Here is a 72,089-nt window from a genome sequence, read left to right as displayed (position 1 = left end):
TCTGAATCAGCAGGGATACAGTCCTAAATAGCCGGGTTATAGTATTAATAGTAGTTAACTTATGAGGGGGTCAAAGAGTTTAGATCCCCGCCATCCAATACCTATGGGCATTGAAGGAGATCCTACTAAATTTGACCCAGGTCCCAAGCAGGACCTCTAAACGCTGAACAAGGGCAAGACCCTTACCAAACCGTTCCCTTAACCCCCGACCAGGTAGCCAACATACCTCCATATAGACCGTGGAGGTATGAATGGTGAAAATCTTTTATTTTATATAGACAGTAAAATAACGCCAAGACACCACGGACAAACGATAAGGAAAGATCACCTTCAACATAAGTAACTAGTTATTAAAGTCATTAATACAAAACCAAATAAAAAGTGCAAAAGATTAAAAATAAAAAGTATTATACTAAACACTTGTCTTCACCAAGTGATGTAAGAGACTTAGGCAAACATGGCCTTGATTGTCAAGAACTCTTACGATCAATCTTGGATCCCGAGACGACTCACACACTCTATGATGGACAATGGATGATGGTGGTGGATGATGGTGTCATGGTGGTGGTGGGTGGTGGATGAAGTGTGAGAGAGGTGGTGTGCCAAGGGATGAAATGGAATGAAACCAAGCTCCCCTATTTATAGGCTGAACAGAAGGCTGGGCACGGCCCCGTGTCCGCTGGACACGCCCCCGTGCCCGTCTGACATTCTCTCTCTTCATTAATTGTAATTCGCAATTACAATTAATGCGCCTGCTGTACTTTCACCACGCCCCCGTGCCCACTGGACACGGCCCCGTGGTGGGCAATGGAAGTTTCTACTGGTTTGTCTTTTCTGCTGCTTCCTGGGCACGCCCCCGTGTTCGCTGGACACGGGGCGTGTTCAGTCTCTGTTTTCTCTTCTTTGCCTTGGGAGGTGCCGTTGAGGGTCCGGGCAGTCTACTTTTGTTCCTTTTTTTGTATTTATGCTAGAATTAGTTGTCTTTTTGCTTCTTTTGTGATTTTGAGCTCATTTCATCCTGAAAATACAAAAGGAAGACAAAAACACTCTTTTTCCAACATTAGTACTAAAAAAGGGTTAGTTTTATGCCTTAATTGATGTGATTTATATGTTGCATTTTACACACATCAAATACCCCCACACTTGAACTTTTGCTTGTCCTCAAGCAAAACTCTTTAAATGTGGCTTACACTCCCAAATGGAATAGGTAGAAGAGAAGGTTTTTAGCTTGTCCTAGAGTGTCGGGAATCCAAGGTCTTTGTAAGTTTTATTTTTATTTATTTACAAACCTATTCGTTATGATTTATTTTGAACGTTTCATAAGATAAATTACTTATTTGGGCATAGCATGCCTTATTAAAATTCCATTTATATACAAGTTCACATACCTCACGGGGGATCACTCAACACTCGGCCGAAGGTGTATATTTTTAGTGAATCACTCGAGAGCGGCATGGAACTTACGCCTTCCATAGGCTTGCCAAGCAATCAATCCTCCTCCTTTTTAACTTTTTACCTTTGTAAATATCAAGAGGACTTTTGGGTGAAGGGTTAGGCTTGGGTTAAAGGTGGGTGGTTGGGTTAGTGGTTAGTAAAAAGGGCGAAAAATCGTAAAAGCGTCGGTTTTCGTAAAATACCTTGTCTTTAGCGACTTTTTATTTTGAAGTATTTCTCCAAACAAGCTTTTATATAGCTTTTGTTTGTTTTTGACTTCATCATTGTTGTTTTTTTTTTTTCATCACATAAAAAGGCGAGTTTACGAAAAAAAACCGAGCTTGTTACTAAAATAAAGGGTGAAAAATAAAAATGGTTTTTGGTGGTTAAAAAAAAGGTTTTGGGGTAATGAAATGAAAGGTTTAGGCTCAAAGGGGCTATCTAGGGGGATTTTGGGTAGGTGATAAAAAAAATGAAAAATAATGGTTTTGAAAGAAAAATGGTTAGTCCTAATGCCTCCATCATTTACTTACTTGGGTTTAAGTTGGTAAGGACCGGGAATGTATTGTTGTGGCAAGTTCTAGATTTGTAAGAACCAAGCAGCTATTCACACAAGAAACGAAGAATGAGCATTTAGTCTAAATATGTATATTTTTATGCTCAATAAAGGCTCAAAACTCACTTTTGTGGGAATGGGTTTTTAATGTGATCAAGTATATATAATCGAACTTTTAACTAGACTTGTTATGCCGTTTCATAATTTTCTTATGTTGGTTCTTTGTTATCACGACGCTATCGGTTGTAAATTTGTAAAAATATAACCTTTTTAGAACTTGTTATTCCCAACTTAAACTAAGACAAGTAAATAAAAAAAATGAAAAAGTTTTTGAAAAAAAAAAATTTGGGGTGTTTAGCGGTTCCAATAGAGTTTTGTGTAAGGCTTGTATTTAGGATTTGCAAAATTCAAGGTTTTAGCATCCCCCCCACACTTAAATTACACATTGTCCTCAATGTCTCCAAAAATAATGCTTTTGGTTGATTAGAATGTGTAAAAGTGGTTTAAAAAGCAAAGATTTTTGTTACTGGCATCCTGGACACGGCCCCGTGGTGACCGGGCACGGCCCCGTGGTCAAGTGCCAGTAACAAAAATTAGAGAATTGAAACAGAAGCCTGGACACGGGGGCGTGTCCGCTGAACACGGCCCGTGTCCAGTTACCTGAACTGGGTGTTTTCCTGCAGGGGACTCAGCACGGGGGCGTGTTGGTTGGGCACGGCCCGTGTTGAGCCTTCTGTGATGGAGATTTGTGTCGGGTTGCTCTGTTCTTCGTGCATGGTACCATTTTTCTCGTTCCCTTTTTCATTCATTACCACCATGAGTGTGTTTTATTCTCAAAACAACCATCAATCTTAAAAACCATCATAACGTTGCGAACATAGAGAGACATTACATAAAGTTAAAGATGAAAGTACATAAATATTAAACTATGGAGTTCTAGCCCTATGTTTTATTTTAATTTAGCAAAATTTCCAAGAAGCTACTAATCTTGGTTAGATAAGGCTTTTTAGAACTCCTTCTTCCGGGTGTGGTTCTCCTCATATGTCGGCGAGCCACTCCTCTACCTCCCTTGGAAGGAGAAAAGAGGGCTCATTTGCATTAGTTTGAGGAGTTGCAACTTCCGCTGGAATTTCTTGTGGGTTTTCCATGGGAGGTTCTGCGGGAAAGTCTCCCCATCCGGTAGGGTTGTTAACCCCGAGTGCCAAGTTCCAGTCTTGTTGTGGAAGGACTGGTTCCATAGGGGGTGCTACCAGAATGTTTAACCTTTGGTGCAAAAGGTTAATCTCTTGGAAGCTGCTTTCAAGTCCCATCGTAAGATCGTTAATACGGTCAATGAGGACCTCCTCTACTGATGTCATTTCGTCGAGAGCTTCCCTCAGTGCTATCACATAGTGCACAAGTGTAGCTTCAACGGAGGGCCTTCTTCCCCTTCGGCTGTTTGAGGAATGAACGGATGATGTTTCGCTGTTTTCACTCGCCATTCTACGAAAAATAAACCAAAAGCAGTTTATATGACGAAACAGTTTCTGGACACGGCCCCGTGTTCATCTTTCTTCAGCATTTTGGAGCAAGGAATCTTAGGTTTTTAAGTTATTTCCTGAATTTATGTAGACTTTTCGGCAATAAATAACTTTAAACAATGTTACACAACATGTTTTTACCAAGATTCCATGATCAAAACTCATTGTTTCCTACCACAAAGGTTGAAGAATTCAAACTTTTCATGGTAGTTCTTGAAGAAAGATGAAAAAGAAGGAAATGTCTAGAAGAGGAATGGACAAGATGGGTTGTTGGAAACTTCTTTTAGACTTACCTAGGATTGTTTGAGAGAAGATTCCTTCAAATCTCTGTCCCAAGTTGGTCCAAATGTGCAGGATTTTTGGCTGCATTTATAGAAAACGACAGCTTTCTGGACACGGCCCCGTGTCCGCTGGACACGGCCCCGTGTGCAGATGAAATTCTGACACAGTTTGTCCGTATTCTGACGTTCTGATCAGAAGGGAATCTTTTGGTGGACACGGGGGCGTGTTGGCCGGGCACGGCCCCGTGTCGGAAAGCTGTTTTATGAAGTTTTGTCTTTTACTAAGGAGTTAATTTATATCGGGTGGCTCTTGATTTGTTGGAACAACCCCAAAGTGCCTAAGATACCTTAATTGTCCTATACTGAGGCGAGAACGCAAGAGGTTATCGGTGAGGGTAATTCCTATTTTCATTCTAGGTGGACAAGTCCAACCCTTTTCCGGGCTCTCGTTAAAGAAGGTGTATGCCGAATCGCTCAGGTCTATGTATGCACCGAACGAAGTCGATGGGGAGTCCTTCACGGCACAATCGACACAGGGACGACTATCGTCCACGTCTTTTCTAGGTATGAAGGTATTTTCGGGAGCAACGAGGTTGTCGGAATGCGGTTCCAACATTTCCTCATGGTCATCATCTTGGGATGGATCTATAAAATTCTTCCTAAGTTCTTTTGACCAATTGAGAATTAGTTCTTCTAGTTGAAATAACTCGTCAAGGAGCATTTCTCCTAGAATATCTGGCTGGGCGCATTCGAGGGAGAGATAGTGCTTATTTTTACTTTCGCCCCTCTTAAGGTTACAAGGAATCGGTGGGTCTATATAGTGGGGCCTATAATTGAGAAAATAACATTTTAATTCCTCATGTTCGCCTCCACATAATCGACACCACAAACCATAAGAGTGCCGAAAGTAAAAAGAATTACTATCACTCATGTTTGTGTCAGAAATTACCAACCGCCGGGATCTAACGGTTTTGTTTTCAGTAACTGAATCTTGGGCACGGGGGCGTGTTGAGTGGACACGGCCCCGTGTTCAGCTTACTGTCTGACTTAAAACAGGATTGCCAGTTCCAATGATTGAGCACGGGGGCGTGTTCAGTAGGCACGGCCCCGTGTTGAGCTCTGCAGAAGCTGAAAATCTAAGAAAAAATCCTAAAAAATTAAAGAAAAATAAAAATATGATTAGGCCGTTGATTCCCAACTTTCTTAAAATCCTTGTGTCCCCGGCAGCGGCGCCAAAAACTTGATGTGTGTGTAGTGTAATATATTTTTGATGTATATTTAAGCCCTTTTTACACTTTTAGCCAAGTTTTAAATTTATAAAACACGATATTCACTAACACTAAACACACATATGGGCAAGTGCACCCATCGTGGACGTAGTATAGTGTTGGTAAGATACCGAGGTCGTCCAAGGACACAAGAGCTTTTAATACCGGTTTATCCTCAACGTCTAATCAAATCAAAAAGTGAGAAAAATGTTTTAAACTAAGAAAAATAAAAACTAACTAAATGCTGAAAAATAAAATAAAAACAGATAGACAAGATGAATCACTTGGATCCGACACGTGTATTAGTATAACCTTTGATTATTTTCGCACTTTTGCACTTGTTTAAGAGATTATCTTAGTTATTGTAGTAGGCCCCTCTTTTGAAGGCGACGTTACCCTCAACCCAGTAGTTTGAGTCAGCAAGGATACAATCCTAAAGGGTTGGATTATTGGAAGATAATGAATTAAGTTATTAATGCAAATTGTGGTAGGCCCCGCTTTCGGCGGTGACGTTACCCTCGGCTAAGTAGTCTGAGTCAGCAGGGATACAGTCCTAAATAGCCGGGTTATAGTATTAATAGTAGTTAACTTATGAGGGGGTCAAAGAGTTTGGATCCCCGCCATCCAATACCTATGGGCATTGAAGGAGATCCTACTAAATTTGACCCAGGTCCCAAGCAGGACCTCTAAACGCTGAACAAGGGCAAGACCCTTACCAAACCGTTCCCTTAACCCCCGACCAGGTAGCCAACATACCTCCATATAGACCGTGGAGGTATGAATGGTGAAAATCTTTTATTTTATATAGACAGTAAAATAACGCCAAGACACCACGGACAAACGATAAGGAAAGATCACCTTCAACATAAGTAACTAGTTATTAAAGTCATTAATACAAAACCAAATAAAAAGTGCAAAAGATTAAAAATAAAAAGTATTATACTAAACACTTGTCTTCACCAAGTGATGTAAGAGACTTAGGCAAACATGGCCTTGATTTCTAAGCTATGTAAAGGATATTTATGGTATGTTTAACTTATGGACATGTTCCGGAATGTCTGTTACAGTTCAAATTGGCATACTTTCACAGTTTGTCAAGTTTAGTCCCTGTAAGCGAATTAACTTGTTTTTGCCATACCAAAGCCTTCAAAACTTATTTCTAAGTTATGTAAAGGTTATTTAAGGTATGTTGAGTATATGTTGATGTTCCAGAGTATTTTTCGCATTAAACTGAGTACGTTTACGCACCAGTTTGCGTATAATTCTCCAGAAAGCGATGTAAAGTTTGAAATTGAACAAGAATTGATATGTGCAAAAGATACACATATTTATACAAGATCCCAAGTATGAAATACAATATTTCATCGGCTTGGTATTTGTTTGAGGGTCGCGGTGACACAGGTGTCACAGTCTCCCCTACTTCAGGAAATTTCGTCCCGAAATTTATTCGTAGGAGTCTATTTGTGACTTTGCCAAATAACCACCAGCGATATGCAAGGCAATATCCTGTCATTTCCTTGACGGTTCATTCTTCAGAAACGAAAATGAACAGACGGAGTCATTTTCCTCATCGAGTATTCTTCAGAAATGGAAATGACGGAATAAGCAAACGGATGTTCATTTCCTCATCGGACAAATCTTCAGAAACGAAAAATGAACAGACGGAGTCATTTTCAATGGTTGCTTCATGAGAAATGGAAATGAAGGATTACACAACGGATATTGATTTCCTCAACGGATAAATCTTCAGAAACGAAAATGAACTAACGGAATCATTTCAACGGTTGCTTCATCAGAGTTGGAAATGAAGGATTACACAACGGATATTCATTTCCCCAACGGATAAATCATCAGAAACGAAAATGAACTAACGGAGTCATTTTCAACGGTTGCTTCATCAGAGTTGGAAATGAAGGATTACACAACGGATATTCATTTTCCCCAACGGATAAATCTTCAGAAACGAAAATGAACTAACGGAGTCATTTTCAACGGTTGCTTCATCAGAGTTGGAAATGAATAGGGTTAACTCTAGACACATGACAGAACTTGCTGAGATTTCTGTGCACTAAAATCCATAATTATGTATGCATCCATAATTACGTAATCCCTTGCACAGTCCGCACAGTTTGTTTTGTAATGTTTTGGGGAAGGATATCAAACTTGTGATGAGGGTGACTAGACTTCCAACGGTTCCTTTTTAATTAGATCAATAGGGGATCTTCTTAGTTAGGCCACCAAGGAGTCCTTTCAGCTATATCATCACATGATATCCCTAGCCAGATTTTTTGGATCAATCTGTTTATCTAGACCACTCAAGGGGTCTAATTATGAAGTAGTACTTTATAATCCAAGGGACTTAACTATAACATAGAAGTCCATTGAGGATTTTAAGTAATACCTTTGGGTATCCTACTATGAATCTCTTGTACAAGGATATGTAAGATTCTACGAGGATTTGGATAACATAATTTGGATTACACAACAACACATAAGGGAACACATAAGCACAAAGTTACATAATTGTTTAACTTGATTATAATTTGTTATTAACTTGTTATTGATTGAATACGGATATGGAAACCAATCGACGGGTCTCAATGTTCACTGGGATCTATCTGAGAAGACAGAAAGATCTCCCAAAATTCGATTTTTGATTACAAGGAATCACCACATTCGAATTAAGGTATACAACAATTAAAGACTTACGGGAAGTCCTTAGGTACCCTATTAAGGATTTATAGTGGTACTTTGGGTATTCGTCTTGTGTTGTAACCTGCGCCTTGTACTTCGTTTCCTTAGAATAAACGGGTACTTAGGAATTTCGTGGAAGACGCAAGCGATTATAGAATGGGAGAATTTTGGGGGTAGTTTGTTCTTCAAGGAATACGGTTCCTTGATTGTCGGTATTGTAAGGGATATGTCGTTTATACATGCAACCACAGAAGTACATTGCAATGCAAATAAAAGATTTATTTATAAACAACGATAACAACTGTTTCTTGGATCTTGACAACAAAAGAAAATAATACATAAGACGCGATTATTTCTAAACGATGTTGTCTTCTATTCAGTCAGGTGCTCATCCCTGTGCTGGATTTGCATTAGCAAGCTTTGGGCAATTTCTTCGGAAATGACCCATCTCGCCACAGTTGAAACAAGAGCCTGGTAGAAAACGACCTTGAGTAGGATTGTTGCCAGCTTGGTTTGGTGCAGCTGCAGCTGGGCAGACTCTTGCTGTGTGGCCTATAAGTCCACAAGTTTGGCATTTGCGGCACTGCACATTGGCGTGATGATGGAGACTACATTGGTTGCACAAGGGTGCAGTTCCATTGTATGGTTTTCTAGCAGGGGGTTGAGCTGGTTGGTTGGGGACGGCTTGACCATTGTGAGCGACCACGGCGAAGTTCTGAGAAGCCTTCCGCTTCTTTGACTTCTTAGGGGATTCAGTCTGTTCATCCATGGTCTTTGATTCCTCGATTGGGTTCGATTCCCCGACCGGTTTCTTGTCACCTTTTCGGAAAAGTTTACCTTTCCTGATCTTTGATTCAGTCAAGGTTGCAGATAGCTCAATGGCCTGTCTAACTGTAGTAGGGTTGCTACCAGTCACAATGTCTTGTATTAAGTCAGGGAGGCCATCAATGTACTTTTCGATTGCTTTATCCAAAGGTGTAACCATATCCGGGCGTAACAAACTTAACTCCTCATAACGATCCGTGTAGGCTCGATGCTCACCGCTAACTTGCTTAAGATTATCAAACTCCGTTTCCAAGGCCCTGATCTCGTGACGAGGACAGAATTCCTTCATCATCAGAGCTCGAAGCTCTTGCCATGCTTGAGCCAGTGCCACATCGGCACCCCTATCTCTCATCACACCATTCCACCATGTCAAAGCTCGTTTCTCAAAGACGCTAGATGCGAATTCTACCTTTCGCTCGTTTGGACATTGAACATGTCTGAAGGTGTTCTCTAAACTCTCGAACCATTGCAGAAGTGCAGTCGCTCCTTGAGACCCAGAAAAATTTGGTGGCTTAGCCGAGTTGAACGTCTTGAAGTTGCAGTGGGCATTATTGTTGTTGTTGGCTTGGTTCCATTGAGCAAAGAGGTTTGGGAATTGAGCAGCCATTTGTTGCGCAATGATCTCTGCCAGTTCGGCAGTCGCTATCTGGTTTTCGCGTCGAGGAGGCATTCTAAAAGAGGAACAAGAAAGAAAACAAATGTAATGGCATTGGGTAAGAATAGGATGTTATAATTACTGGCCATAATCATGGTTGAGGGTCATTTGTTTGAATCCACGAAGCAAACAAACAACACCAAGGCTGAGTCAAAGCAAATAGATCCTCATAGTGCATCGCGAAGACATGCTCACCTATAAGTGGACACTCACCCCAAGAGTTCCCAGGTAAGAGTGACTGGTCCGATTATGCGGATTTGTACGAACACTCTAACCTTAGACAGAAATCCCAGGGTACAGGCATTCACTCTTCCAGTTTGCACGTGTTCACACTATTTAGGACCCAAAACCTTGACGAGATTTTGAAAACCCAAAGGGGTTCAAAACCTTATAACAGAGGGTTCAAAACCTAGTAATCAATCATCCTAGAACAGATGATTAGTTTTCAAAGCGGTTTTGAAATTTATGTTCTTGTTGTGGTCGTCGCCTAAGGATAGGTGACGGTATTGTTTTGTGACTAAACGCCAAGTAAACTCGCGTTAGGGTCCTAGGAAGGTTATAGACTAGGTCAAAGCATTACTAATAACCTAATTCCCTATAACCATTGGCTCTGATACCATCTTTTCTGTCACACCCCGACCACGTAGAACATACAAAACGTGGCGGAAACGTCGGGGAGTGTTGTAACAGAATCAATTGTTTCAAATCCATGGCAATTGAAGTTTCGTTTTATTAATCAAACATGAAAGTATACATTGTTTAAACATGAACCAAAGAGTACATAACATGAATTAACTAGTTCTTGTCTCGTTTTAAGTCACTAAGGCACAGGTCCGCCTAAGTATGTCTTGATAAGTCCTATGCATCATCTCCTGAAAACACATGTGAAAATAGGTACGTCAGCATAAAAATGCCTGTGAGATACATTGGTTTTGTGAAAACGGAATTCATGACTTATGTTTGAGAAAATGTTTAGTCATGAACCTTGTAATTTGCTTTGTCTTGTAAATCATTTGAAAAACGATAAGATCAGATGATATGTATAAATAAGAGAACACTGTATGGTTAAACGGATAACCATGTAAAATGTGTTTGTATAAGATAAGTCGTTTGTAAAACAATGTCTCGTGAAAAGTGTGTTATTTGTATAAAATGTCATATGTCTCAAATTGAAATGAATCAAATAACGCTACGATATGTAATACCATACAAACACTTATATATAGGAAGTACCAGTGGCGTATCCACCATGCTTGTATCATATTACACACGCCTCGTTACTTAATCACTTACTCAAACCAAACCATCAAGATGAAATGTTTAACATTTGTGGAAATGTTTATGTATAGTCAAATGTCTATTGTCAAATGTAAATCATGTCAACAGATACAACTGGTTTACACGGTTCAATGGTTACAAACGGTTCATATAATTGAAGGGTTAAGACGGTTCACATAGTCAAATGGTTACAATGGTTCAAAATGTAGTATAATGTGTTCATATGCTGGATGAGCATATGCAACAGAAATGCAATGTACTAAGTACGCACACAATGGGCATACATAGTATGTAATATAAAGCAATGTACTAAGTACGCACACAATGGGCATACATAGCATGTAATGTAAAGCAATGTACTAAGTACGCACACAATGGGCATACATAGCATGTAATGTAAGGCAATGTACTAAGTACGCACACAATGGGCATACATAGCATGGACACAATGAAATCATGTACTACATATGTACTATCGAACATAGCAAGTATATGATGTGAAAACCGGAAAGCATGAAAGTAACAAGTAGGCACATGTGTTTCACCCCAAAACAGTTTGGAAAACAGTAAAAGAGGGGTTCAATGTACTCACGTGAGATTGCTTTGTAGTTCTTGTATAATGACCAAATAATGCTAGAGATCACGGAATATCAAACGGCACCTAATAGGTAGGTATATTAATATACCGGACCAAAATCGGAAGGATCGGATAGTATTCGGGTTCGTAAACCAAACGAGTATGGAGACTCGTGAAATATGGTTTAACAAAGCCTACATACTAAAATGAAACCTATCCAATGTGCTTGCGACCCATTACGACCCGTTTAGGTAGCTTATGCTACCTTAACGCGTCGTTCGCGTATAACGCGTTTGGAACGCCTAACATCGTGACCACAAGGTATAACCTCGGAAGCTTATAGCTATGGTTACCTAATGTGTTTGGTCGGATCCTAACGATCGACCAAATGGGTCGGGTTCGAAAGTATAAGCGATGGTTTAGATCGCTTACCTTACGACCCTATATAAGCACTATACTAAAAGTGACGAGCTAAGCATGTTAGAACATGCTTAACTAAGTTTAGAAAACAGGTTTGGCATCAAAACAAATGGCTTTGATGCCCACGAGTAGTTTGGTTACAAAATACGCAAAAATGCGCATTTTGGCCGAAACTACGACTCGTCATTGAGCCTAGATAACGTGGTAATCAGTAGGTATAGTCACTACGGACTATAACCATCGTGATCACGCTCACGTTATGAAGTTCCAACGAACTTCGTGTTGACCATAGGCTGGTCAACGCAGAAAGTCAACAAAACTTTGACTTTCGGACTCGAAAAGCGAATAAAAGAATGAAAGAATACTTACGGAGGGTCCCCGAATGCTAATCTAGATCAAAATGGCTCAGGTATGAAACAATGGTTCCAACTTAGAGCCTTTAGATCAGATTGTGTGAGTTTTTAGCAAAATGGGGGGGTATTTATAGGAAAAGCAAAACCGTTAGGATCGTTTCTTGAATAACGTGCCACGATCTCGCCCGTACACTTGTCACAATGTTGTGGTACCTCTGTTCTTGCCCCTTATTGGCTGGAAGAGACAAGGGAGCTTTGATCTTTCACTACTTGAAGAGGCAACAGCATTAAATGTTGAATCTGCTGTTCTGGGGAGGCCTTACGGACCGTATGGGTTTTGGCTTCCGGTCCGTAAGCCCCTAGTTTGGCAGATTTACAGTTTTGGTCCCTGTTGTGCCAAAACTTGGTATTTGATGCATTTTTGACATGTTTAAGCCCCGTTAACCCCATTTCAAAGCTCTAAAATGAAGTTAAAGTATAGGGAACTTAAAATGTGCTCAAAAATATCTCAGATGTCGGTTCGTTTGGTCGTACGGTCGCGATGTTCGGTTAATTACGACGGAATGCGCATAAGCGCGAAAGACGATCCAAATTGCGCGACGAATGGATTTTTCTCATGTCATACACTAAGGCATAATATAAGGATGTTTACATAAATTTTTGGATGTCCAGATGTATTCAGAACGTAAGGTATGCGTGAAAGTGCGAACTTATGCACTTTTTGACACTTTTAGTCCCTGAATGATCCAAAAGTTTGTTTTAACACACCAAGCACCTCAAAGCCTATTTCTAAGCTATGTAAAGGATATTTATGGTATGTTTAACTTATGGACATGTTCCGGAATGTCTGTTACAGTTCAAATTGGCATACTTTCGAAGTTTGTCAAGTTTAGTCCCTGTAAGCGAATTAACTTGTTTTTGCCATACCAAAGCCTTCAAAACTTATTTCTAAGTTATGTAAAGGTTATTTAAGGTATGTTGAGTATATGTTGATGTTCCGGAGTATTTGTCGCATTAAACTGAGTATGTTCACGCACCAGTTTGCGTATAATTCTCCAGAAAGCGATGTAAAGTTTGAAATTGAACAAGAATTGATATGTGCAAAAGATACACATATTTATACAAGATCCCAAGTATGAAATACAATATTTCATCGGCTTGGTATTTGTTTGAGGGTCGCGGTGACACAGGTGTCACATAATCTCCTCTCACACTATAAATAGGCCTATCACATCACCATTCTCACTGATGTGACAGCCTCACTTGAGAAGACGCACGCACACCACTTTTCTTCATTTTCTTGGCGATTTCGGTACGTTTTACACTAGACTTTTGTACTTTCTTGATCTACACTTCATTCTCTACGTGATTCACCTTTGAAATCACACTTTTCACCGTGAAATCTCTCGGGTCTGAGGTCTTGAGGATGATGTCATCATGGCGGTTTGTACAAACTGCTATATGATGTCATTCCTGGTAAGATCTAGCTCGGATCTAAGGAATTTCAGGTGTTTTGCACCAAATCTAAGCTAAATATAAGATTTTTCATGATAAAACTTAAGTTTTTTCATCCTTTCTTCAATCTTTCGCTTTGAACGATGGAATCCGGGTATAAACAGGCTGTAGGCTTGATGGGTAGTCTAGAGTAGGTTTGAAACGGATTGTTGCCGGAGAAGACGACCATGGAACGGATTCCGACATAAACCATTATAAACAGACGACTGACTGGACAGGGGTGATTCCCATTCGATCAGAACGGCTGTAAGATGGTGAGTTTACTGTTGTCTCAATACGTACCATGCCGTTATCGTTAATCTAGAAACTTAGAAATTTTACAAAATTACAAACGAGACAAGGATCACTCGATTGAGTGACAATCTGATCGGATGACCATCCGATCGAACAGCCACTCGATCAGGTAACACCTGTCTCATGATGTTTCAACACTTAGTAACTTTTCAGAAACTTGAAACTTTGGAAATCTCGATCGAGTGGCAACCCGATATGATAGCCACCCGATCAAGCCGCCATCCGATCGAGGTAACCAAAACACTTAAAAAGCAAAACTTGAAACTTGACACTTGGGTCGAGTGACCACCCGATCGGATAGCCATCCGATCGGATAGTCATCCGTTCCCTCTCACAATAGCCACCCAATCGACTAGCTATCCGATTGGATATCCGATCTAGTGACTGTTCCGACACTTTGCGCAATCTCGTTATTCTGCCCGACTCTTATCTGTTGTAATCTAATCAGGCTAATCCTAAAAGAGCTCCCTTTGATCCAATAACAGTCTATACTGTTCAGCAATCACTGTGTCACACCCCGGCCGCGTATAACGTGCAACCGCGGCGGAAACGCCGGGGAGTGTTGGGACAGAATTAATTGTTTCATAACCATGGAAATCAAAGTTACATTTTATTTATCAACACATGTGTTACATTGTCTTCAAACAGGAAATAAAGAGTTTATAACATAATTAACTAAGTCTATCTTTATTTTTAGTCTCTAAGGCACAGGTCCGCCCTAGTGTCACCATTGTCATCCTACACGATAGCTCCTGAAAACACATGTGAAAGTAGGTACGTCAGCATAAAAATGCCTGTGAGATACATAGGTTTTGTGAAAATGGGATTCATGACTTGAGTTTAAAGAAATGTTTAATAACAGTCAGTCATGAACCTTGTAATTTGTCTTGCTTTGTAAACCATTTAAAAAACGATAATATCAGATGATATGTATAGATAAGTGTAAGGTTAAACGAGTAACCAAGTAAAATGAGTTGAATAAGATAAGTTGTTTGTAAAAATAATGTCTTGTGAAGAGTATGTTATTTGTGTAAAATGTAATGTGTCTAAACTGAAATGACTTAGATAACGCTACGATATGTAATATTATACAAGCATTTATATATAGGATGTACCAGCGGCGTATCCACCATGTTTGTATCATATTACATACGCCACGTTACTCCAATCATTTACCCAAACCAATCACCATGTAAATTGTTCATGTATAAACCAATTGTCAAGTGTTATTGTGTAAACCATATCGAAGTGTCTATGTTCAATGTAAACCACCAAGTATGTATATCAATGTCAAAATGTTTATGTTTAATGTAGATCATGAAATGTGTACCCAAAATATATCTTGTATGGTAAGTGAGATGTATCAACTAAACCATATGTAAAATGCACAAAACAAGGTGATGAAGTAAAACATGGTTTAAATCAACGTTATGTTTTTGTGGAACAATGCATGCTCTACTGATATAAACATTTATGCGGTATTGTAAAATATGCATACATCCAAGCCTTGAGACTATGGCGATAAACCCTTAAACAAATTAAAGGTTTATCTAAGTTATGTATATCGAATTCGGTCATTCCTTCCAATCCAAACAAACCCAGGATTTCAGGAACGGGAGTTGTCAATTCCTATGGTACCACTACCTACTAACGAATGGCGTAGCTAATGTTAATGAATGTATTGTTCCATGTTAAACAAACCAAATGTCATACCAAAATGAAGGCATGTGATGTATACAATTGTACTAAGTATGCACACAATGGGCATAAATAGCATGAAATGTAATGTGAAACAATGTACTAAGTACGCACACAATGGGCATACATAGCATGAAATGTAAATGTAAAGCAATGTACTAAGTACGCACACAATGGGCATACATAGCATGAAATGTAATGTAAAGCAATGTACTAAGTACGCACACAATGGGCATACATAGCATGAAATGTAATGTAAAGCAATGTACTAAGTACGCACACAATGGGCATACATAGCATGAAATGTAATGAAATCATGTACTATAATGTACTAACGAACATAGCAGGTATATGATGTGAAAACGGGAAAGCATGAAGGTAACAAGTAGGCACATGTGTTTCACCCCAAAACAGTTTGGAAAACAGTAAAAGAGGGGTTCAATGTACTCACCTGAGATTGCTTTGAATTCCTTGTGTAATAATCACACAATGCTAGAGATCACGGGATATCAAACGGCACTAATAGGTAGCTATATTAATATACCGGACCAAAATCGGAAGGATCGGATAGTATGCGGGTTCGTAAACCAAACGAGTATGGAGACTCGTGTAATATGGTTTAACAAAGCCTACATACTAAAATGAAACCTAACCTAAGCGCTTGCGATCCATTACGACCCGTTTAGGTAGCTTATGCTACCTTAACGCGTCGTTCGCGTAGAACGCGTTTGGAACGCCTAACATCGTGACCACAAGGCATAACCTCGGAAGATTATAGCTATGGTCACCTAATGTGTTTGGTCGGATCCTAATGATCGACCAAATGGGTCGGGTTCGAAAGTATAAGCGATGGTTTAGATCGCTTACCTTACGACCCTATATAAGCACTATACTAAAAGTGACGAGCTAAGCATGTTAGAACATGCTTAACTAAGTTTAGAAAACAGGTTTAGCATCAAAACAAACGGCTTTGATGCTCACGAGTAGTTTGGTTACAAAATACGCAAGAATACGCATTTTGGCCGAAACTACGACTCGTCATTGAGCCTAGATAACGTGGTAATCAGTAGGTATAGTCACTACGGACTATAACCATCGTGATCACGCTCACGTTATGAAGTTCCATGAACTTCGTGTTGACCATAGGCTGGTCACACAGAAAGTCAAACAAAACTTTGACTTTCGGACTCGAAAAGCGAATAAAAGAACGAAAGAACACTTACGAAGGGTCCCCGAATGCTAATCTAGATCAAAATGGCTCAGGTATGAAACAAAGGTTCCAACTTAGAGCTTAGATCAGATTTTTATGGGTTTTAACAAGAATGGGGGTGGGGTATTTATAGTATTTCCCGAACCGTTAGGATCGTTTCTTGAAAAACGTGATCGAATCTCATGCGTACACTTGTCAAAAAGTTGTGGTTACTGAAAATGACCCTTAGTGAGCTGAAAGGGCAAGTGAAATCATGTGGTTGTGGTTTAATCAGCTGAAATTTGCTGACTAATTGATCTTACCTGATCTGTATGTCTGATGCAGCCCGCGTGAAGGTGCAGGCCAAACTAATGCGGGCCGCATGGCCCTGTCTGATCTACACCACTTGCAGAATTTACAGTTTAGGTCCTTGTTGCATGTTTAAGCCATTTCCGACACTTCTAAGGCCCGTAAAGCCAACTTTAAGGCCCTAAAATGATGCCTAAACATTGTGGACATGAAACATGCTCAAAAATGTGTCGGATGTTGGTTCGTTTGGCCGTACGATTGCGATGTTCGGTTAATTATGACGGAATGCGCATAAGCGCGAAAGACGATCCAAATGACGCGACGAATGGATTTTTTTCATGCCAAACACTAAGGCATAATATTATAATGCTTACATAAATTTTTGGATGTCCGGATGTATTCAGAATGTAAGTTATGCGCGAAAGTGCAAACTTGTGCACTTTTTGACACTTTTAGCCCCTGAATGATCCAAAAGTTTGTTTTAGCATACCAAACCCCTCAAAGCCTATTTCTAAGCTATGTAAAGGATATTTATGGTATGTTTAACTTATGGACATGTTCCGGAATGTTCGCTACAGTTCAAATTGGCATACTTTCGCAGTTTGTCAAGTTTAGTCCCTGTAAGCGAATTAACTTGTTTTTGTCATACCAAAGCCTTCAAAACTTATTTCCAAGTTATGTAAAGTTTATTTAAGGTATGTTGAGTATATGTTGATGTTCCGGAGTATTTGTCGCATTAAACTGAGTACGTTTACGCACCAGTTTGCGTATAATTCTCCAGAAAGCGATGTAGAGTTTGGAATTGAATAAAAGTCAAAACATGAAAAATGTAAAACATAACCAAACAAACATTGGGATCAAATAACATTGTTTTATTGATAACTGAACTGTCCATAATGATTACAAGCACAAATGTTATAGTCTCCCCTACTTGTGGAAATTTCGTCCCGAAATTTATTTAGAGGAAACTCGTGGAAAAAGATGCGGATATTTTGCCTTCATTTGATCTTCGCGTTCCCAAGTAAACTCGGGTCCACGTTTAGATTCCCAGCGAACCTTGACCAAAGGAATGCGCTTGCGTTTAAGCCACTTGACTTCACGTTCCATGATTTCTACCGGTTTCTCAACAAATTTCAGTGTTTTATCAACACGGATTTCGTCAAGCGGTATGTGGAGGTTTTCATCAGCTAAACACCTCTTGAGATTGGACACGTGAAAGGTTGGATGAACATTTCCAAGTTCAGGAGGTAACTCAAGTCTGTAGGCTACCTTACCGATTCTTTCGACGATCTTAAATGGTCCAACGTATCTAGGTGCAAGTTTTCCTTTCTTTCCGAATCTGATCACACCTTTCCAAGGTGAGACCTTAAGTAATACTCGATCACTGACTTGAAAATCCAAGGGCTTGCGTTTTAGGTCCGCGTAACTCTTTTGACGGCTTCTAGCTGTCTGAAGGTTATCGCGAACTTTCTTAACCTTATCTGTTGTCTCTAAAATGAGGGCAGGTCCAGTAAGTTGAGCCTCGCCAATCTCATTCCAGCAGACTAGTAAACATTTTCGACCATAGAAAGCCTCGGAAGGAGCCATGTTGATGCTGGAGTGATAACTGTTGTTGTAGGAGAATTCAATCAATGGAAGATGTGAATCCCAACTACCACCAAAATCGATCACACAAGCTCTAAGCATATCCTCCAGTGTCTGGATTGTTCTTTCAGATTGACCATCCGTTTGCGGATGATAAGCTGTGCTCAGATTAAGTTGGGACCCCATAGCAGATTGCATGGTTCTCCAAAAATGAGAAGTGAAACGAGCATCTCTGTCAGAAATGATGTTCAAAGGAACACCATGTCGAGCTACAATTTCATCCACATAGATTTGAGCAAGTTTGTCAGCCGAAAAATCCTCACGGATTGGCAAGAAATGCGCTGATTTAGTAAGACGATCAACGACTACCCAGATGGCATCGTGACCTTTCTTTGTGCGCGGGAGTTTAGTAATGAGATCCATAGTAATGTTTTCCCATTTCCAAACTGGAATCTCTGGTTGCTCCAATAAACCAGAAGGACGCTGATGTTCAGCCTTAACCTTAAGACAAGTAAGGCATTTTGATACATATAAGGCAATGTCTTTCTTCATACCAGGCCACCAATACTGAATACGAAGATCCTTATACATCTTATCTGAGCCAGGATGAATTGAATAACGAGACTTAGGGGCTTCATCCATAAGCAAGGTACGAAGATTATCTTGGCTTGGGACCCACAAACGGTCCATGAAGTAATACGATCCATTGTCCTTCAATTCTAGAGCAGGTGTTATGTGATAAGGAAATTCCTTATCCATCAAACCTTGTGAAACACAAGATTGTTGAGCCTGAGAAATACGTGCTTGGATATCGGATTGAGCTTGAATAACAGATTGGACACGAACACAATGAAGCTTAGTACGTTCCTTGCGACTCAAAGCATCGGCTACGACATTCGCCTTACCAGGATGGTAGCAAATCTCGCAGTCGTAGTCGTTTAGAAGTTCAACCCAACGTCGCTGCCTCATGTTGAGTTCTTTCTGATTGAAGATATGCTGAAGACTTTTGTGGTCGGTGAAAACCACACATTTTGTACCGTACAAATAGTGTCTCCAGATCTTAAGAGCGAAGACAACTGCACCCAACGCAAGATCATGAGTGGTGTAGTTCTTCTCATGAATCTTCAACTGCCTCGATGCATATGCTATGACTTTGTTTCTTTGCATCAGGACGAAGCCAAGACCTAATTTAGAAGCATCGCAATAAACGACGAAATCATCATTGCCCTCGGGCAAAGTTAGGACAGGCGCGTCACAAAGTTTCTGCTTCAAGTGTTGAAAAGCTTCCTCTTGCTTGAATCCCCAATCAAAGGGTTTGTTCTTCTGAGTTAGAGCAGTTAGAGGAACTGCAATCTTCGAGAAGTTCTCAATGAAGCGGCAGTAATAACCCGCCAGACCAAGAAAAGAACGAACTTCAGTAGGAGTAGTAGGCGTATCCCAATCCTTGATCGCACTGATCTTGGAGGGATCCACATGAATACCTTGTTCGTTGACAATGTGTCCTAAGAATTGAACCTCTTTAAGCCAGAATTCACACTTGGAGAATTTGGCGAAAAGCTGCTCTTTCTTTAGGAGTTCCAACGTAAGACGAAGGTGTTGTTCATGATCAGCTCGCGTCTTAGAATATATCAAAATGTCATCAATGAAAAAGATGATGAACTTATCCAAATAAGGTTTGCAGGCCCTATTCATCAAGTCCATGAAAACAGCAGGAGCATTAGTCAAACCGAATGGCATGACTGTGAACTCATAATGTCCATAACGAGTGCGGAACGCTGTCTTGGGAATGTCTTCTTCATGCACACGAAGCTGATGATATCCAGATCGTAGATCAATCTTTGAAAAATAAGAAGCGCCTTGCAATTGATCAAAGAGATCATCGATGCGAGGTAGGGGATATCGATTCTTGATGGTGAGCTTGTTAAGCTCACGATAATCGATACACATCCTAAAAGATCCATCCTTTTTCTTGAAAAAAAGAACGGGAGCACCCCAAGGTGAAAAGCTAGGACGGATTAAACCTTTGTCAGAGAGCTCCTGAAGCTGTTTAGACAATTCTTGCATCTCAGACGGTGCAAGACGGTATGGAGCTCTGGCAATAGGATTTGCACCAGGTACGAGATCAATACGGAACTCGCTTGGCGTGCTGGGGGTAGACCAGGTAACTCTTCAGGGAAAACCTCAGAATAATCTCGAACGATAGGAATATCTGAAATAGACTTACCCTTGCCTTTATCTGCTGTAACATGTGCTAAGAAAGCCACATAGTTCTTCCGTAGATACTTCTGTGCTTTAAAACAAGACATGAGTTTGAGACCACCGACAGGCTTCTCACCACGAACCTGTAGGATCTCGCCTGTCGACAGCGGCACACGAACAATCTTCTCAGAACAAACTATCTCTGCGCGATGCTTAGATAACCAATCCATACCTACTATAACGTCGAAGCTTCCAAGTTGCATTGGCGTGAGGTCAATAGGAAAAATATGGTCGTTAAGGTTCAACTGGCAGTTGCGGAGAACAGAATCAAGAACAATGGGTTCACTGCTTGCCACTTCTACTGTCAAAGGTTTACCTAGTTTCGTTCTAGACACACGAAGCATTGGCTCAAAAGATAATGACACAAAACTCTTGTCGGCACCCGAATCAAAAAGAACAGATGCAGGCTGATTATTAATAAAGAACGTACCGTTCACCACTTCATTGTCTGCTTGTGCCTCTTGAGCATTCATGTTGAAGACTCGCCCTCGAGCCTGAGCCTGATTCTGGTTTGCATTCTGGTTCTGGTTTGCTAGCCTTGGGCACCGGTTTCTGTAGTGGGTCAGATCCCCACAGTTATAACAAGCACCTGGTAGGTAGTTTGGTCGTGCAGCTTGACCCTGTTGTTGAGCAGGAGGCTGAGCAACTTGTTGAGCAGGGTTTTGAACTGCGCGATTTTGAGCAAACCGACAAACATCAGCAAGATGACCTGACTTCCCACAGTTAGTCCAGAAATGACACTGATGTTGCGGCTGATGGTGACTGTTGCATCGATTGCACAAAGGTGCACTTCCTGAATAGGGCTTCTTTGCTGGAGGCTGGTTGGGAGCTGCCTGGTTAGCTTGGGTAGTGACAGCATAGTTTTGGGAAGCCTTACGCTTCTTTGCCCTTTTTGATGAACCAGAATCCTTTCCCTTTTTGTTTTGACCTTTCTTGCTATCTTCCTTGTCAGACGACTGTTTCTTGCCCTTGTCACCCTTCCTGTGTAATTTATTCTTCCGAATCTGCGACTCAGTCAATGTCGCTGATAACTCGATTGCCTGACGGAGTGTGGTAGGGTTGCTACCAGTGATAATGTCTTGTACCGAGTCAGGCAGGCCGTCGATGTACCTTTCAATAGCCTTGTCGAGTGGGGCGACCATAGTCGGGCAAAGTAGACTCAACTCCTCAAACCTATCAGTATATGCCCTGTGTTCGCCACTATCTTGTTTCAAATCATCAAACTCCTTCTCCAACGCTCGTTGTTCATGACGAGGACAAAACTCACTCATCATAAGAGCTCTCAGTTCAGCCCATGTCTGTGCTAGAGCAACATCTGCACCACAGTCTCTCATTACCCCATTCCACCATGTAAGAGCCCTCTTCTGAAACACGCTCGAAGAAAACTCGACCTTGCGATTATCCGGACACTGCACGTGGCGAAAAGTATTCTCGATGCTCTCGAACCATTGAAGAAGCCCAGTTGCTCCCTCAGAACCACTAAATTTGAGTGGTTTAGCCGAGTTAAAGTTCTTGAAATTGCATGTACCATTGTTGTTGTTGTTGGCTTGGTTCCATTGAGCAAAGAGATTTGGGAATTGAGCAGCCATCTGCTGCGCAATAATTTCTGCCAGCTCGGCAGTTGCTATTTGGTGTTCGCGTCGAGGAGGCATTCTAAAAGAGGAAAACATGAAAGGAAACGAGTGAGATGATTGGATGAAGAGAATGAGATGAAACAGAATCAACAAAAGCAAAGATGGTGGTTACGCATCGCAAAGCAAACAAGCGACACGAAATATCTAGTCAAAGTAAATGGGTCAAAAATAATGTATCGCGAAGACATGTTCGCCTATAAGTGAACACTCACCCCAAGAGTTCCCAGGTAAGAGTGACTGGTCCGATTATGTGGATTTGTACGAACACTCTAGCCTTAGACAGAAAACTCAGGGTATAGGCATTCACTCTTCCAGTTCGCACGTGTTCACACTATTAAAACCCGAAAACCTTGACGAGATTTTGAAAATTCAAAGGGGTTCAAAACCATATAATAGAGGGTTCAAAACCTAGTAATCAATCATCCTAGAACAGATGATTAATTTTCAAAGCGGATTCGGAATCGAAATTCTCGTTGTGGTTATCACCTAAGGATAGGTGATGTGCATGTTTTAAAATCTAAACACAAGATAACTTGTGTTAGTGTCCTAGAGAGTTATAGTCTAGGTCAAAGCATTACTAATAACCTAATTCCCTATAACCAATGGCTCTGATACCAACTCTTCTGTCACACCCCGGCCACGTATAACGTGCAACCGCGGCGGAAACGCCGGGGAGTGTTGGGACAGAATTAATTGTTTCATAACCATGGAAATCAAAGTTACATTTTATTTATCAACACATGTGTTACATTGTCTTCAAACAGGAAATAAAGAGTTTATAACATAATTAACTAAGTCTATCTTTATTTTTAGTCTCTAAGGCACAGGTCCGCCCTAGTGTCACCATTGTCATCCTACACGATAGCTCCTGAAAACACATGTGAAAGTAGGTACGTCAGCATAAAAATATCTGTGAGATACATAGGTTTTGTGAAAATGGGATTCATGACTTGAGTTTAAAGAAATGTTTAATAACAGTCAGTCATGAACCTTGTAATTTGTCTTGCTTTGTAAACCATTTAAAAAATGATAATATCAGATGATATGTATAGATAAGTGTAAGGTTAGACGAGTAACCAAGTAAAATGAGTTGAATAAGATAAGTTGTTTGTAAAAATAATGTCTTGTGAAGAGTATGTTATTTGTGTAAAATGTAATGTGTCTAAACTGAAATGACTTAGATAACGCTACGATATGTAATATTATACAAGCATTTATATATAGGAAGTACCAGCGGCGTATCCACCATGTTTGTATCATATTACATACGCCACGTTACTCCAATCATTTACCCAAACCAATCACCATGTAAATTGTTCATGTATAAACCAATTGTCAAGTGTTATTGTGTAAACCATATCGAAGTGTCTATGTTCAATGTAAACCACCAAGTATGTATATCAATGTCAAAATGTTTATGTTTAATGTAGATCATGAAATGTGTACCCAAAATATATCTTGTATGGTAAGTGAGATGTATCAACTAAACCATATGTAAAATGCACAAAACAAGGTGATGAAGTAAAACATGGTTTAAATCAACGTTATGTTTTTGTGGAACAATGCATGCTCTACTGATATCAACATTTATGCGGTATTGTAAAATATGCATACATCCAAGCCTTGAGACTGTGGCGATAAACCCTTAAACAAATTAAAGGTTTATCTAAGTTATGTATATCGAATTCGGTCATTCCTTCCAATCCAAACAAACCCAAGATTTCAGGAACGGGAGTTGTCAATTCCTATGGTACCACTACCTACTAACGAATGGCGTAGCTAATGTTAATGAATGTATTGTTCCATGTTAAACAAACCAAATGTCATACCAAAATGAAGGCATGTGATGTAAACAATTGTACTAAGTATGCACACAATGGGCATAAATAGCATGAAATGTAATGTGAAACAATGTACTAAGTACGCACACAAGGGCATACATAGCATGAAATGTAAATGTAAAGCAATGTACTAAGTACGCACACAATGGGCATACATAGCATGAAATGTAATGTAAAGCAATGTACTAAGTACGCACACAATGGGCATACATAGCATGAAATGTAATGTAAAGCAATGTACTAAGTACGCACACAATGGGCATACATAGCATGAAATGTAATGAAATCATGTACTATAATGTACTAACGAACATAGCAGGTATATGATGTGAAAACGGGAAAGCATGAAGGTAACAAGTAGGCACATGTGTTTCACCCCAAAACAGTTTGGAAAACAGTAAAAGAGGGGTTCAATGTACTCACCTGAGATTGCTTTGAATTCCTTGTGTAATAATCACACAATGCTAGAGATCACGGGATATCAAACGGCACCTAATAGGTAGCTATATTAATATACCGGACCAAAATCGGAAGGATCGGATAGTATGCGGGTTCGTAAACCAAACGAGTATGGAGACTCGTGTAATATGGTTTAACAAAGCCTACATACTAAAATGAAACCTAACCTAAGCGCTTGCGATCCATTACGACCCGTTTAGGTAGCTTATGCTACCTTAACGCGTCGTTCGCGTAGAACGCGTTTGGAACGCCTAACATCGTGACCACAAGGCATAACCTCGGAAGGTTATAGCTATGGTCACCTAATGTGTTTGGTCGGATCCTAATGATCGACCAAATGGGTCGGGTTCGAAAGTATAAGCGATGGTTTAGATCGCTTACCTTACGACCCTATATAAGCACTATACTAAAAGTGACGAGCTAAGCATGTTAGAACATGCTTAACTAAGTTTAGAAAACAGGTTTAGAATCAAAACAAACGGCTTTGATGCTCACGAGTAGTTTGGTTACAAAATACGCAATAATGCGCATTTTGGCCGAAACTACGACTCGTCACTGAGCCTAGATAACGTGGTAATCAGTAGGTATAGTCACTACATACTATAACCATCGTGATCACGCTCACGTTATGAAGTTCCATGAACTTCGTGTTGACCATAGGCTGGTCACACAGAAAGTCAAACAAAACTTTGACTTTCGGACTCGAAAAGCGAATAAAAGAACGAAAGAACACTTACGAAGGGTCCCCGAATGCTAATCTAGATCAAAATGGCTCAGGTATGAAACAAAGGTTCCAACTTAGAGCTTAGATCAGATTTTTATGGGTTTTAACAAGAATGGAGGTGGGGTATTTATAGTATTTCCCGAACCGTTAGGATCGTTTCTTGAAAAACGTGATCGAATCTCGTGCGTACACTTGTCAAAAAGTTGTGGTTACTGAAAATGACCCTTAGTGAGCTGAAAGGGCAAGTGAAATCATGTGGTTGTGGTTTAATCAGCTGAAATTTGCTGACTAATTGATCTTATCTGATCTGTATGTCTGATGCGGCCCGCGTGAAGGTGCAGGCCAAACTAATGCGGGCCGCATGGCCCTGTCTGATCTGCACCACTTGCAGAATTTACAGTTTAGGTCCCTGTTGCATGTTTAAGCCATTTCCGACACTTCTAAGGCTCGTAAAGCCAACTTTAAGGCCCTAAAATGATGCCTAAACATTGTGGACATGAAACATGCTCAAAAATGTGTCGGATGTTGGTTCGTTTGGCCGTACGATTGCGATGTTCGGTTAATTACGACGGAATGCGCATAAGCGCGAAAGACGATCCAAATGACGCGACGAATGGATTTTTCTCATGCCAAACACTAAGGCATAATATTATAATGCTTACATAAATTTTTGGATGTCCGGATGTATTCAGAATGTAAGTTATGCGCGAAAGTGCAAACTTGTGCACTTTTTGACCCTTTTAGCCCCTGAATGATCCAAAAGTTTGTTTTAGCATACCAAACCCCTCAAAGCCTATTTCTAAGCTATGTAAAGGATATTTATGGTATGTTTAACTTATGGACATGTTCCGGAATGTTCGTTACAGTTCAAATTGGCATACTTTCACAGTTTGTCAAGTTTAGTCCCTGTAAGCGAATTAACTTGTTTTTGTCATACCAAAGCCTTCAAAACTTATTTCCAAGTTATGTAAAGGTTATTTAAGGTATGTTGAGTATATGTTGATGTTCCGGAGTATTTGTCGCATTAAACTGAGTACGTTTACGCACCAGTTTGCGTATAATTCTCCAGAAAGCGATGTAGAGTTTGGAATTGAATAAAAGTCAAAACATGAAAAATGTAAAACACAACCAAACAAACTTTGGGATCAAATAACATTGTTTTATTGATAACTGAACTGTCCATAATGATTACAAGCACAAATGTTACACACTGTGAGTATACTCGATCCCTTTTCGTTTTAAATTTTTGGGATGTAACACGTATTCTTTAAACTACGAAACTTGATACTTTTGAATCTAAACTCTCTCCTATGTGTGTGAAACTTGCGACTCTTGATTCTTGATTCTTTGTGCTATGTGACGTTTAATCCAGAGTGTGTTGTTCCGCCTTAACAATAGTAGCGCTATAGGAGGTGCACCTCTCCCATTATTCTCAGGGGGTATTGTTAGGAGGATTCTAGTTTACCTTGAGTGTTGGGTAAACACTAAAGCATCGGGATACTTGGGCTATCACTGCGTGGACTGCGACACTAACACGGCTGAAACTATTTTTATTACTTACTTGTGGATATGAGTTGTTTTAATCTATTATGCTATTATTCAAACTTGTATACTCGCCAGTACATTTTTGTACTGACTCTATTTTAATACATGTTGCAAGCTGATAGGGTGCTATGGAACAAATGGAAATCAAGCTAGGAATGCCTAGAAACGTCGCTTAAATAATTTAGACATTTGCACAATTTTGTTTTGTGATGTAATTTGATGATACTTGTTTTTGACGTTAGACAATCTATATCATGAAATCAACTTAATCACTATTGAAATGTCTAGTGTTATGGAGTTTTCATGAGCAATCTGAACGCTTAGTGCTCACACCCAATGTTTTTGCCATCGGTTGGGGTGTGACAGATTGGTATCAGAGCCAGGTTTCGATCCTGGGACTTGTGGGTTATGGGCCCACCACGCTTCCGGTGCGCCCGAACCTTCGTACCGCGCGCTATATATAAGTGTTACCGAACCTTCGTACCACACGCTAAGTGAAGTTCGTTGTTTTATAGGCTCAGGTTGAAGTTGTGAAATCTATTTGGGTAAATCTATGTTGTAAATATATTTGGTCAAACTATGTGGAGATTTTATGGGAATTCTAATGTTGTGGTTAATGAAACATGACACCGAGTACGGGGTAGAAGCGATGTGCCCGAAACATGGTGGATACGCCGCGGGTACTTCCTATATATAAGGGCTTCTGACATGCTGCCAAGCTTCGTACAACATGCCATGCGAAGGTCGTGGGTTGTGGTGTCAAATCTATTGAAATCTATCGAAATAGTCTACGTGTGAATTGTGATAATGTGGAGTGTGTTGTTTGGCAATTGCGACATGTAACATGATACCGAGTACGGGGGTAGAAGCGATGTGCCCGAAACGTGGTGGATACGCCGCTGGTACTTCCTATATATAAGCGTTTCTGACTTGTTGCCACACTCCGTATAACGTGCCATGCAAAGATAGTGGGTTTACGGTATCTATGTGAATCTTGAGAATCTTGTTGAGTCTTTAGTCTATCGTGTGTGAATCTATATTGTAAGATCTAGTGAATCTAGACTTATATGATCCTCTTGTTGGATCTTTAGGATGTCTTCTCGAAAGCTATCCGACACTCTCAAGAGATCCAGGGAGAAGTCTCAGAAGAAGATGATGTCTTTCATGGCCGACCAGATTGCTCGAGTCGTGCCAAAGATCGTCTCTGAGCTCCAAGGATCAAACACTCCTCCATCCTCTGTGGACTCGAAGGCTGAGAAACAGAAGTCTACGAAGTTCAGCTACAAACATTTCATCTCTTGCAACCCTAAGCCTTTCACGGGCAGTGATGGGGTGACTGCAATGCTCGAGTGGTTCGACAGCATCGAAGTTACCTTCATTAACAGCGAGTGCCCAGATCATCTAAAGACTAGGAGTGCGACTGGAATGTTCCAAGGCAGAGCGTTGAAGTGGTGGTCGAATGAGAGAAACATCCGTTCGAATGAAGAAGCCTATGCTCTTCCATGGGCTGAGGTGCGAGAGCTAATGATGCTTGAGTTCTGCCCTCCCCATGAGCAGTTGAAGCTTGAAGAAGAGTTTTGGCACTTAAAGCAGATTGGTGATGATAATCTGGCTTATACTACTCGTTTTAAGCAGCTTAGTTTGATCGTTCCTCACTTGGTTTCTACTCCCAAGCGGATGATAACCAAGTACATCAATGGTCTACCTCCTGCAATACGCGATTCTATTGAAGCAGCTCAACTCGACACTATTGAGGAAGTCTACCATCTCGCAGCTAGTCTCAACAACAACCGCATACGTGATAAGCAGTTTGCTAACTCTACTCCTTCCAAGTCTGCACATCAAGTTACCCAGCAGCCAACTGGCAGCAAAAACAAGAAAAGGAAATCTCAAGGTTCCGGATGCAATACAATTACTCCTGCTGCAAACCCTGCTGCTAAACCTGCTCCTGTTACTGCTACTGCAAACCCTGCTGCCCCAGAAGTTAAGAAACAGTACACCGGGTCTTACCCCAAGTGTACGACTTGTAACTTCCATCACCCTACTACTTCTGCATGTCGTCTGTGTACCAACTATAACCGCTATGGTCACACGACTCCCTACTGTCGTCAAGCTAACCGTGCACAGCCAGCTCAGCAAGCCCCAACTCAGGCAGTTCAAGTAGCTCTTCCAGCTCCTTTACAGAATTCCAAGCCGGTCAATGTTGTTCTTGCATGTTTCCAATGTGGAGATACTACTCATCTTCGTAATCGTTGCCCCCAACTGAACCAAGATCAACAAGAAGCCACTCGTGGACAAGCATTCAATCTCAATGCAAATCAGGCCCGCAACAACAATGATGTGGTGAATGGTATATTTCTTGTGAATAACCTTTATGCTTCGATCCTACTTGACACTGGTGCCGATAAAAGCTTTGTTTCCGTGGAATTTGAGTCTTTGATAAATTGTACACGCTCTAAGTTACCTGGGTCGTTCTCTGTTGAGGTCGCCAATGGTAAGTCGATTCTTGTTAATTCTATTGTGCGTGATTGTTCCCTGACTCTTAACGATCACGTATTCTCTATTGACCTCACACCCATGCGTTTGGGTAGCTTTGATGTCATTATCGGTATGGACTGGTTACGTAAGAATCATGCCGAGATTGTTTGTCACGAGAAACTCATTCGACTTCCTCTTCCGTCTGGTGATACTTTGAATGTCTATAGAGACCGGCCTTCAAAAGGACTAAGGCTGATGTCATGCACACAAGCGAGCAGATGCTTACGTAAACAAAACTTTGCCTTCTTGGCCCACATGGTGGAGCAAAAGGGCAAGGGGAAGAACATAAGCGACGTTCCAGTGGTGCGTGATTTCACTGATGTCTTTCCTGAAGATCTTCCTGGTCTTCCTCCTCCTAGATCTGTTGGCTTTGGTATTGATCTCTTCCCTGGTGCGACTCCTGTTGCCAAGGCTCCCTATCGTCTTGCACCTTCCGAGATGCGAGAATTATCTAGCCAACTGCAGGAATTACTCGATAAGGGTTTTATTCGTCCAAGTACCTCTCCGTGGGGTGCTCCCGTGCTATTTGTCAAGAATAAGGATGGTTCATTTCGTATGTGTATCGACTATCATGAACTTAATAAGCTTACCGTGAAGAATCGTTACCTCTACCTCACATTAATGATTTATTTGACCAACTACAAGGCGTGTCCTGTTTCTCTAAGATCGATCTTCCTTCTAGTTATCATCAGCTTCGTGTACTCGAAGATGATATTCCTAAAACTACGTTTTGTACCCAATATGGGCACTACGAGTTCGTAGTCATGCCTTTTGGCTTGACCAACGCACCTGCAGTGTTCATGGACCTTATGAACCGTGTTTGTAAACCCTATCTTGATCGTTTTGTTATAGTTTTTTATTGATGATATTCTTATATATTCTAAGTCTAAAGCTGATCATGCTCGTCATTTACGTCTCATGCTCGAACTCTTACGTGGTGAACGTCTGAATGCTAAATTTTCTAAGTGTGAGTTTTGGATCGATGAAGTGCAATTTCTTGGTCACGTTGTTAGTAGTCAGGGTATTCATGTTGACCCATCTAAAATTGAAGCTGTGAAGAATTGGAGTACACCTAAATCCGTGTTCGAGATTCGTTCTTTTCTAGGATTGGCAGGTTATTACCGTCGATTCATTGCAGATTTTTCCAAAATCGTTGTTCCTCTTACTACTCTAACCCAAAAGGAGAAACATTTTGTTTGGGGTCCCGAACAAGAGGAATCCTTTCAGATTCTTAAGGACTTGCTATGCAATACACCTGTTTTGACTCTTCCTGATGGCAATGACGACTTCGTGTATATTGTGATGCCTCGAACCGTGGATTGGGCTGTGTGCTCATGCAGCGGGACAAGGTTATTTCTTATGCCTCTCGTCAGCTCAAGGTACATGAGAAGAACTATACTACTCACGATCTGGAGCTTGGTGCAGTTGTATTTGCGTTAAAGATTTGGCGACACTACCTGTATGGTACGAAATGTGTGGTCTTCACCGATCATAAAAGCCTTAAACATATCTTTGACTAAAAAGAACTAAACATGCGACAGAGACGTTGGGTGGAACTACTTAACGACTACGACTGCGAAATTCGCTATCATCCTGGCAAGGCGAATGTAGTGGTCGACGCTCTTAGTCGTAAAACTCATTTTAAGGCTATTTGTATCTCTAGTGACTTGCATGCTTGTATTCGTGAAGCTCAGTACTCGTCAGCTAACGAAGGAAGTCTATCTGTTGAAGTTCTTGGTGCTAACGTCAATCAGCTCGAAACTAAATCTGATGGTCTTCAATACTATCTCAATCGCATCTGGGTGCCAGATCGCGATAACCTCCGTGAACTCATTATGAATGAGGCTCACAAATCTCGTTAATATATTCATCCAGGTGCTGATAAGATGTACCAGGATCTGCATACGACTTATTGGTGGCCTGGCATGAAGAAGGACATTGCTGTGTATGTTTCTAAGTGCCTTACTTGTTCAAAGGTTAAGGCCGAACATCAGCGTCCTTCCGGACTCTTGGAGCAACCTAAAATTCCAGTTTGGAAATGGGATAGCATTGCTATGGATTTTATTACCAAACTACCCCGTACGCCTTTTGGTCACGATAGTATCTGGGTGATAGTTGATCGTTTGACCAAATCGGCCCACTTTCTTCCTATTCGTGAAGATTATAAAGTGGAGAAACTTGCTAGAATCTATACTGACGAAATTATATGTCGTCATGGCGTACCTCTTGACATAATCTCTGACCGTGATGGTCGTTTTACTTCGCATCTTTGGCAAACGTTTCAGTCCGCTATGGGTTCGCACTTGAATCTTAGCACGGCCTTTCATCCTCAGACGGATGGACAGACCGAGCGTACTATTCAAACCCTAGAGGATATGCTCCATTCTTATGTCATCGACTTTGGTGGTAACTGGGATTTACATTTACTATTGATTGAGTTCTCGTACAACAACAGCTATCATTCCAGTATTCAGATGGCTCCTTTCGAAGCTTTGTATGGCCGCAAGTGCCGATCTCCTCTCAGCCGGCATGAGATTGGTGACAAGCAGTTTACTGGCCCTGAAATTATTCAAGAGACAACGGATAAGATTCTTCAGATCCGTGATAACTTGATCAAGGCTAGGAGCAGACAAAAGAGCTATGCTGATGTTAGGCGTAAGCCTCTGGAATTTGATGTTGGTGACCGAGTGCTTCTCAAGGTATCTCCCTAGAAGGGAGTAGTTCGTTTTGGTAAGAAGGGAAAGCTCGCTCCTCGCTATGTGGGTCCTTTCGCGATACTTGAAAGGAATGGCAAGGTGGCGTACAGACTCGACTTGCCACAAGAACTAAACAACGTGCACCCGGTGTTCCACGTATCTAATCTACGTAAATGCCTAACCGACGAGGAACTGCAGGTTCCCCTCGAAGACTTGCAAATAAATGAAGCTGTGCAATTTGTGGAGAAACCGGTCGAAATGATGGATCAAAATGTCAAGCGATTGAGGCGCAGCAAAATTCCCATTGTTAAGGTTCGATGGGAAGGAAAGCGTGGCGCAGAATTCACTTGGGAATTGAAAAGTGAGATGAAGGTGTATCCACAGCTCTTTGAGTAGTCTTCTTCTAAGATTTCGAAGACGAAATCTCCTAAAGGAGGGGAGACTCTAACGCCCAACGTCCCTAAACTTTAGGCTTTTGTCAGATTTAGTCCCTGAACTTTATCTATTGGCAAGTCTGGTCCCACTACTATTTTATGTGTGATACTTTGATAACTTGGTAAATCTATATGCTTGGAATGCCTAAATCTATGTTTGGAATGTCTAAATCTATATGATTGGAATGCCTAAATCTATGATTGGAATGCCTAAATCTATGTTTGGAATGTCTAAATCTATATGCTTGGAATGCCTAAATCTATGTTTTGGAATGCCTAAATCTATATTGGGAATGTCTAAACCTATATACTCGGAATGTCTAAATCTATGTTTGGAATGTCTAAATCTATTTGGTGCTTGACTCTTGAGACTCGTGAAACTTGATTCTTGGTTGAACGAGAGACTAGAGCCTTGTCACTGGTGGAATCTATTAATCTTGGGAACTTTTGGTGTTTTATGATGTAATCTAGTTATTCTCTTACCAAATAATACACAACACTTAATCTAAATCGCGAAACGGATCAAGGACAGGAACGCGGAAAGGATAGGATTGACCAAGTGGCAATCCGATTGGATGACCATCCGATCGGATAACCACCCGATCGGATGGCCACTCGACAGCCACCCAATCCGTGCACACCGCCTTAATCTCCTCTCACACTATAAATAGGCCTGTCACATCACCATTCTCACTGATGTGATAGCCTCACTCGAGCAGACACACGCACACCACTTTTCTTCATTTTCTTGGCGATTTCGGTACGTTTTACACTAGACTCTTGTACTTTCTTAATCTACACTTCATTCTTTACGTGATTCGCCTTTGAAATCACACTTTTCACCGTGAAATCTCTCGGATCTGAGGTCTTGAGGATGATCTCATCATGGCGGTTTGTACAAACTGCTATATGATGTCATTCCTGGTAAGATCTACCTCGGATCTAAGGAATTTCAGGTGTTTTGCACCAAATCTAAGCTAAATCGAAGATTTTTCATGATAAAACTTAAGTTTCTTCATCCTTTCTTCAATCTTTCGCTTTGAATGGTGGAATCGGGGTATAAACGGACTGTAGACTTGATGGGTAGTCTAGAGTAGGTTTGAAACGGATTGTTGCCGGAGAAGACGACCATGGAATAGATTCCGACATAAACCGTTGTAAACAGACGACTAACCGGACAGGGGTGATTCCCATCCGATCAGAACGACTGTAAGATGGTGAGTTTACTGTTGTCTCAATACGTACCGTGCCGTCATCGTTAATCTAGAAACTTAGAAATTTTAAAAAATTACAAACGAGACAAGGATCACTCGACCGAGTGACAATCTGATCGGATAACACCTGTCTCATGATGTTTCAACACTTAGTAACTTTTCAGAAACTTGAAACTTTGGAAATCTCGATCGAGTGGCAACCCGATCGGATAGCCATCTGATCAAGCCGCCATCCGATCGAGGTAACCAAAACACTTAAAAAGCAAAACTTGACACTTGACACTTGGATCGAGTGACCACCCAATCGGATAGCCATCTGATCGGACAGTCATCCGTTCCCTCTCACAATAGCCATCCGATCGACTGGCAATCCAGTCGGATAGCCATCCGATCAGACAGCCATCCGATCCAGTGACTGTTCCGACACTTTGCGCAATCTCGTTATTCTGCCCGACTCTTATCTGTTGTAATCTAATCAGGCTAATCCTAGAAGAGCTCCATTTGATCCAATAACAGTCTATACTGTTAAGCAATCACTGTGAGTATACTCGATCCCTTTTCGTTTTAAACTTTTGGGATGTAACATGTATTCTTTAAACTACGAAACTTGATACTTTTGAATCTAAACTCTATCCTATGTGTATGTGAAACTTGTGACTTTTGATTCTTGATTCTTTGTGCTATGTGACGTTAAATCCAGAGTGTGTAGTTCCGCCTTAACAATAGTAGTGCTATAGGAGGTGCACCTCTCCCATTATTCTCAGGGGGTATTGTTAGGAGGATTCTAGTTTACCTTGAGTCTTGGGTAAACACTAAAGCATCGGGATACTTGGGCTATCACTGCGTGGACTGCGACACTAGCATGGCTGAAACTATTTTTATTACTTACATTGTGGATATGAGTTGTTTTAATCTATTATGCTATTATTCAAACTTGTATACTCGCCGGTACATTTTTGTACTGACTCTATTTTAATACATGTTGTAGGCTGATAGGGTGCTATGGAACAAATGGAAATCAAGCTAGGAATGCCTAGAAACGTCGCTTAAATAATTTAGACATTTGAACAATTTTGTTATGTGATGTAATTTGATGATACTTGTTTTTGACGTTAGACAATCTATATCATGAAATCAACTTAATCACTATTGAAATGTCTAGTGTTATGGAGTTCTCATGAGCAATCTGAACGCTTAGTGCTCGCACCCCGATGTTTCCGCCATCGGTTGGGGTGTGACACAACCACCCTTCTGTCCGGAAAAAATATCTCCACCAGTGGGTCTAATCCACTAATCAACCACTAATCTTCTTCATTCTTCAAACAAACACTCACTTCTACAACCCTAATTCACCCTCACACATACACAACCACCAAATTCCTCCATAAACTCACCACCAATGGCGGTAACCGTTGAAGGTCAAGACAGAGTCTTAGCAACCGCTCAACAGATCGTCAAAAGCCTCAACATCAACAACCAAGCAACGGAAGACATGCTCCTCATTCTCTCCAGTTTCGATAACCGCTTGTCTAACATCTCCGATCTAACCAATCACCGGTTCGAAACGACCGAACAGGTAATCCTCCGGCATGATTCTGTAGGTATAGGTGAAACTTCATATGAGTATTTAGAAGCTGTTGATACAATTATCAAATTGACTGAAAACCTAAATATTCAATCTAATTGTAACGGTGAGGTGATAGATCAAGCTAAAAACGCACTTCAGTAACTATGTTAAAGCTAGAAGATGAGTTTTATCATGTTTTGATTCGTAATACTATTCTGTTAGATGTAGATCGGCTGTATGGATCGATCCGTAAGGGTTTCGGATTGGGTATTGAATAAGGAAGGTGAATGATGGTGGTGAATGAAGATTGTTAATGTTAATTGGGGGATTATATATTATTTTTCTTTTTGAGTCCCTGTGTTTTATAGGGGTAATTTGGTCATTTAACAAAACTTAACAATAAAATTATAACTGGGTTAGAAATTTGGACTCAAATGGTTAAAGAAAATGCTTATGGGGACTCAGGTCGTTAAACTTTTTGCTTTTGGACTCAACTAGTTAAAACCCATAAAACACAGGGACTCAAAAAGTAATTTACCCTAAATATTATTTAAAAGACCAATTACCCTCATTTTAGGGGTGTATTTATAAATTAAAAGGGAAAAAATTCTTATTTTTTGAGTATCTTAAAATGTCGATCTCTCATGTGTTATATTATAGTATAGATAACACTGATCGTAATTGTTCTAGAATGTGCATGGTTCCTCAAATCATATTTCCATCTTTGCAGGTTTTAGGCTACCCTAACAGCCTGTATATTTAGGTCACCGATATATTCCTGAAAACGAACCAGTAGTCCGTTCCATTCTTGGCAAAACAAGTTCTTGTACAAGACCAATTTTTATTTCCAGACATAAATACCTGTGGTAACGTGCGGATATCCCCACTATCTTAATAGTAGGTCTATGTTACCACTCACTTTACATTTGGGTTGTGTATCTCTGAGACGTCCTGCTTGCGGTATGCGCATATAATGTATATACGTGTGGACCCTTGAGGGGGGGGCGCAAAAGTGAAAGTGCACTAATTTTAACGTTATTTAATTAATTTCCGGAAAATAACGTTAAAAGCGAGGACGGTTAATCTTGCATCACGTGGTGGCGTGAAAATATTGTTAATTGTTCCCATCATATATTGATAGCGGCTGAGTAAAATTTATAACTATTTTATAAATGTCATTTTATTTGTTTCGAAATTTAACTTCCATAACCATTTGAAAAAACAAGAATAACTTTTTGGCATAAATTGTGTTTTTTAAATACATTCTAAAACCTTTTCTTGTAAAACGTTTAGAAATCGGGGTATTGTACAAATAGTAAAACTTTTGCAAATAAAAGTTATCTATGCTACTATGTTTTAGCCCCGAATGATATTCTGAAATTTGCTATAATTTCCTAACATATTTTTAGTGTTTTAGTAGTGAGTTTCAGTTTCATGTATTTAGCGTGTCTTATGTGTTAATCACCTTAACCACACAATTAGGGTTGGTTCCGGTACAAACCATATTTATCCTACAAACTGTAAGAACAGATTCCAGCACTTAAAAAATGTTAAATTAGCACATACTAAAATAGCACTTTTAAATTATATTAGCACATGAAAATTAATCAAGATAATTGATTTTAGCACATATATGAAATGATATCAGCACTTTTCTTTATCAGCACATTGAAAACAAAAGGAAGATCCAAATAAAGAATTAATTGTTTGTCAGCATAATTATAAGGAATTCAAGATAATTGATATTATTTAGGTTATCATTTTACCATTTCTCTATAATTGGTTGAATGCTACATATCACTTTTTAAATGGTTCTTACAATTTGTATACGAAATGTGCTTTGTATTTGATCCTACTCCTGAATCAAACAAAAACTTTGCCTTGATCATTGTAGTTATATGTTATCACTTTTAGAAAATGTGGTAATATTGTAAACAACTAGCCGTTACGAACCGCTATATCTCCACGCCGCTCAATAGCCAAGCCTCGTGAAAGGTGAATTCGGCCCGGGGGTGGGGAGGTGCATGGTCAAATGGCCTTTGTGTCCTTCCTTTATCGTGTCGTGTCCGCACCTCAGCATTAGATGGTTGAGCATCATGAATAATGACACCATTCCTTCCTATGGTCCGTTCCTGATTAATTTGTCAGTTATTACAAAATCTTAGTCGATTTTCTATGACATAATTTGTCAAGATTTACAATGAAAAGTGAAGATAGAGTTGGGTGTAAATAGTTTTAGTATTAATTAATAATTATTAAACGAATGTTAAAACTATTTTGTCTCCTAAATTTGAAATTTAGGAGTGTTCATGTTATGTTTAACCCGGTAGACATTCTTTTTTACTTCAACCTTACTAGTTGGACTTTTTCTTCAAGTCAGACTGAAACAGTTTGGTTTAAAAAAAAAAAAAAACTAAATTGGAACAAAATGCATTTTTCACTCAATCCCAGTAATATAACAAGGAGTAAATTGCCATTTTAGTCCCTGAGGTTTGGTCTAAATTGTCATTTTAGTTCAAATAGTTTTTTTTCTTCTCTGGGTCCCTGACTTTTCCTTTTTCTTGTCATTTTGATCACATTGCCTAACTCAGTCTAAAACTCTGGTTATAACCAGGGGTATTTTTGACATAACTGTTGTGTAGTGATAAGTAGGGGTAGTTTACAACATAATTTATAAATCTTATAATAGTTTATGCCAAAAATACCCTTGATTATAACCTGATTTTTAGACTAAGTTAGGAAATGTGATCAAAATGGCAAGAAAAATGAAAAGTTAGGGACCCAGAGGAGAAAAAAAAACTATTTGGACTAAAATGATAATTTGGACAAAAGACTAAAATGGCAATTTACTCTATAACAAGCCAAATAATATATTATGATGTATTACACTAGTAGAGTAGATGTTTTCTCTAGGGGTATAAACAAGCCCAGAGGCTCGAGAGCTACTCGTGATCGGCTCGGTTAATAGCTCGAACGAGCCGAGCCTTAACGACCCCGAGCCCGAGCTCGAGCCTGAAATAGAGCTCGTTTTGTTATCGAGCCCGAGCTCGAGCCTGAAATACAAAGCTTGTTTAGGCTCGCGAGCCTAAACGAGCCCATGTAAAACTTTAATTTTTTTTATATATAATATACTAGGTTAGTTCCCGTGTGTTATACGGGTTGAACAATTTATACTTTATAATAAATACTTCTTGTAAATGCAAACCAAAGACGAAGATATTTATATACTAAATTGACATAAATGGATTAATATAAAGATGATGTATGTTAGTATTATAAAATTCATCAAAAAGCATGTAATTAAATTATCGTTGAAAATAGTACAAAAATAAATATAGTATATAATATTATTATTGTATTTACGTACTACATTATATTTATGTAATGAGAAATAAAATGTTACAATTATAACTCGCATATTACCGAAAGTAATTTGAATCCAAAAAATATTCACATCGTTCATAAATATCTATATATTTATTTGTACACAACATTACATCTTTTATTCATAACTTTACTATCTCTATCTAGAATTAGTAGTTTTACCTGTCTCTACTTTTAATTATTAATAATGCCAGATACAATTGACCATGGGTGAATCCAGTAATGCTAAAAACAAACCAACCTTGGATAGTGACTGACATTGGCTTATATTAATTGTCATTGCAAAACCGACAGATAGTGGAAGTGGAGATCTATGGATATATAGTCACAATGCTACATAACAAAATTAGATGTTGATAGCAAAAACGGCCACTGCTTGCGCACATTCCTAGACTGACTCGTAGACTTTTCCGGTAACTTGATTAAAATCTCATACACAAATATATCAATATCAAAAAGGTACAATAATAATAATAATGGTAGTAATCTATACTATATAATAAAAGAAACCTGTTTTAGGACACTTGTCATTATCTCATTTAATTGAAAAAAATTAATAATAATAATAATAATATTTAATCTAAATTAATACAAATTTTTATTATTAATAATATTTAATCAAATCTAAAATTTAATCTAATACAAATTTTTATTATCAATAATATTTAATCAAATCTAATAAGAATTCATACAAATTCCAAAGTTGATATTAACTTTCAAATAATTAAAAAAAATCCACCTAACATCACAAATGTTTCTGTTAAATTCGATTAATTAATTTGTTCTACAATCACTATTATCTTTATCATTCAGTACGGTTAACCGGTTTATCATCATACAACCTCCCACCTATTCAATCATATGATTTTTCAATCTTATATTAACTAAATAAATAAAGATTAATATTCAATCTTATCCTACTTTAAATATAAAAAAAATCCGTTAGTTCAGATTAATATTCAATCTTATCCTACTTTAAATATAAAAAAATCCGTTAGTTTTTTTAAATATATTTTTTATTATTTGGTATATAAAATCATATTTATTCAACCCATGTAATACACGGAGGTTTTTAAAAATATAACTTTTTTTATTATTTGGTAAACAATATTACATTTATTCAATCCGTGTAATACAATGGTTTAAAGATATAATTTTTTTCATTATTTGGTATATAATATTACATTTATTCAACCCGTACAATACATATGGTTCTTATAGATATAACTTATTTTATTATTTAATATATAAAACTAAATTTCTTCAACCCGTGCAATAAAGGAGGCTTTTAAAAAGATAATGTTTTATTATTTGGTATATAAAATTCATTTATTCAATCCATGTAATACACGGGGTTATAACTTAGTTATAAATAATACAAATAACAGTGATAATAATTGTTGGTGCGGTTGTCTGTCGACTTCATCTTCGTTCGAGTCTTAGTATAGGGCTTATTGTACAATGCACGGAAATCGAGATAGCATGAGTTAGTGTTGATTTCGCTCAAAATGACATGTTGTCATTTGGAGCGAAATCACATGAATATCTTAATTTCGCTCGTAATGTGTGTTGATGATTTCGCTCCAAAATGTAATGATGATTTCGCTCCTACTAATGTTGTGTCATTATGAGCGAAATCAGGAGCATATAAATAGGTTATCTTGAGCGAAATCAGCAGAGAAGTTAGTAGTCCAGTTCTTGTTTCCGACGCCGAGGTGCTGTCGAGGTGTCTTCGAGTCTGTAATTGCTTCCAGATCAATACAAGAGACAATTAATAGTGAAATCAAGCTAAACAAAGACTGAATCAATGAATTCCGCCTCTGATTCAGTCTGAACACTCTTCTGATCGACTCATTAGGTCGTTTCGCGATCCTACAATAATAATATTAATAAAACAATATTACTTTTTATCATACATATACATTAATAGTTATATTATTTTTTATGTATAACAACATTATCCCCTATATAATTTATCAAGTTTTGTGGCTATTTGGTTTGTCTCTTTCTTAAAATTTGTAACACTCCGATTTTTTTTCAAGCATTAATATTAAAATAATAGTTTTCTTTTTGTATTATAACATGATAGTTTGCTAACCAGTTATATGGAATTTAGTTAAATAAAGGTGCTTATTAAAATGTTAATTAAATAATAAATTAATCGGTTCAAAAGGAATTTGAATGTATACGTTATTGTTTTTTTTATGTATTTATTAATATTTTTTTATATAAAAATATGCAATCCTTAAAATAGATTAATGGATTTCGTGAAAACAAGAAAGATAAATAGATTTAGTTAAATTGATGGTTAATATTATTATTATTATTATTATTATTATTATTATTTAATAAAAGAGATAAATAAAAAACTAAGGGTGAGAAATTACCAGAGAATGACACGTGTCCAAAAAAGATTTTTGTTTATTAGTATAGAAAGATTAATAATGATGATAACATTGATGAGCCGAGCTAGAGCCGAGTTTTGGCTCATTTGAGTGATGTTGAAGTGAGCTCGAGCCGAGCTTCAATCTTGTTTAAGGTTGTTCTAAAAATAGTTCGGCTTGAGCTTCAATCTCGTTTAAGGTTGTTCTAAAAATAGTTCGAGCCGAGCTCGAGCTTTGGATTTTACTCGCGAGCCGAGCTCGACCTCAAAGAAGTAGGCTCGAACCGAGCCGAGCTCGAGCTCGAGCTTCATATAAACCTAACGAGCCGAGCTCGAGCTTGGTCGAGCTCGGGCTCGGCTCGGCTCGTTTGCACCCCTAGTTTTCTCCTTGTAGAAATTTTACCATTTTTCCTTACTTTAATTTTCTCTAAAATTAAAATGTCAATTAACATGGTACAATGTTACAAAACAGTAACACTAAAAGTTTTTGGGTGAACCAACCTATAGTTAAGTGTCTTAAAAAAGCTATGGGTGGTTTCAAATTTTCAATAGTTCAACAACGGTTTAAAAAAAAACATTACTAATAAATTAGTCTAAAAATCCAAACCATAAACATCCGGTATATAAAATACAAAAAAAAAAGAAACAAAAAAAAATACTTCAACTTATTAAAAAAGGAATTAAGAAGTCAAATGATTACTAATTGAGATTCTTGTAACATTATTCAACTTTTTTTAAGGCTGTTGAGAAAGGGCAATTGCATAGAGTGTTGCAGCTTCAATCAATATAGAAAAGGTTAACACTTGATTTACATTTTCTTTCTTTTAAGCTAAAAGCTACATGGGAAGGGCCATCAACCCAGTATGCATAATACATCCCCCATAAATGTGAGTGAATTATAGAAAAGTTACCACTTTGGTTTCTAACTCAAAATTCAATTAATGGTAGCCACCATGCAAGAACCAAAAAAAAGACATTTACAAGAGGATAGGTTGTTCCCCTTCAAGCTCTGATATAACTATCAAAGAATCAGTGACTTCAAGACTCAGAGGCTCCGACTTGGGAATCGGGTTGATAACCTGCAAGCAAGAATCGCGTATCAACATTTTTTTTTCTCTGAGTAAACTGCGATTTTGGTCCCTGATGTTTGGTCACTTTTGCCACTTTAGTCCAAAACTCAAACCTTTTAAATCTGGGTCTATGTGGTTTCACTTTTATGGCAGTTTACTCTTTTTCTTTTAAACAATTGCTATGTGGAAAATTAGTAAGAAAACCGGAATGTACCACCTTCTTGTTGTTTTTCACATAACCAATGGCGACTTCTCTCCTCAAACGTGCTCTTTCAGAAAGCTCGTAAAACGACAAATGCTCATCGTCCTTCATGTACAGTCCAATGTCCTGTTGACACACAATGCATTGAATCAACCAAGTAGAGTCACTATTTTGACTTTTTGGTGTCAAATTAGTTGATTCTTTTCACTAAAACTAATATGAGTTGTTTTATATGACTACAGTATGATGTTACATATGTAGAGTTTTCGTATAGAAATTTTTGGGTATACACGTTTTCGACCCCCCGGTTCTATACGTCAAGCTTCGCCACTGTTGTTACCTTCACATAAATTTCGTCTCCATCTGCATCCAATATGTCTTTCCAAACGGCATTCAATTCACTGTTTTCAGCCACTGATTAAAGACAGATAAAGAAAAACTAAATTAGATGAAAAATAAGAACTTTTACGCATAAACAAACACAAATAAAAAGAATAGAATATGTATAGAACCTTGAGCTGTCACGAGGCTCATTATTTCTTCTGCTGCTATGTAAGTTAGTGCTGGCTTGATTCTTGTAATCTAAAGGGTGAAAACCAATGTTTCAAAAACCGGTTTTTAAATCATACCGGGTTTGGCTCTGAAATGGTTGAATTAAATGTCATTTTAGTCCCTGTGGTTTGGGACATTTTGCCAGTTTAGTCCAAAGGTTTGAAACGTTGCCATTTTAGTCCAAATAGTTTCAAACGTTGCCATTTTAGTCCACTGGGTTAACTCCATCCATTTTTTATGTTAACTAGAAGGGCGTTTCGGTCATTTTATATGTAATTCTGTTAACTAGAAGTGCAATTCAACCATATAAAATGACCGAATTGCCCTTCTACCTAACAGAAAAATGGATGGAGTTAACCCAGTTGACTAAAATGGCAACGTTTGAAACTATTTGGACTAAAATGGCAACGTTTCAAACCTTTGGACTAAACTGGCAAAATGGCCTAAACCACAGGAACTAAAATGGCATATAACTCGAAATGGTTTTAACCGGTTGAACCGGCTTGTACCAGGAGGTTAAACCGGATTACTAGTTAACCCTATAATTCCATAAAATACAAATTCATTTAAAAAAAATAATCCAATCTCAATTAAGATTTATGTAACTAATCATGGTTTTATCTAAAAACAACTATTTTCTTATAAAATATTATGCATTTTAAGAGCATTTGTATTATTATAAACAATATAACTTTAGACGAGGTGAGTAACAGTTTCAACGGCGATGATATATTCGAATGGAAAACACTAGGTTAATTACCGGAAATATGGAAGGTCGGTATTACCTTACTATCATATTTTATTATAATTAAAAAAACAAATTTTAAGATAATGCAACCCGGTTCAATGGTTTGTACCGGTAGAACCGGATTTACTGCTGGTACATAAAGCATACAGTATTCGGGTTTCACCGGCCTTTATTGTACCGGACCCGTGTCCGGTATCCGGTATAAGCGGCTGGTTCATACCAGTATTTAAAAGTTATAACATTGGTGAAAACATCCATTTTCAACAGATGTAAATAAAATGAGATCAACATCAAAGGTTTCGTTGAAAATATGAAACAATATATACCTGTTTTCCCAATTTTGAGTCGACAATTTCTGCAACCAGATTTTGAACCTACAGTTATGACGTCAAAAAATAAATGTAAATTTTACTTTTGTGTACCCCAATGAATGGACAAGGTCAACATAAAGGTGTATATAAACAAAAACAAACAGAAGTACTAATAATAGTGATAAACTCCTATAACTAGTAGGGCTGTAAGTAAACCGAACATTCAGCGAACAGTTTTGCGGGAAGTTCGTTTATGTTCGTTCGTAAAATAAACAGAGGTTGCATTCGTGAACAATCGGTAATGTGTTCATTTATGTTCGCTTGTTTATGTCCAAAAAAATTAAAAATAAAAAGCATAAAAAAATTAAAAAACATGCAAGCATGTAGACCTACCGACCTTCACATCGAGCTTCTCACAAATGCTTTCTGCAAGGAGGAGAGAAAAAGCAGACTGCTTATCGGCCCCTAACGGATCTGTAACAACCAAAAGGGTTACGATTAGTCCCGACACGTTTTGACCCACTACCATTTTGGCATGTCTAAGAATATCTCATACCTTCAAGCAGCCACTCTCTGTCCGATACTACAACTACAGAGAATGGAACCTCTTCTCCTTTCTTATGTGACTTCTGAGTATGTTCAATGGTCTCTTTTAGGTTATCATAATTCCTTGGGTTTCCAACCTGTTTTTACAATGTATATATATGATTTAAAATGTTATTTAAATAAGGGTAAATTACACGTTTTGTCCCTTATAAAATGTTATCTTAAAAAACGCCACGCTTGTGGTATGCTCATATAATGTATATATGTGTGGGCGCTCGGGGGCAAAAGTGAATGTGCTCTAATTTTAACGTTATTTTACTAATTTCGTGCAAATAGCGTTAAAAGAGGGGATGGTTAATCATGCATCATGTGGTGGCGTTGATAGCCGAAAGACAAGCGGTACATGCACTAATTGCCGTTAGTCTCAATTGATGAGTGTTATGTGCCTTATGTCCAAGGCTTGATACAAAACTACTATCGAGCCGGGGGTTTCACTGGAAGCAACCTCTCTATTCCTACGGGGTAGAGGTAAGGCTGTCTACATCTTACCCTTCTCAAACCCTACCTTAGCTTTGCTATTGATGAGTATGATGCTGATGATGTCCTTTTCTTAATACCATTTTTCAGGCGGTGTCCTTTGGCCGCAAAATTGACAAGTTTTATACTTAATATTTCAAAATCTTGCACGTTACGTCCTTTAGCCCTGACCAAGTTAAGTTTTTTGGTAAAGTATAATCATGTACCTTGCACATGAGGGAGGGCATTCTTGTCATTTCACCATCCCAGGGACTATTGTGTAAATAACTTATATCCAGGGACTATTTTGTAAATAATTAAAAAAAGATATATAAATAATATAAACCAACTCTCTCACTAAAGTCTCCCCTCTCTCTCTCTCCCGTCTCTCTCTTTTCTCTTTCCCCCTCTCTCTATATCATAGGATCTGAACTCCTCTCTCTCTCTCTCTCTCTCTTTTCGCTCTCTATATCACACGATCTGAGGAGTTCGGCTGTGGATGTTGGTGGCGTACGGTGGTTGTTGGGTGTATGGTCAGTGTTGGGGGTTGGGCGATGGCGGGTGGTTGTGGGCGGTGGCGTAGGGTGATGATGATGATGATGATGTTGGTTTCAGTGGTTGGGTGGACGGTGGTACTTGGTAGTTGGGTGTTTGGTTAGAGGGTTGGCCGGTTAGGGTGGGGCGGTGAAGGAGATCCATTGACAGGGAGGGTGGGGGACGGTAGCAGATGGTGTGGATGGGTGACGGTGGGTGTTGGTGGTAAATGTGTGGGCGGCGACAGATGGTTGTGGTGGTGGTGGTGGGAGGTGGGGGATGGTGGTGGTGGTGGCGGTAGATGAAGGCTAAGAAGGGTGGCGGATGGTTGTAAATCTAGCATTTTTTCGATTCAAAAAAACTTTTTTTTTGAAAAAAAAAAGTGGTACACATGTGCAATACTACGACAAACCGAAACCCCCCCCCCCAACCTGAAAAATTAAACCCGAAACCTAAACCCCTCAAAAACCAAACCCTAAAAGCTAAACTAAACCCAAAACCTAAACCCTAAGGGTAAGAGGGTGTTTGGGATTGCTTATCTAAGGGGTTGTTTGGCAACTTCTGAATAGTTAAGTGTTGAACCAGTAAGAGCCAGTATAATGCTTAACCGTTCAGAGGCAAATATCTGAGTTTGACCAATTCAGATTAGAGGGCTTAACCATTTAGACTCAGTATAACGCTTAACCATTCAGAGGAAAATGTCTGAACCATTTCGACATCTGCTGGCGAAACAAACAGTCTGAACCATTAAGAGCACCATTAAGAGCTAAACAAACAGCTCCTAACTCTAAAAGTGCTTATTGACTTGTTGCTTTTTCAAAAGAAGTTTTAAAAAAAAATTGTTTAGATTAACTTTTGTGGTAGGAAACAGTAAAATGACCAAAAAGGATATGGTAAGTTTCAATGTTTAGTTGCTATTTTAAAGGATGGGGGTTAGATTTATGTTCAAAAAGTCATTTAAAAGCCACATTTTTGTGGCTTTTGAAAAATAACATTTACTCATTCTCAAAAAGCCAAAATAAAAAGCATTTTTATCAATGCCAAACCCTTTTTTAACTTATGGGCTTTTTAAAAACCAATAAGTCATTTTCAAACTCAATCCCAAACACCCTCTACGTATGTGCAATACTATAGTAGTAGTATCCAAAAAAGTATAGCACGTTAAATCTTTTTTTTTTTGTCGAAAAAATATGCTTGAATATACTCGAACGAAAGACAAAAAGTTGCGATCTTATGTTGCAATTTAAAAAAATAATAATAAATAACATATGAAGAATATAGAAATGTTTGAAAAGTTATATTTTTTTCCAATTTTGCCCCTCCTTCATTAAAAGTCCCCTTCCCCCATTAATGAGGAGTTTTCGAGTTTTCTCCCTAACTATGAGTTCTTAATTGAACCCTCCCCTAATATATATATAAAATTAATTTTTGAAATTTTGTTTTGTTTTATTATTAAAAAATATTTCAAATAAATAGGTGAAGTGACTAAATTGCCCTTGTGTGACTTGAATTAACCAAAAAAAATTAACTGGGTTAGGGCTAAAGGACATAACGTACAAGATTTTGAAACAGTAAGTAGAAAACTCATCAATTTTGCGGCCAAAGGACACCGCCTGAAAAATGGTATTAAGATAAAGGACAAAACGTGTAATTTACCCTTAATATAGAGAAAGAGGAAGAAGATAGTTCTGAGATTGTACCTTGTGGATGACTTTGACATTTTTCAACTTACGACAGCCAGAAAACTTGTATGTTCGTTCTCTTTCCTCAATTGGTACATCTGACAAAATCTCCTATATGATAGAAATACACATGAAATGTGTATTAGTTAACATCCGTTCATTAGAGTAAAGTACATGGATGGTCCCTGTGATTAACCAAAATTTTGGATTTGGTCCCTAGCTTTTCAAAAGTACTCTGTTCATTATGTATACTTATATAATGACATCACTGAAAACCACATCTAAGTGAAACATACCACTACACTTCCAGGCCCTAGGTAATTATCATATTCCTCAACCATTTCGACAACATCTGAGCGCCACCCAAGTAATAATATGCATTCTTTTGGCCCCACACTTGAGTCTGATCCCTGCATTTACCGGTTAAAAATATTATTTTTTTTCCTGTCAAACTTAATATGGTTAATGCAAATGAGAAAGTGGTTATCGTCAAAATATGCCTTTGAATCTTGTTTTGCTGGACGTTTGACAATTTTATCCAACCGTGATTTTGCCATCTGAAGAGCGTTATGTGGAGCTTCTTCACCAATCTCTTTTAAAACTTGAAGATTATGAGTGTCGAGTTCTCCTTCTTTAATAGAACTAAAATATGAAATCTGTGTTTTCTTCTTCCCGTTAACAGGACCAATGAATACTACCTATTAATGCAATATTAGTGGTTATTACAAGTGTTGTTGATATTTACTATAAAATCATAATTAATTAAGGACATACTTTGTCATCTTCCTCGAGAATTTCGTTGTCCATTGGATGAAAATTTACCTTCCCTTTCCTAAAAAGACCACAAACAACAGCCTGAAATAGAAAAGAATACAATACATGAAGAACTTATACAAAATATTAAATAAATATTGCGCTCAACTTGCAACTTCGTTAATATTTAAAAGGAATCAATGCCAAGATCGTCCCTGAGGTTTGGGCAGATTTGCCACATCCATCCAAACAAATTCTTTGCTGCCAGTTCTATCCAATTCGCTAACTTCGTTTGTTTATTCTGTTAAGTCAGGGGTATATCTGACTTTTTAGCTATTTGTTTTTCTTTTTATAAAATCTATTTTTACTATTAAACAAATATATATATATATATATATATATATATACATATATACATAGAGAGAGAGAGAGAGAAAGTGTAAAAAACAATAGCGCTTATTGTGTGTTGCGTACGCGAGCAGGAGATTGAGACATGTGTCTTCCTTCTTTTTTACACGACCACTAAACAACGTGCATGATTAGAGTTTGGCATGCGTGATTTAGGGTTTTGTTCGTGGGTGATTCATAGTTAACAAAAGCGCACGCTTTTGGCGCCTAGGCGATTTTTCTGAGCGATGCGCATCGAGTTCGCTCCTACTTCCTAGCTTACAGTTTTTTAATTTGTAAGTTCCTAATATTCTGCAGTATTTATAGGCATATTATCTATTAGAGCTGATATATTATATATTAAATACATATATATCGGTTAGACATAGCATGTAAATAGGAGATATATATTGTAATTTGAATATGGTGATCTGATTTAAGATTAGAACATGGATTACTTATATTAATTATACTCTATACTCTTATTACGTTTAATGAGAAGGCAATCAATTCTATATCAAAATACACTTTCATTATCAACCAATTTGAATTCTTTCTTCACTATAAATCCAGATCTCAGTTTGAATTCTTCACATCCGAGTTGATGACACATCCGCTGGTTTTGAAGATTGATGAAGAACTTTTGGTTTTCAAGTTTTACTATATATTACTTTATGAACTCTTGTTTTCAAGTATGAACATTTTGGTTTTGGAGCATTTTGGTATTTGGGATGATTTTAGTACTTTATGTTGAAGATTATGGTATTGGAATATATTGGTAGTTGAAGAAAGTGTTATTTTCCATTACATAACAAATTTTAATTTTTTTTTCAAGTGCGCTTTTATTTTCTCAAGCCCATGCTTTTTTTGCTCCTTTCGCCTAGGCCCTAGGCGGAGCCTAAGTGCCTTGAGTGCGCCTCGCGCCTTTGATAACTATGGCGTGAATTTTGGGTATTTTGTTATGTTCATGCGTGATTTTGAGTTACCCTATGCGTGATTAGGGTTTGACTTTTATAACATGCGTAATTTCATCGCGTACGCATCGCATGTTAAGGACTATTGTACGTTATATATAGGGGTGGGTTAACGTACAATACGTACGAGATGAAATTACGCACGTTCATAGTTATCAATAGCATCTATGACGGCCGTTATAGCGAATAGCGTGGCGGTCATATGCCGCCACAAGGTACATATCGACGACATTGCGACTTCCGACGCGAATTCCGGCGACAAATTCCAGCGACGGTGTTGCCTTCAGCCGGAAACCAGGAAGAAGAGGGAAGAAGAAGACAGCGGCTGCGTTTATGAGTGTTTTAGGCTTTTAGGGTTTAAATAAGTTCAGGTTTTTAAACATTTAAACCCTCTATCTTTCATTAGTTTACATTCAGTCCCTAAAACTTGTAACTTTTTAGTTAAAAAGTGTAAAGGTAGTTTGTGTATTTAAACATTTAACCCTCTCTATCTTCAGTAGTTTACATTTGGTCCTTAAACTTTCTAATTATACATAAAAAGTATAAAGTTAACATTATAAATGCATATATAAATTATGGATAGCTATTATTTTCTTTTTTAAATTATCTACTACCTTATCGCTAAACACAAAATAGCGGGCGCTATTTCATCGCTATCGCTATGTAGCATATAGGTTGTCTATCGCTATTGACCGCTATTCGCTATCGATAACTATGCGCACGTTATAAAACTCAAAACCCTAATCATGATGAAAAACTATAAATCACACATGTTGAAAACCATAATCATGCATGTATAAAATCAGAAATCACGTATGGGGTAAAAACCTAATCATACATGTTATAAAACTAATTACGCATGTTATAATTTCATCTCATACGTATTGTATGTTAAGGGATATTGTATTTTACACTTTCTCTATATATACCCCCCCCCCACCCCCCACCCCCCCTCTCTGTGTGTGCATATCACCACCTCACTTCTACAATCACTGGCAACCGCCCCCCACCATATCCTGAAAATCGTGAGCTAATTCCGAGCATATCACCGGTCAAAGGCATCTTGGATTCAACCCCTCAAAATCGTGACCTAACTTTGAGCAGATCTGAACCCCCACAAATTATAGCCGCAACCAATCGCAGTTGACTGAAAATCGTAAAGTGGTTGCGATTCAGATTTTTCTGGGTTCGATTTTCCAGCCGCCGCAAACCCATCTCTCTCAGTCTCTCTAGGGTTCGTTTTCCGGTGCAGTTGCAGGTGAAGTCGTATTCGTTCAAATTATATACCCAAATTGGAGGCGGTTGTGCGGTGTGGTGGTGGGATTTGAAGGCGGTGGTCGGTCGGTTGTGCGTCTGTGTGTTTTGAATAGGGCTGTGTGCGGTGGTGGTTTGAAGATGGTGGCGGCGATGGTGTTTGATTAAAGAGGATGGTGGTGGTGGTGGTTCAGTTTAGGTGGAAGCGGTGGTAAAATTTCTAAATTACCCCTCAGTTACATAGGCAAAAGTCAAAAGTGCCCCTCAGTTAAACATTACATTATTTAAGCGGAGTTAGTGAATTGGATGAGACTGACAACAAAACTAAACGTGGAAGGGTCCAATTGCAAAAAAAAAAAAAATAAATAAATAAATAAATAATCCGATGGATGTTGCAAATCTGCTCAATTTTGGCATGTTACTACTCTACTTAAAAGGGATAGTAATGCCTGTTCTCTTGTTTTCAAACCAAAAGAAAACAAACCTCTTGAAATCCAATTCTTAGTTGCCCATACTTCAGTCCTGCTAGATGAGGAAAACTGCAAACATTGAATACGTTTTCTGCACAACAATTTCATCACCAATCTTGTCAGGATCATAGAGTGTAAGCATAAGGCATTGCAAATTCAATCTATGTCACTCACACGTCTATTAGATTATGTTATATAATGAATGGTTATGATGTTTTTGCACATCAATCAGCTTAGTCAACTTAGGGGCTGTTTGTTTACCTCTTAATGAGACTCTTAATGGTTCAGATCTCTTACTGGTTCAACACTTAATGGTTTAGACTGTTTGTTTCCCGTGCAGATGTCTGAATGGTTCAGACATTTGCCTCTGAATGGTTAAGCATTATACAGAGTCTGAATGGTTAAGACCTCTAATCTGAATTGGTCAGACATTTAACTCTGAACGGTTAAGCATTATACAGGCTCTTAATGGTTCAGACCTCTTACTGGTTCAACACTTAATGGTTCAGACCTCCTACTGGTTCAGCACTTAACCATTCAGATGTTGCCGAACAGCCCCTTAGCATTTTAGCACAAGATTTCAATATAGAGTTGGAGGGTACTTTGGTAATTAAGCAGATGTCTATAAATCTTTACGAGCCCCTTTTGCCGAGAGCATTGAACAAATAACTTTGATGTCACATTTTCCACAGGCCGTACTTTTAATCCTGAGATCGACTTCAAGAGCTCACATGTATTAGAGCTTGAAACCTGAAAGTTTATAATAATATTTCTTTTTATTTTACCACCTAGAACTTTTATAATTAAAAGGGAAAGAAGTAAATGTTTACCTCAACGATTGCTGGAACAGATTCCATGTCTGCAATTGGTTGAAGCGCAAGAACCGATAGGAACGCGTCTGTATCAACTCCATACCTAATTAATAAAATATCAGAAAACAAACTTGATGTTCGGAATACAAGTTTTTAGAACATTCCAACTAACACGGAAACCGTACCTATCACCCTTGGTTGGCAATATTATTATGGCACGCGCCTTATTGGCTGCAGCCCTTTGGAATGATTTTGTTAAACTTAGACTGCAACTGCATACCAAACATACTTAAATTGAAACAATAATCAAAACAATGATGGAAGAAACTTAATAAAAAAATGGCAAAATATTACTTTTACAGTTGTACTTCTGCTGTAATACAAACAGGGGCGTAGCTTGTGGGGAGGGGGGGGCACCCGACCCCCCGAACTTTTCGCTCAGTAGTGCCCGGTATGTAGTTTTCGTATAGAAATTTTTAGGTATATACGTTTTCGACCCCCCTGTTTTATAATTTTTTTAGGTATATACGTTTTCGATCCCCCGGTCGGAAATCTCAAGCTTCGCCCCTGAATACAAAACAATGTGAACTAGTTTTTTTACCCGCCGCGCGTAGCGACGTGATAAATTAAAGACTACAATCAACCCTACTCTTTTCCGAACTAAATTCACGTTGAAACGTAGAGAAATCCTAATTCATACCGTTGAATGAAAATGTATTATATTTGACCCGACTTGTTTCCAAACAAAATTTACGTCGAAACGTAGACCGACTCAAAACGTACATAAAATAAAGGGTAAATTACAGTTTTCGTCCTTTATGTTTGTATTGAATTGCAATGGATGACCTTTAACTTCAATAATTACAACCATAGTCCTTTATTTAGAAAACTCAATACACCTTAGGTCCTTTAGCACTAACTAGGTTAAAATTTTAAGTTAGGTCTGATCAGTCAAGGGTAGTTTAGTCATTTTACCAACTAAATTAAAGAAAAGATTAAAAACCCACTTAACTCTTACTTTTTTACATTATTTCATTCCCCCTTTTTTCTTCACCATCACCACCAACACCACCACTAAATCTTCCGCCGCCACCAACACCAGATCCATCACACAAGGCCTCCATCTAGTTCGTGACTTAACCACCACACTCCATCTAGCTCGTAGCCCGTACTCAATATTCAACCAAATTCTCAAATAAAAACACCACCATCAAAAATTAAATGGGTAGCGCCAGTATGACAATATGCATATTAACTTTTGTAATTTCAAAAATCACATTCACTTTTGTAATTTCAAAGATCACAGAAGATGACTAAAAAGTCAACAGCAAACAATCGTCACTTCAATCAACCATAACCACAATTTCAAAAACGATGGACTAAAAAGTCAACAACAAACAGTCGAAATCATTCCAAAAATAAAGTTAAGTATGAGCAACTGAATTTACCAGATGGATACTCAGAGAAGTTTGAAGAGTTCGAAGGGATGTTTCCACTCACTTCACCATCGATCGAAGACAGAAGATGAAGGGATTATGGCGCCGCCAGACAATAAATTAAAAGTGAAATCGCCAAAAGAAGAAGACGAATCAGTTACGACGGTGACGTCGGAGGATAATGATTAATAATGGCCACCGGAATACGACAAATGGAATGGATATACAACGAACGGCGATCACTGAAAACTTACCGGTCAAATTAACTCATCATTGAACGAAATTTGGACTGAATAATCAACATCGATCTAAATCTTATACCATTCATAACCCTACCTATTTAGTTTCAATTAACAGCTGCTATTTCTCCACCAATCAGTGAAACCAAAACCCATGAGATGAGAGAGGATATTTCATGAAAAGTTGAAGAAGAAGATGATAAACAGAGTTGGGTTTGTGTAATCAGTGAAACCGATACCTTGCCTGCGTTGCTTTAAAAATATAATAAATACCTAAAATAACCCTTTGTACTGTAGCAGATGCAGTGTGTTGGTGGCGGCGGCAGATTTGGTGGTGGTGGTGAAGGTGAAGAAGGTGAAGGAAGGAAGAAAGAGAAAGTGGAATAATGTAAAGTGGTTTTTTAATTTTTTTTCTTTAATTTAATTGGTAAAATGACTAAACTACCCTTGACTGATGAGACTTAACTTAAAATTCTAACCTAGTTAATGCTAAAGGACCTAAGGTGTAATGAGTTTTCAAAATAAAGGACTGTGTTTGTAATTATTGAAGTTAAAGGTCATCCATTGTAATCCGCCACAAACATAAAGGACGGAAACTGTAATTTACCCTAAAATAAACACGTGCAGTGGAGTCGTACGCGGCGTGATAAAATATAGACTACAATCAACCGAACTCGTTTTTAAACAAACTTTACGTCGAAACGTATAGTGACTCAAATTTATATCGTTGAATGAAAACGTATTATATTTGACATGATTTGTTTCCAAACAAAATTTACGTCAAAACGTAGAAACTTAAGTTAAAGCATAGAGGAACTCGAATTTATGCCAACACGTACATAATAATAAAAACGTAAGAAATTAGTTTTAAGGTAATCTTACAAAGTTAGAGGGTCACTTTGACATTATAGTAAAGTTTGAGGGTAGAATTTGACATTATAGTAAAGTTTGAGGTTAGCATTGGTAGGTGGCTTTGCCCCCAACAATTACTTTTAAGTAAATATATAATATCCAGAATACCTCTTTGTAAGGACGTCAATATGATGAAGATCTTTTGCAATATGATCAACCGTTTTGTCGATTTGCTTCCTTGGAATGTCAGATAAAAGAAGAATTCTCTGCCTCCTAGGTATACAAGTATTAAATATCTATTAAAGTTCTATGCACTTATATGATGTATGTATGGATATCAATCAGAGTAAAAAAGACATTAATTAATTACCTAGTGGTAGCTGTACCTAATCGCACAGAAAACTCGTGATACTTGTTTAATTGCTTTAATATGAAGGTCAGGTGACTATTAACTCCACAAATAATTATATGATCACTCTCTAGAACTTGAACTTGTACTCCTTCTCTAAGCTTTTGCATGTTATGCTGTACAAATGGGCATACCATTTATCAACGTTAACGTTTAGACCATTTAAAGTTTAAACCAGGTGGTCGGACCGGATTTTGTTTAAATTTTTCTGATATTACCCTATTTATTTTTATAATATTTGCGGCATAACCCGGTTCTTACATCTGATTCGACCAGTGGTCCGACGCCCGGTCTTGAAAAGAAAACATTGCCCATATCGACCCATGCTATAAGTGAATGGGCTGAAATCTCCATCTCTAGTTTCGAGGTTTCTAGAACTTACCCTGAACTGTTCTGTCATTGTGCCCAACAGGCGAGAATAAAACAATATGCCCCATATAGCAAGAACGAACCCAATAACACGTTCAACCCTAGTTCTTTGCTGCATACGCCATGATCAAATCTATTGGATATTAGATAAATGTTGTTTCGTTTAGTTTATGACATTGATTTTGAAACGAATTCTCACTTTTAGATGAGTTGACGAAGAGCACAAACATGCCCATGCCTCCCAAAGACAGTCCTCAAATGACTGCGTATTACGCCTGCAAAATTCAAGACGATGGTTATCTTCATATTACCAACCGATGATCAAATACCTAAAATACCCCTTACTGACACAAAAAAAAAAAAAAAAAAGAGAATAAGCTTTTGGATCGCAATAAAATGTTACATTTTTCATGGACCATCTAAAATCGAAAATATTGATTTTTTTAGGAATGTTGTATTTTTAAGATGTTACAAGTTGATGTTTTGTTTGTTACAACGACTTATCATGCATCAAATGATTCTCCGAAATATAATAGATGGTACCTGTACTTATAAAATAGTAAACCACCAATAAAGACAAATGAGAAGCAAGCTCCAAGAAGAACAATCAAGAACCTGCAAAAACATCCATGAATAAGTAGATTGTTATAACTCATTGTCGGAATATATACATATAAACACAGGATTAGGTTCAAGAGTGAACACTAGTGTAGCTTGCGAACTGAGTGAACTAATCCTGGCCATACACGTGTGTAGATCAATGGCCAGGATTTGATGTTGAAATACACTAGTGTATTTTACAATTTGAGGATGAGATCCTGGCCATACACGTGTGTAGATCAATGGCCAGTATTTGTTCACTCAGTTCGCAAATACACCAGTGTTCACTCTTGAACCCCATCACAAACACATATATATTACATATAGTGTGTACATGTATATATAAGAGCTGGCTCTAGTAAAAAGAAAGTTAAGGTAAAAAGGTTAGAAAAGTGTCATGTTACAACCCTATATATGTGTCTAAATATATACATACATACCTACATGTTATACAGTGGCGAAGTATAGTGGGTGCCCGGGGGTGCACCCGCCCACCCCAATGTTTCGGTTAGAAGTGTATAAGTTCCGATTTTTCGTCCGAAAATTTTAAAATTATATAGGATAGGATCCCCCCATTATTTTTCCTAAATTGTATATCCAAAATATTTATAAACTTTGTATATAAATGATGGGTAGTTTGGTAAATATACACTTTGTTTTATTTGGAACTATTATTATTTGACCCGACTTGAATCGAATAGCCAACCTGACCCGACCCGAAACATAACGATAGGAAAAAAAATTTTGGGTCCCATCACTTTACGCCCCCTCGAAACTTTTGGTCAAGCTCCGCCACTGATGTTATACATATATGTGGGTGGGTGCATGTGTGAGCAATGCATATTTATTGAACTTACACAGAAATGTTTCTTTCGAGTTGAATGTTGAATAAATACATGAGACGTGAAAAGTTCCATTTGATGTCATGCAATGAGGGAAGAGATACATCCAATTGCAAAGGAGTCGGTTTATCCAGAGAATTAGAGATGCAAGCAAACGGCAAACTCGTAGCCACAAACGATTGAACGACATGCGAGAATATATATCGTAAACCAACAACGACCATTTTCCCATGATGTTCTTGTATTAATCTGACAATTAAGCAAGACGCAAGGGCCGCCATGATGATCTTCGTCTGATGCACCTGCAGAATTAATTAACTCATCTGTTCAAATAGATCATATTAGGGATACCTCTCAAATAATACACACCTGAGGGTAATTTGGTAATTTCACTTTCAAAAACCGTGACTCTGGATCTTTCATCTCAGAATCCATCTTATTTGATGCCTTTATTCTATTGAATTTTGGTTTCTCTGTCAAAGGAAAGAAATGTAAGGAAAATGTATGAATAGTCACCGATAACTTAACAAATTAGTTTTAACATAAGGTGATCATTTGGTGTCGACTATCGGTACCGTAGCGATAGATTCGGTCTAGAAATTCGGTATCAGTATTTTCGGTACCGTTACAATATAGATATGAGCATTTCGTAACAAGTACCCGTACCGAACCGATAGATTCCGTACCCAGTTTTCTAGAAATTCAGTATCGATATTTTTGGTACCGATCATTGTCCCTAGCCTGGTCACAAGTAAACAGACCAAAATTGACTGAATAGTGTATTGTATAGAATTCTAGATTGATAATAAGAAACTTGCCTCGATAAATCTTGAACATGGTATTTGCACGTAAGGTTGAAGAATGGATCCAGCTGCATGGGAATGGGATTGATTCTCTGAAAGCAGTATATGAGAATCAGGTTTGGATTCCAATCATATCCATATGCAAAACTAAGAAATACATTTTCGCTCAGAACATAGTTATATATTTTTTAAAATATACCAATCTTACCGACTGTCTCACATACTATCAGGATTTAAACTTGTTAATAACTGAAGTGTATTATATAGCCATGGCATAATACAAAATAAGTTAATACCCTAATGGAAGTGTTTAGATTCAACATAGGAGTGCAGGCACACGGTTCCATCACCAAATATTTGAGTGTCTTTCGATAAGTGGAAGACTCAGAAAACGGGAAAGAGAGTCAAAAAGCAATCTGTTTTGCTTCTAAGTGCAATATGATGAATGATGATGCTCTTTGAAAATACATTATGAAAACACGATGAAATGGGCGAGTGTTGGGGCCCAACATTTAAACACTGAAAAATAGGAAATCTGAGCTGTGACCATTACCGCCTAGTATGGCCGATTTGGCAAAATTTAGGCGATGGACCTCCGATTACCGCCTAGGCTGATTTCTGCAACATTGGCTGGAAAAGTATCTCACAAACGCGAACCCATTTAATTCTTGTTTGTTCCACAAAACACTTTAAAGCATACAATGAAAAACGATACGTAGCATTTAACCGTGTAAAAATAAATAAATAGAACGAAAACCTACTATTGTATTTGTAACAGATCCCAGATCAAAATCCTGGGTAGCAAACATGTATCGGTACTAAAACCGTGAGATCTTTTTTTCTTTCGTTCGAATATGTGAACACAGAAAACCTTAAAATATCAAACACATGCCTAAACTACCCTGTCATCTTATAATGGTGCCATTACACAAATCCCACATCTTCCTTAAGAGTCAATCGAATTAAATCTATTCTAACTGGATGAATACCATGTTTTAAAGTAGACTAATTTCAACAACAAAATAATGAGTATGAGAACAGAAACATATCAGTAATTGCTTGCACACCAAGTGTTTGATAAAATGCCAAGTTATTGAAATAAGTTAGTTTATGGGTTGGAATCTGTTATGAAGTAATAACCTCTTGGAACGAGAAATCTTTGAAAGATGTTGAATTTTTGCGGGCATCCATGGATGAGAGTTATGCAAGATGAGCATCTCTTCTTCTTATCTGATGCACTGGGACTGCAAATTCACATGCGATTGAGTGAATTCATCTCGTGATTGGACTTGTTTGGAAGTATATATGTAGTTCCACAAAGAACAACCCACCCAGAAAGCGATGTGAATTTTGGATTTCAAAAGGTGGGATTTTTTTCTTTTTAAATGGAGAGGGTTGGCAGGCAATGTGCTTCTGTTGTGGAGGTGGAAGAGGAGATAGATACAATCGAGAAAGGGGTGACTCCATTGCTTCATTTCTTTTCTTTTACGAGGTAATAATTATAGTTTTGAATTCTAATTATGCCACTATCTTTTTTTTTAAAGGAAACTTTTATTAAAAAACATTCACAGAACTGGAAACACCTACCACAACATATACAACAGATAATTACACCACTCTCTCTAAACTAGATTGCTAAACTTGGACCGATTTTTAAGCCAAAAAAATCCTAAAGACTTAACCTCACCGCAAAATACACACACTTCGAACTCCAACCAAATTTTCCTCTTAGCAAGAGCTTGCCTAGTCGAGATGCGATCTAGATTCGCTCTCCAAATGAAAAGATTGCATTTCGAAGGGACCCATTTACATCTCCTAAAAGGATGAAATGCTTCCGAGTCCAAAGCTTCCAAAGCAAAAGCTTTAAACGAAGCAGTAGAGAACGAGCTCGAGGCTTCCGGAACCCAAACCCAACCATCCTTAACAGAAGAAAGGACAACCTCATTGAGCGAAGCTGCCAGCTCTAAACATTCAGCATGTTCTTCAGCGGAAGACGGACGACGAATGTCATCCTATCGGATGGCCATCCGATCGGATGGCCATCCGATCGGGTGACACTTAAAGCCTCCCTAGTTGTTGCCTATAAATAGCTAGCTTGTGTTAGAGATTTAGAACTTTTGCTGAACTTTATAGCGAAGCTCTACCAGTCTGTGTTTCTACCGGAACAGTTGTACTTTCACATTCTTCTAATAGAAAGCAGACGGATTAAAACGTTGAATGAGTTGTTGTTGATTCTCTGACATAATCAATGGATTCCGCACATTGATTCTAATCGATCCAGCCACGTTCCACACGAATAGATCCTGACAAACCATCCTAACAAGTGGTATCAGAGCCACAGGAGGTTGAATCGGAGTCTACAACAGCAAATTCACCAGAATTTCAGCGATTCTTTGCCGATTTCAGTCGAATTTCACTGGAAATTTGACCAGTTTCTCATCTTCTACTCATTTCTTGCTGAGTTTTACACTTTTACACCTTAAAAACGAGAAAAACTTAAAATTGAAAGGGAATTCGCGGACAAAATTTGACAAATTTGACATCATTAGACTCGGAATTGAATAAAGATCAATCCTTCAAATTTTCATAGAAAAATTCCAACTAAAACTGAATCAAATCAAGCAAAAACCATGATGAGTTCTTCGTGCTTGCTGACATCATCCACCCGATCGAACAGCTATCTAATCGGATTGGCATAGACTGTGTTATTCTCATACTTGCTGACGTCATCATCCCACCCGATCGGATCACCATCCGATCGGATTGGCTTAGATATCTTTTGTTTCATCAGCTGACGTCATCTTCTCACTCGATCGGATCACCATCCGATCGGTGAAGAGTTGAAGTTTTAAAGTTTTCAAAGTCTTGTGTCACTCAATCGAACGACCACTCGATCGGATCACCATCCGATCGAGTCGCCATCTGTTACTTGTTCATTACTTGTTACTTGACTGTGCCACTCGATCGGACCACCATCCGATCTAAGTGCATCAGTTTTGAAATTTTTGAAAAAGTGTGAAATTTTTCTAAGTGTTTGAAACTTTTCAGGTGTTTGTCAAAATGGGAGACGAGTTCATGAATCCATTCAGCAATGTATTTGCTTACAACACCACAGGAGAAACATCGACGAATACAACTACCAACACCAATCAAACTCCAAAGAAAGCGATTGCTAATTCTCTCAGTATTGATAACGCTTATGGTACTTACAACAAACCGCCAAAGCTCATGGCAATTGAAGACTATAACAGATGGTCCGGGAGGTTTGAAGACTGGTTGAAAGCATTTGCCTATCAAAGCTGGAAGTGTATGAAAAATGGGTTCGATATTGGTAGAAAAGATTACGAAAACTTGAACGATTCTAAACAAGAAGCATTTGTACATGAACAAAAATGTATTGCTCTTTTACACCAATCTATTAGGGATGATATTATTTCATTGATTAGTGATGAAAATGCAAAAGATTTGTGGGGCAAGTAAGAGAAGAAATGCATTGGGGGGGGGGGGCTGAGATAGTGAAGAACAAGAAGCGTCTTCTGAAGAAAGAGTTCGATTTGTTTACGTGCATGAGGAATGAGTCGGTGCTAAAGATGATTGAGCGTTTCTGTCACTTAAAGTTAGAGCTTGTCAGATATGGGATAACGTTCACAGAAGAAGAATTGGTTGAGAAGTTACTAGAATCCTTGCCAGATGAAAAGGATTGATAGTATTATGCTTTGGTTTTGAAAAATACTATGAAGATGTCTGACATGACTGTTGATTGGCTGATAGAAAGGTTTGAAAGCCATGAACTTGAAATCAAGAAGATGAATAAAGTCAACAACACCCCGTACCAACAAAATGTCGATTTGTACTATAGGGGTACTATGATACCTAAAACTGCTTCACCAAAAACTGCGTTCTCAGCTGAGAGTTCAAGCACGACGAATCAAGAGAAACAAAGCAGTAGTTCTGCTCCAAGTAGTGGTTATCATGGAGGATCTTCTTCATCAGTGTGACACCTGTGTCACTTCAACCATCAAACAAATGCCAAACCAAGGAAATATTGTATTTCATACTTGGGATTTGTATAAATATGTGTATGCTTTGCACATATCAATTCTTGTTCAATTTCATACTCTACAACGCTTTCTGGAGAATTATACGCAAACTGGTGCATAAACGTACTCAGTTTAATGCGACAAATACTCCGGGAGACCATCATACACTTAACATACCTTAAATAACCTTTACATAACTTAGAAATAAGTTTTGAAGGCTTTGGTATGGCAAAAACAAGTTAATTCGCTTACAGGGACTAAACTTGACAAACTGCGAAAGTATGCCAATTTGAACTGTAACGAACATTCCGGAACATGTCCATAAGTTAAACATACCATATATATCCTTTACATAGCTTAGAAATAGGCTTTGAGGGGTTTGGTATGCTAAAACAAACTTTTGGATCATTTAGGGACTAAATGTGTCAAAAAGTGCATAAGTTTGCACTTTCGCGCATAACTCACGTTCTGAATACATCCGGACATCCAAAAATTTATGTAAGCATCCTTATATTATGCCTTAGTGTTTGGCATGAGAAAAATCCATTTGTCGCGTCATTTGGATCGTCTTTCACGCTTATGCGCATTCCGTCGTAATTAAGCGAACATCGCGATCGTACGGCCAAACGAACCGACATCCGGAATATTTTTGAGCATATTTCAAGTCCCTACACTTTAACTTCATCTTAGAGCCTTGAAATGAGGTTAACGGGGCTTAAACATGCCAAAAATGGGCCAAAATACGTGTTTCTGAAGTGCAGGGACCAAAATTGAAAATTCTGGTCTGGGAACCTTAGGCGGGGCGCGTAAGGATTTGCCAAATCCTTAGGCGGGCCGCGTGAACATGTCTGACAGAAAGATTTTGCATTTAATGCAGAATCTGGCCTTTCGTTCGATCAAAGGGCGATGCCTTTTCACCCAATGAAGAGCCAAGGGTCAAGTTCACTGAACTTATCCACTTGGACACATGTACGCACGAGATCAAGGCACGATATTCGATAAAACGATCCTAACGGTTCCACTTTTCCTATAAATACCCCCCCCCCCTTTAGTGTAAAATTCACAAAATCAGATCTTAGAGCTCTAAGTTGAAACCATTGTTTCATACCTGAGCTATTTGGTCTTGATTAGCACTCGGGGACCCTCCGTAAGTCTTCTTTCGCTCTTTTATTCGCTTTTCGAGTCCGAAAGTCAACGTTTTGTTGACTTTCTGCATTGACCAGCTTATGGTCGATGCGAAGTTCATGGAACTTCATAACGTGAGCGTGATCACGATGGTTATGGTCCATAGTGACCATACCTACTGATCACCACGTTATCTAGGCTCGGTGACGAGTCGTAGTTTCGGCCAAAATGTGCATTCTTGCATGTTTTGTAACCAAACTACTCGTGGGCATCAAAGCCGTTTGTTTTGATGCCAAACCTGTTTCTAAACTTAGTTAAGCATGTTCTAACATGCTTAGCTCGTCACTTTTAGTTTAGTGCTTATATAGGGTCGTAAGGTAAGCGATTTAAACCATCGCTTATACTTTCGAACCCGACCCATTTGGTCGGTCATTAGGACCCGACCAAACACATTAGGTAACCATAGCTATAACCTTCCGAGGTTATACCGTGTGGTCGCAATGTTAGGCGCTCCAAACGCGTTCTACGCGAACGACGCGTTAGGGTAGCATAAGCTACCTAAACGGGTCGTGATGGACCGTAAGCACTTAGATCAGGTTTCATTTTAGTATGTAGGCTTTGCTAAGCCATATTACACGAGTCTCCATACTCGTTTGGTTTACGAACCCGCGTACTGTCCGATCCTTCCGATTTGGTCCGGTATATTAACATAAGCTACCTATTAGGTGCCGTTGATATTCCGTGATCTTTAGCATTATCCGGTTATTATACAAGGAATCCAAAGCAATCTCAGGTGAGTACATAGTTCCCCTCTTTTACTGTTTTCTGAACTGTTTTGGGGTGAAGCATGTGTACCTATCTGTTATTTTCATGATTTCAAAGTATAATTGATTATACATGTTAGTAATTATCTTTTGACAAACTAAATGACTATCTATGATTTAAACACTGATTTCTCAAGGACTACAAAAGTAATTGTTGGAATAGTACTTATTTTGTTCACCAGACCGATTGGTAGTATGATATAGCGCTATAGGACTAGACACCCCATTCCTGTTGTCATGGAATGTCTGAAACCAATTTGTTTCTCCATCCAAATAGGGATTTCCTTTGTGGTATCCTTATAGTCTCAAAGGTGTAGTTTGATGCACCAGGTCTGAATGAATTCTTAAATCGCACCTTTAAAGTATATTTTGATATACTCCCAAAAAGTATAGTTTGATATACTCTCATGTGTGGTATTGTACAGAACCAACATATATTTTGTAATCATCCAAAGCATATTGTGATATGTTACTTACATAACTAAAACATAGTTTAATATGTTATTTATCACATCCAAAGCATATACTGATATGTTAGTTACAAAACTAAAACATGGTTTAATGTGTTATTTATAAATCCAAGGTATACTTGTAATATACTACTGAAAACTATTATTTTGAACAACTAAAGTATATTTAATATGCTATCTATCAAACGATTTGGTTTTGGTTAGTGTTTAGATAACGGAACGAGTGTAATGTGATGAAAACATGGTAGATACGCCGCTGGTACTTCTGATATATAAGTGTTTTCATTGCATTACATACCGTGGCGTTATTTAGTACACTTGGGTTAACAATATTGGAACTGAAATATATTTTAATATATTACTTATTCAACTTTCTTAAAACCAAGGTATATTTTATATATACCATAAACGTTTTATTAAAACATTGTTTTTCAAACAAACTTAACTTATACAAACTCATTTTACATGGTTATTCAGTTAACCATACATTATTCTCTTATTTATACATATCATCTGATCCTATCGTTTTTCAAATGATTTACAAGACAAAGCAAAAATACGAGGTTCATGACTAAACATTTTCTCAAACTCAAGTCATGAACTCCGTTTTCACAAAACCTATGTATCTCACAGGCATTTTTATGCTGACGTACCTATTTTTACACATGTTTCAGGTGCTGTCTTGAGATGATTGTTGATGCATGCTACATTTAGGATGGACTCGTGCCTTAGCAACTTTAAAACTTGGAAGATCATAGTTGTACTTATGTGATTGTAATAGAACAACGAGTTCATTTAATCAATAAAACAATATTTAAATTTCCATGTGTTATGAAACAATGATTCTGTTACAACACTCCCCGACGTTTCCGCCACGTTTTGTATGTTCTACGTGGTCGGGGTGTGACAGAAAAGTTGGTATCAGAGCTCATGGTTATAGGGAATTAGGTTATTAGTAATGCTTTGACCTAGTCTATAACCTTCCTAGGACCCTAACGCGAGTTTACTTGCGTTTAGTCATAAAACAACACCGTCACCTATCCTTAGGCGACGACCGCAACAAGAACATAAATTTCAAAACCGCTTTGAAAACTAATAATATGTTCTAGGATGATTGATTACTAGGTTTTGAACCCTCTGTTATAAGGTTTTGAACCCCTTTGAATTTTCAAAACTCTCGTCAAAGTTGGTCTAAATATTGTGAACACATGCAAACTGGAAGGGTGGGTGCCTGTACCCTGAGTTTTCTGTCTAAGGCTAGAGTGTTCGTACAAATCCACATAATCGGACCAGTCACTCTTACCTGGGAACTCTTGGGGTGAGTGTCCACTTATAGGCGAGCATGTCTTCGCGATACATTATTTTTGACCTATTTGCTTTGATTAATCACCAGGTCGTGTGTTGCTTTGTAGTAACAGACAGACGGCCACTATCCTTGCTTTCATCAGATTTGTTCCATCTCATTCTTTTCGTCTAATTCTCTCACTCGTTTCCTCTCATGTTTCCTCTTTTAGAATGCCTCCTCGACGCGACAATCAGATGGCGAATGCCGAACTGGCGGAAATCATCGCGCAACAAATGGTTGCTGCCTTCCCAATTCTTTATGCTCAAATAACTCAAGCCATCAACAACAACAATGCTCCATGCAATTTCAAGATTTTTAACTCAGCTAAACCGCTCAAGTTCAATGGTTCTGAGGGAGCAACTGGTCTTCTTCAATGGTTCGAGAGCATTGAGAACACTTTCCGTCATGTTCAGTGTCCTGAAAATCGCAAGGTCGAGTTTTCTTCGAGTGTGTTTCAGAAGAGGGCTCTTACATGGTGGAACGGGGTTATGAGAGACCGCGGTGCAGAGGTTGCGTTAGCACAGACTTGGGCCGAGCTTAAGGCTCTTATGATGAAGGAGTTCTGTCCTCGTCATGAGCTTAGGGCTCTAGAAAGGGAATTTGATGATTTAAAGCAAGACAGTGGGGAACATCGAGCCTATACTGATCGCTATGAAGAATTGAGCTTGTTATGCCCTACTATGGTTACGCCTCTGGATAAGGCGATTGAGAAATACATTGATGGGCTTCCTGACGTAGTTCAGGACATCGTTACTGGCAGCAACCCTACTACTGTCAGACAAGCCATTGAATTGGCTGCCACTCTGACTGAATCCCAAATCAGGAAGCGCAAGCTGTTTCGGAAGGGCGACTTAAGACCATCTGACAAGACTGCTCATGTGGAACCAAAGGAAGAAAGTGCTGAGGTGTCCAAGAAGAAAAAGCGCAAAGCCTCTCAAAGCTACGCTGTAACTGCTCAAGACAAACAAGTTGCACCAAACCAGCCAACACAACCTCGTAAAAGACAAAACTATGTTGGTACTGTACCGTTGTGCAACAAATGCAACCGTCATCATCTAGAGCAAGAACAGTGTCACAAATGTACCCACTGTGGGCGGTTGGGACATTTGATCAATGTTTGTCGTTATGCAAATCAAGCTGCTGCAAACCCTGCTGCTGTTCAAGCACGGTTCCCTCCAGGGTCATGTTATAACTGTGGTGACCTTACCCACTACAGAAACAATTGCCCAAGGCTTGTTAACATACCTCCAGCGAGTGGACGAGTGTTCAACATCAATGAGGCAAACATGAACAATGAGGCAGCAGTGAACAATTAGTGTTTTGTATTTCCTTAGTTGCTATCTTTTGAAACTTCAAGACAAATCCGTTGCTACATAAATAAAGATTTGTTGTTTTTATTTATGCAAAATTTATGCGTTTGTGTGAATGCTTGATGCAACTTTATGATGTCAACCCAAAAACAAACTACTCGTATGGTTCTGTCATATTATGATCACTTGTGATCTCCCCAAGAACCTTAAACTCTCGTTTCTTTTAAGAAACAAAGTCAAACACTTATTGAGAATCCCTCTATCTTTATAGATAGATCTTCATAAATCGTTAAAGTGCCAAATGAAATCCATAGGTTGGATTCCTAGTGTGCCTTAATATCCATACCTAAGGATAACAAAATAAAGAATCAAGTTAACTAAATTTGTGCTTATGTATTTTCTTACATGTTTTGTGGTTGTATGTGATCCATCCAAATCCTCATAGAATCTTTCATATCTTCATACGAGAGATTCATAATGGGATATCCAAAGATACTATCTTAAACCCTCAATGGATTTCAACAGTGTAGTTAAGTCACTCGGGTTATAAAGTATTGTTCTATAATTGGACCTCTTGAAAGGTCTGCTTAAACAGATTGATTTTGAAAATCTGATTAGAAATATCATGTGATGATATAAAAATGATCCCTTAAGCGGTCTATTTAAAGAGATCGTACGACGGTCTAGTTAAGAAGATCATGTGTTGATCTAGTTAAAAAGATCGTTCGTTGATCGAATTAAAAGGATCCTTTGGTGGTCTAGTCAAATCACTTCATATTTATTCAAGTAATTTTTCCTACGGATTATGAAATGGACTGTGCGGACTGTGCAAGGAATTACGTAATTATGGAGGCCTACATAATTATGGAATTCAGTGCACAGGAACCACAGGAAGTTTCATCATGTGATAAGACCTAGTGACAAGAATAATGATACGGGAGAAGTCTCGGACCTCGACCAATGTCATTTATTATCACACTCCCCCAATTCTGATCTCAATCACACACCAAGTTTTCCTATGATAAGCCTTCATAAGAAACGTTCGTCAATCAGTAGTTCAAAATTTCATGTTTTACTATTTCAAGGAATTCACTCTGAGGGTTAACAAATTCGCTAAGAATCCTAACATGGCCCAGGGTTTTACCTAAGGGTTCAATGGATCTATTATAAGGCGAAACCTTCACAGCTGTCCTCACGAGTTTCCTCTAGAATTAAATTTCGGGACGAAATTTCCTAAAGTAGGGGAGACTGTGACACCTGTGTCACTTCAACCATCAAACAAATGCCAAACCAAGGAAATATTGTATTTCATACTTGGGATTTGTATAAATATGTGTATGCTTTGCACATATCAATTCTTGTTCAATTTCATACTCTACAACGCTTTCTGGAGAATTATACGCAAACTGGTGCATAAACGTACTCAGTTTAATGCGACAAATACTCCGGGAGACCATCATACACTTAACATACCTTAAATAACCTTTACATAACTTAGAAATAAGTTTTGAAGGCTTTGGTATGGCAAAAACAAGTTAATTCGCTTACAGGGACTAAACTTGACAAACTGCGAAAGTATGCCAATTTGAACTGTAACGAACATTCCGGAACATGTCCATAAGTTAAACATACCATATATATCCTTTACATAGCTTAGAAATAGGCTTTGAGGGGTTTGGTATGCTAAAACAAACTTTTGGATCATTTAGGGACTAAATGTGTCAAAAAGTGCATAAGTTTGCACTTTCGCGCATAACTCACGTTCTGAATACATCCGGACATCCAAAAATTTATGTAAGCATCCTTATATTATGCCTTAGTGTTTGGCATGAGAAAAATCCATTTGTCGCGTCATTTGGATCGTCTTTCACGCTTATGCGCATTCCGTCGTAATTAAGCGAACATCGCGATCGTACGGCCAAACGAACCGACATCCGGAATATTTTTGAGCATATTTCAAGTCCCTACACTTTAACTTCATCTTAGAGCCTTGAAATGAGGTTAACGGGGCTTAAACATGCCAAAAATGGGCCAAAATACGTGTTTCTGAAGTGCAGGGACCAAAATTGAAAATTCTGGTCTGGGAACCTTAGGCGGGGCGCGTAAGGATTTGCCAAATCCTTAGGCGGGCCGCGTGAACATGTCTGACAGAAAGATTTTGCATTTAATGCAGAATCTGGCCTTTCGTTCGATCAAAGGGCGATGCCTTTTCACCCAATGAAGAGCCAAGGGTCAAGTTCACTGAACTTATCCACTTGGACACATGTACGCACGAGATCAAGGCACGATATTCGATAAAACGATCCTAACGGTTCCACTTTTCCTATAAATACCCCCCCCCCTTTAGTGTAAAATTCACAAAATCAGATCTTAGAGCTCTAAGTTGAAACCATTGTTTCATACCTGAGCTATTTGGTCTTGATTAGCACTCGGGGACCCTCCGTAAGTCTTCTTTCGCTCTTTTATTCGCTTTTCGAGTCCGAAAGTCAACGTTTTGTTGACTTTCTGCATTGACCAGCTTATGGTCGATGCGAAGTTCATGGAACTTCATAACGTGAGCGTGATCACGATGGTTATGGTCCATAGTGACCATACCTACTGATCACCACGTTATCTAGGCTCGGTGACGAGTCGTAGTTTCGGCCAAAATGTGCATTCTTGCATGTTTTGTAACCAAACTACTCGTGGGCATCAAAGCCGTTTGTTTTGATGCCAAACCTGTTTCTAAACTTAGTTAAGCATGTTCTAACATGCTTAGCTCGTCACTTTTAGTTTAGTGCTTATATAGGGTCGTAAGGTAAGCGATTTAAACCATCGCTTATACTTTCGAACCCGACCCATTTGGTCGGTCATTAGGACCCGACCAAACACATTAGGTAACCATAGCTATAACCTTCCGAGGTTATACCGTGTGGTCGCAATGTTAGGCGCTCCAAACGCGTTCTACGCGAACGACGCGTTAGGGTAGCATAAGCTACCTAAACGGGTCGTGATGGACCGTAAGCACTTAGATCAGGTTTCATTTTAGTATGTAGGCTTTGCTAAGCCATATTACACGAGTCTCCATACTCGTTTGGTTTACGAACCCGCGTACTGTCCGATCCTTCCGATTTGGTCCGGTATATTAACATAAGCTACCTATTAGGTGCCGTTGATATTCCGTGATCTTTAGCATTATCCGGTTATTATACAAGGAATCCAAAGCAATCTCAGGTGAGTACATAGTTCCCCTCTTTTACTGTTTTCTGAACTGTTTTGGGGTGAAGCATGTGTACCTATCTGTTATTTTCATGATTTCAAAGTATAATTGATTATACATGTTAGTAATTATCTTTTGACAAACTAAATGACTATCTATGATTTAAACACTGATTTCTCAAGGACTACAAAAGTAATTGTTGGAATAGTACTTATTTTGTTCACCAGACCGATTGGTAGTATGATATAGCGCTATAGGACTAGACACCCCATTCCTGTTGTCATGGAATGTCTGAAACCAATTTGTTTCTCCATCCAAATAGGGATTTCCTTTGTGGTATCCTTATAGTCTCAAAGGTGTAGTTTGATGCACCAGGTCTGAATGAATTCTTAAATCGCACCTTTAAACTATATTTTGATATACTCCCAAAAAGTATAGTTTGATATACTCTCATGTGTGGTATTGTACAGAACCAACATATATTTTGTAATCATCCAAAGCATATTGTGATATGTTACTTACATAACTAAAACATAGTTTAATATGTTATTTATCACATCCAAAGCATATACTGATATGTTAGTTACAAAACTAAAACATGGTTTAATGTGTTATTTATAAATCCAAGGTATACTTGTAATATACTACTGAAAACTATTATTTTGAACAACTAAAGTATATTTAATATGCTATCTATCAAACGATTTGGTTTTGGTTAGTGTTTAGATAACGGAACGAGTGTAATGTGATGAAAACATGGTAGATACGCCGCTGGTACTTCTGATATATAAGTGTTTTCATTGCATTACATACCGTGGCGTTATTTAGTACACTTGGGTTAACAATATTGGAACTGAAATATATTTTAATATATTACTTATTCAACTTTCTTAAAACCAAGGTATATTTTATATATACCATAAACGTTTTATTAAAACATTGTTTTTCAAACAAACTTAACTTATACAAACTCATTTTACATGGTTATTCAGTTAACCATACATTATTCTCTTATTTATACATATCATCTGATCCTATCGTTTTTCAAATGATTTACAAGACAAAGCAAAAATACGAGGTTCATGACTAAACATTTTCTCAAACTCAAGTCATGAACTCCGTTTTCACAAAACCTATGTATCTCACAGGCATTTTTATGCTGACGTACCTATTTTTACACATGTTTCAGGTGCTGTCTTGAGATGATTGTTGATGCATGCTACATTTAGGATGGACTCGTGCCTTAGCAACTTTAAAACTTGGAAGATCATAGTTGTACTTATGTGATTGTAATAGAACAACGAGTTCATTTAATCAATAAAACAATATTTAAATTTCCATGTGTTATGAAACAATGATTCTGTTACAACACTCCCCGACGTTTCCGCCACGTTTTGTATGTTCTACGTGGTCGGGGTGTGACAATCAGCTTTAGGGAATCAGCAGCAGCAGAATATTCCCAAAAATGTCTTCCAGTGCAGCATAGCTGTGAATCTTAATAATGCACAAAACTTTAACGAAGAAACAGCTAAGCAACAGATGGTTTTTCTTGCTTCAATCCTGGAATCTTATGAAAGCTTGGTAGCTGGGAAGATCGGAAACACGAACCTGACCAAAGAAGATTATGATCAAATCGATCCGGAAGAAATGGAATTGATTGACACACGCTGGTGCATGGCAAGTGTTATTCGATGAGCACAAAGGTTCATGGAGATAACCGGGAGAAATTCAATTGGTGGGCCTTCAACGAAGCTAGGCTTCAATAAGACAAAGGTTACCTGCTTTAAGTGCAAATAGAAATGTCACTTTAAGACGGAATGCAGGAATGCAGCTTCAGATGAGACAGCTAATCCGTTCCATGATGATTATTATAAAAAGGTTGTGTATCATCGCAACAGGGAAAATGTGGTACCCGCGGAAAATCCACAGTCATCCTGAGTTACCGCCTTGCTATTTTGATTGCTTATCAAATTTCGGGACGAAATTTCTTTCAAGTTGGGGATGATGTGACAACCCGATTTTCCAAGGTCTTACCCCGACACGTTACTTGTTTCACACCAGTGTTCTCATGTTGTAATTGTTTGCCTTGTATTGTGCACGTCTGATTTGTGATTGTTACACTTATTTCTATTTGATTAGTGTTAGAAATATTTAGTGTTAGAAATATTTAAATTGTTTAAGCATATTAACCTGGCCACGAAACTCACTCGACGAAACGGGTGTTTCGTCATCATCAATGCACGACGAAACATGATGAGTTTCGTCGGGATCGGGCTTCGGCCCAAGG

At 38.4% G+C, this 72,089-nt stretch overlaps 1 protein-coding gene across 2 annotated transcripts; it reads right to left on the bottom strand.

Annotated features, from left to right (window-relative positions):
* Nucleotides 1-41,885: 41,885 nt before the first annotated feature.
* LOC110895838 (putative ion channel POLLUX-like 2) lies at nucleotides 41,886-58,951 on the bottom strand. Of its 2 annotated transcripts, none has more exons than XM_022143202.2 (24): nucleotides 58,630-58,951; nucleotides 57,505-57,581; nucleotides 57,056-57,159; nucleotides 56,702-57,009; nucleotides 55,788-55,859; nucleotides 55,444-55,519; nucleotides 55,258-55,356; nucleotides 54,837-54,991; nucleotides 54,635-54,739; nucleotides 52,125-52,211; nucleotides 51,958-52,042; nucleotides 51,730-51,877; nucleotides 51,142-51,218; nucleotides 48,064-48,144; nucleotides 47,790-47,987; nucleotides 47,586-47,699; nucleotides 47,308-47,400; nucleotides 44,568-44,694; nucleotides 44,409-44,485; nucleotides 44,027-44,074; nucleotides 42,913-42,982; nucleotides 42,741-42,814; nucleotides 42,416-42,526; nucleotides 41,886-42,207 (listed from the first exon to the last, which is right to left on the bottom strand). In XM_022143202.2, exons 4-24 carry the CDS (start codon nucleotides 56,965-56,967, stop codon nucleotides 42,106-42,108), a joined length of 2,265 nt encoding a protein of 754 aa, XP_021998894.1. In that variant the 5' UTR covers nucleotides 56,968-57,009; nucleotides 57,056-57,159; nucleotides 57,505-57,581; nucleotides 58,630-58,951; the 3' UTR covers nucleotides 41,886-42,105. The 2 variants fall into 2 exon arrangements, with proteins under 2 accessions (XP_021998894.1, XP_021998893.1); XM_022143201.2 differs by having other exon boundaries at nucleotides 56,702-56,988; nucleotides 58,630-58,937.
* Between the last annotated feature and the right edge of the window lie 13,138 nt (nucleotides 58,952-72,089).

The sequence above is a fragment of the Helianthus annuus genome, chromosome 12 (genome assembly GCF_002127325.2).
Source record: "Helianthus annuus cultivar XRQ/B chromosome 12, HanXRQr2.0-SUNRISE, whole genome shotgun sequence".
NCBI lineage: Eukaryota > Viridiplantae > Streptophyta > Magnoliopsida > Asterales > Asteraceae > Helianthus > Helianthus annuus.
Note: the sequence above shows the minus strand (reverse complement) of the source record. Positions and strands in the feature narration are given on the sequence as shown.

Bases quoted from the DNA above. Each gene is read 5' to 3' on its own strand.
- LOC110895838 (XM_022143201.2), bottom strand. From the start codon at position 58,706: ATGCTCATCTTGCATAACTCTCATCCATGGATGCCCGCAAAAATTCAA. The intron at 47,401-47,585 runs GTATGTTTCACT...TCTATCATATAG, and splicing joins TAGGGCCTGGAAGTGTAGTG to GAGATTTTGTCAGATGTACC. The intron at 44,075-44,408 runs GTCGGTAGGTCT...TCATAACTGTAG, and splicing joins GTGAGAAGCTCGATGTGAAG to GTTCAAAATCTGGTTGCAGA.